At 46.4% G+C, this 71,186-nt stretch overlaps 2 protein-coding genes across 4 annotated transcripts in view; both read right to left on the bottom strand.

The window, feature by feature from the left end:
• Nucleotides 1-21,735, bottom strand: part of ITGB5 (integrin subunit beta 5) — a 114,294-nt gene extending 92,559 nt beyond the window's left edge. The window contains exons 1-2 of one of the 2 annotated variants that reach the window (XM_082699643.1): nucleotides 21,200-21,735; nucleotides 9,148-9,233 (exon numbers count right to left, since the gene is read on the bottom strand). In XM_082699643.1, coding sequence (XP_082555769.1) covers nucleotides 9,148-9,233; nucleotides 21,200-21,269 — 156 coding nt within the window. In that variant the 5' untranslated portion in view covers nucleotides 21,270-21,735. The remainder of the gene's footprint in view (nucleotides 1-9,147; nucleotides 9,234-21,199) is intronic. The other variant, XM_082699644.1, reaches the window with a different exon arrangement.
• Nucleotides 21,736-36,615: 14,880 nt separating this feature from the next.
• Nucleotides 36,616-66,990, bottom strand: MUC13 (mucin 13, cell surface associated). Of its 2 annotated transcripts, none has more exons than XM_082700024.1 (13): nucleotides 66,827-66,990; nucleotides 60,180-60,395; nucleotides 57,235-57,786; nucleotides 53,030-53,152; nucleotides 52,070-52,176; nucleotides 48,336-48,391; nucleotides 44,892-45,052; nucleotides 44,291-44,410; nucleotides 43,845-43,977; nucleotides 43,161-43,198; nucleotides 42,051-42,135; nucleotides 39,759-39,960; nucleotides 36,616-37,864 (listed from the first exon to the last, which is right to left on the bottom strand). In XM_082700024.1, exons 2-12 carry the CDS (start codon nucleotides 60,229-60,231, stop codon nucleotides 39,759-39,761), a joined length of 1,629 nt encoding a protein of 542 aa, XP_082556150.1. In that variant the 5' UTR covers nucleotides 60,232-60,395; nucleotides 66,827-66,990; the 3' UTR covers nucleotides 36,616-37,864. The 2 variants fall into 2 exon arrangements, with proteins under 2 accessions (XP_082556150.1, XP_082556151.1); XM_082700025.1 differs by having other exon boundaries at nucleotides 36,616-37,861.
• Nucleotides 66,991-71,186: the final 4,196 nt, after the last annotated feature.

The following is a 71,186-nucleotide window of genomic DNA, read 5'->3' as shown; positions in this document are numbered from 1 at the left end:
CTCTACTATAAAATATGGTACTTTGTAAGTATTGGTTGTTTCCAGTAAGGGAATTTTTTTTCTTTTTTTTTTTAAAGATTTTATTTATTTATTTGATAGACAGAGATCACAAGTAGGCAGAGAGGCAGGCAGAGAGAAAGGAGGAAGCGGGCACCTCGCCGAGCAGAAAGCCCGATGCGGGGCTTGATCCCAGGACCCTGAGACCATGACCCGAGCCAAAAGCAGAGGCTTTAACCCACGGAGCCACCCAGGTGCCCCTCCAGTAAGGGAATTTTTAACAGCAAACCAAATCCAGGATGCTCTCTGAACACCCTCTCGCTGATAGATGTAGAAAAGCAGATCACCTCCACCAGCTGGTTGGAGGCCTGTGCTGGTGGCCCTGATCACCCTCTTCATAGCTGGAGGGGTTCTGATGCTGATCTCTTCCTCTTGCCTCTGTAACATTTTGCCAGAAAGCCTCAGCTGAGTCAAGTGTCCTCCCCACTGTGGTAGGAGACAGACTGCTGGCAGAAGCAGAGAGACGAAGGGGACTCGCCCTTCACCATGGTCGAGGCTCCAGGGCTAGCCAACACCTACTTGAGCCTTCGCAAGATTCAACACTAAGGAGTCAAGAAGAATCTGCAGTGTTTTTATATAAGTGAAACCAGATGTGTTGTTCTGGGCCTCTGTGATATTTGCTGTTGTTTATTTTATAATCGAATTTTATTTATTTATCTATTTGTTTGTTTTGATATATTGAGCCCCTGGAGATCTTGCCTGTCAACCTCAGGGACGGTGCCATAAGTCTAAGTGTCTCCAGACACTCGTGGATCAGGTGAGAAAATAATTATTCCAGCTTAAAATGATTATCCTCGAAATGATACAAGATTTCAAAGCTAGGCTTTCCAAGCTGGGTTCCAAATGGACAAGCATGACTCTGATGTAGAAATTCTAATAAAGTAGTGAGAAAGCGAAGGGATGGGGGAAGGAGTAACTTCTGATGGCCCCACAGTAGCAGTCTGCTGTCTTGAGGTCCTGCAGCAGAGCTCCACTTGGCTGTCCAGAGCTGGAAGGGGCTTGCCTGCTCATGAACTTCTTGCTGGCTTCTGGCATCCTGGCCCTTGCTGCCAGCTCCCCCAGTTCTGATGAGCTGGTTGTGCTTGGCCCAGTTCTGGTAGTCAATGTGTCTTGAGCACTCCAGTGCAAAACTCTGCCTCCAGGTTGGCCATGAAAGCATCTGTGTTGTCCCCGAAGTGATGGGAGCCCGACACCCCTCCCACTGGTCTGGAGCAGCCTGCATTCTGGAACAGACCAGGTCACAGAGCCAACCTGCTGCCCTCTACGCAGCAGGTAGTGGCATGATTCTTAATCCACAGCCTTGGCAATTCATTCATTGAGATCACACCATACCACCCAGACACCTGCACTAGCAGTGAACTTCACTCAAGCTTCCCAGTCATCCTGCTCAAAGGGGTCTTTGACAGGCACGAGCAGTCCTTGATGGAGAACTTGTATGGGGCCACCTGCTGGCTAGGGAAGCCGCACAGCTGAGATCACCAAGAGACTTAAAGCCCAGGTCACCCTTCCCAGACCTGAAGAAATCAGACAGCCACACCCAGGCCAATCACAACCGGGTCTGCAAGTCTGGCTGTCCCAGCCGTACTCTAGAGACTCTGCAGCTTCTTTAATCTCTAGGGTATTAGAAGCAAGGCTCTCCTCATTCCCCTCACTGGTACCAGTATATTTCTCATTAATAATATTCCTCAAGGTTGTGATAAACTTCCACTCCAGTGCTCATGGTTTTTCGAAGTTCATTGCACGGGCCGTCAACCTCTGTATTGTCACCTGCCAGTAGGAGAACTACCAGTGACCACATTAAAACTGTAACTCAAGGGACGCCTGGGTGGCTCAGTGGGTTAAGCCACTGCCTTAAGTCCCGCATCGGGCTCCTTGCTCAGCAGGGAGTCTGCCTCTCTCTCTGCCTCTGCCTGCCTCTCTGCCTGCTTGCGTGCTTTCTCTCTCTCTTTCTGACAAATAAATAAATAAAATCTTTAAAAAAAAAAAACAACCAGTAACTCGAGGGGCACCTGGCTGGCTGAGTCGGTAGAATAGGAGACTCTTGATCTAGGGGTGGTGAGCCCCACATTGGGCATAGAGACCACTATAAAACAAACAAACAAACAAACTGCAACTCATACAGTGACTTCAGAAGTGCCCACCAAGTCAACAATGGGACAACACAGGGAGCCCCCTTCTCAGCAGCTCCAGCTGCACACACAGCCAAGGGACACCCTATTGTGGCACCTGTGCCAAATTTAGATTTCGTCTCAGTGTCACCGATCTCTATCGCTGCTTTGTCAACCCTGTCCTAGTTCACAAAGCTCAGTGTCCTGTTACTTGGGATGGGCCCAATGGTTTCACTGATACTGTTCCACGGTCTTTGGGACATCTTTACCTATATGTTGAATCTCGTCACTGTCCCAGGGGTCTGAGGCCTCGAAGACACCCCGAGGCACCTCTGGCCTTGGCAGGCATGAATGACCTTCTGAGAGGAAGGCAGCTACCCCGGGAGAGTGGGAGATTGGTGGGAGATTCCCACAGAGCTGAAGGTCCATCTGGCACAGAGTCTGAAAAGAGCCACGACTCATCTCTTGCTGCCCAAGGAAAGGACAGAGAATACTGCAGGCCCAGCTGGCCAACCCCACATGTCCAAGGGCTTCTCCTCTCCCTCCATGCCGGAGCTCTTCCCTAGGTCATTGTTCAGATGCCAGGGACCTGACACCCGGGCCCTCGTCCAGGTGCCAGAAGACAGCAAGTTCCAAAGGGAAGGGACTCGGAGGCATCCTCGGGTGCCAGCCCCTGGTCTCTGTGGGTGAGGAATCAGAGGTCCACATGCCAAAGTTCATGCCTAAATTCATCCAAAAAACCCAAGTTCACCTGGCTTCAGCTGCCTGGACTCCAGTGCTTTTTGCATTGCCTCCCTTTCATCTCAACAAGGCCACAGCTGAATGCTGCAGCAGGAAACCAATGCTGGGTCCACAGACCCCATCCCTCTGAATTTAGAGTTTCCTTGCTGCCCCCAAGGCAGAGATCTGCCTGCCACCTCTCAAACTGAGAGGATAAATATTCTTCTTATGCAGAAAAACGGCTACGGATGGAGGTGGGGAGACTTCATCTCAACATGGAAACCAGTATCAGGAAGGGCTCCTGGTGGGGCACAGCACAACTGCGAGCAGGTGCTCCTGATCTCTGAGCTGGAAGGAGTTTCAGCTCACGGCAGAAGCATCCGCCTGTCCACAGTCTCCAGAAAGGCCTCCAGGAACCCTCGGAGGGCTCATAAAAGGAAACGGCATTACAGGCAAACTTCCAAGAGAAGCATCAAAATGGGAACAGGAACTTGAAACATCTTTTATGGCTTTTAGTCACCCTGCGGTAATATAAAAAGACAACGAAGTGTTCCAAATGTAGATCCCTTTTAATTTGCTACAACGCTGGCCTTTGCACATTGTTGGAACTTGGTCCCCTTTCCCCCTCCACCACCTATGATGCGGAGGACAGGACGAGCTCCACTGCTGGTTGTCACACTGTAACACCTAACTCCCGGGACATTTTGTTCCCCAAGATCTCTCTCCCTGCGGTGCAAGCCAGGGCTCGCACCCTGGCCAGGGCGATCGGGTTCATTCAGCACACTGCCCTCTGCCTGGGGATGGAGAAATCCCTCTGTCAGCTTTCAGGCAGCTCATTTAATTCACTGAACAAATATTTATGAAGCATCTACAACAGGCCACGATTATTCCTTTCATGACCACAAAGAGCTTTTCTCTCAAAGAATCTGTAATTTAATGTGAGTTAAAGCAAATGCTCATTTCTTTTTCATTTCCTCCCAGCTCAAATGAGAATACAGGCCATGTCCCCCCTTGATAGCCCTTCAGGCCACCATAATTTCCCCCGAAAGTCCACTCAGCCCATTACGGGATGCTACTGTGGTCTTGTCTAAGCTGTACAACAGGATGCTGGTGTGGTTTTGGCTTAGCTGCCCCGGCTTTCTTGCAACTGGACACTAAGTGTCCAATGAACCTCTAACACTGTCTTGCTTTCCTGCCTCTAAATGGTCTCCTTCCTCCTGCATCCAGCCCTACTGACCTCTTCATTTCTGCTTCTCCATGTCTGTCTCCAAGGCAAACACCCTTCACCCCAGCCCACACTTTCACAGGCTTCTTCCATTCCAACCCCATTTCTATCTACACACCACAAGCCAGTGGCCGTGCGTCCCTGGTCCTTCTCCCTCTGGCTTTTCATCAGCCTGTGCTGGCCAAGGCTACATCACCTCAAGCTGTCTCACCATCTTGCCCTATGGGCTCCCCAGTCCCCCAGCCCTGCATGCAATCTTGTAGTCTGTCTTCTTCTCCTCTTCTGCTCCCAGACTCTGCTTTCTACCCTCACGAGGAGTCTGGGTCCTTCAGCCCTGCCCACTTCTCCCAAACCACCATCCTCCTACAAGCCACAGTTGCCCCCTGCTTCCAGCATGAACCCTGTGCTCCCCATCTCCCTGGGCACACAGCTGGATCCAGTCTACTGGCTCTCCCTGCATGTAGGAAGAGCGACAGGACTAGGTGGTCAGCCAGGAAGTGTAAATGGAGAGAAGGCGGGCTGCCCTGGGCCTTGCGGGAAAAACATACACACACTCTTGCCCTACAAACTCCTCTCACAGCCAGCTGGGTTGAGAGGCTCACAGGCTGAGATCAGGGGCAGATTTCCACTTGAAGAAAAAAAAAAAGGCAGACAAAATGGCTGATACACTGATGGAATTTGTTGTGGGTTTTATCCAGTGCAGGACAACAGTACCCTAAGTGCTCACACTGGCCAAGAAGCAAGGGCCAAGGAGGTATCATGAAGGACAGGGGTGAGGGGTGCCGTGGGAACAGGTAAGGACAGGCAAGGAGAGGTGGCCTCCTGCACTCCTGGTCTCAGAGTACCAGAAAGTCTGGCAACTCTATTATCTTTTTTGGGGGCCGCCTGGGTGGCTCAGTGGGTTAAAGCCTCTGCCTTCGACTCAGGTCATGGTCCCAGGGTCCTGGAATCAAGCCCCACATTGGGCTCTCTGCTCCACGGAGAGCCTGCTTTCTCCTCTCTCTCTCTGCCTGCATCTCTGCCTACTTGTGATCTCTGTCAAATAAATAAATAAATAGAAATCTTCAAAAAAAAAAAATCTTTTAATTTTCAAATTCTTTAAAAAGATTTATTTATTTATTAGAGAGAGAGAGAGAAATGCACAGGGTGAGGGGGAGGGAGAGGGGAAAAGAAACGCAAGCAGGCTCTGTGCTGAGCATGCAGCCCAATGCAGGGCTTGATCCCCTGATGCTAAGATCATGACTGAAAATGAAATCAAGAATCAGATGCTCAGGGCACCTGGGTGAATCAGTCAGTTAAGCAGCTGCCTTCAGCTCAAGTCATGATCCCAGGGTCCTAGGGTCCAGCTCCACATCTGGCTCCCTACTTAGTGGGACATCTCCTCCTCCCTCTTCCTCTGGGGCTCCTCCTGCTTCTGCTCTCACTCATGCTCTCTTGCTCAGATTAAAAAAAAAAAAAGGAAAGAAAGAAAAGAAAAAAAAGAGAGGCTCAACAGACTGCGTCACCCAGGTACCCCAAAAATAAAATCTTAAAAAAAAAAAAAAAAGGGGTCATGCAGCAGAATGGAATAGAAAACTAGCAAGAAATGCTGAGTGGGAGCCCGACGCCAGCAGACTCCAATTCAATACCTCCAATTAAATACCACAGGAACAGCAGGGCAGACGAGGGAGAGGAGGTGGAATTAGTTTGCACTACGAGATCAAGAGCTAGGGAGTCCCGATGGAGGATGTCTCCCAATGACTCCGCACTGGTGTGCGGTCACAAGAGGTGGGTGGGGCAGAATCCACACAAACCCACCTGTCAACAAGCTGGCCCTCCCTCACCATCCCTGAGGGACCAGCCCTCGGTGCACACTCGTCATGTGCTCATGGCAGATACCTGACCTCTCTAATGCCATCCTGACATGTACGGTTAGGAAGGCACTCGATCACACTTACTCTGCCTTGCTAAAGTGCATAGGTCGACCAGAAAGCATTCCTGAACTGTCCAAACCCAGTTCCCTGAAACACACTCACATCCTGAGGGCAGTTCACCCCACAAAGAAAATGGGAAGCGGCATTGCCACGCAGGCATCACAGGGACTTCTGCAGCCAAGACCCAGGCTCCGTGTAAGCCCAGGCAACCCGCTGGGCTAGAGAGGAAACCCAGGTGTGGGCCCAGGGAAAGCAAGGCTCCTGGAGATAACGTCATTCACTGTCAATATTAGCATATCAGAGTCCTGGAAGTACTAGCCCAAGAAAGGAAGAAACCTGACGCAGACAGCTGACCCTGGCTTCCAGGTCCCACTGCTTCCATTTATGAGACGATACCGTGGATGACAGGGGCAGTGTGCTGGGTAACACTCATTCCGTTCATCAGCAGTCCTATCCGAGACTCCTCTCTGCACTCATCTCATTTTATACCCCCAAGAACGCTGGAGGGTGGCATTGTCACTGGCATCTGACACATCACACAACTGGGAGCAAAGCATGGCAAAACTGAGATTCAAACTGGTTTTCTAGAGGTGCCTGGGTGGCTCAGTCGGCTCTCAGCAGGAAGCCTGCTTCTCCCTCTTCTGCCCCTCCTCTCTACTCACGCTCTCTCTCTCTCAAATAAATAAAATCTTAAAAAAATAAAAAATAAACTTTGGTTTTCTAACTACATGTTGTTTAAGCCCATCTTTTTTTTTTTTGACAGAGATCACAAGTAGGCAGCGAGGTGGTGGGGTGGGGGGGGAGCAGGCTCCCTGCTGAGAAGAGAGCCCAGTGCAGGACTTGATCCCAGGACCCTGACATCACGACTTGAGTCTAAGGCAGAGGCTTTAACCCACTGAGCCACCCTGGCGCCCAAGCCCATCTCTTTTATCAACTATGAATTTCTGCCAGATTCTGGGCTAGATCTGAGGAGTCAAGATGAATAAGACATAGTTTAGGTTTCTAAGAAGACAACAATTTAGTTAGTCACGGGCATAAAAACAAATTAATACAATAAAAGGTTATCAGTGCTATCAAGGAAGTAGGAAATACAGGGAGATGAAGAGGGGGTCATGGCCTGCACATGCAGACACACAATAAATACCAATCCAGTGAAATCCTTCAGTCAATACTTATTGAGCAACTGCTGTGTGCCAGACAACACTCTAGGTCCTGGGGATGCAGCAAGGAAGAAAATAGATAAAAGCCATGCCCCAACATTCTGGAAGACAGAGATAGTCTCATACCAAAGGGCCTGGGCAGACTGATGGATGAAGAGGTAGATGGTTATGTCTAGGAAGCCAGGAAGGCCTTCTAGGCAAAGGAGCAACACAGGGAAAACCATGAGGGCGTCCACCGGGCGGGGCTTTCTGACGATCTTCAGGGTAGTTCCCTCTGACTAAAGTCCTGGAGGCAGGCAAGGGACAATGGGGACATACAATGCCAGTGAAAGGTTTTAAAGAAAGTTCACAACAAACACAATTAAGCACAAATACAATGAAGTTTTCATATATTGGGAAGATTTACTGGAATAAACTTATTGTGGTTGGGATCATTTATTTAGTTTAATCCTACTCTCCACTAGAAAAAATTCTATAGACATCACATGTAAGAGGCCGGGTAGCCAAAGGGTAAGAGCCTGGGCTCTAAAATCCGGCTTTGGCACAGTGTGTGGCCTTGAAAAAAAAAAATCACATCACCTCTCTGAGCCTTCAATTTTCATTAATACTATATACAAGGTGTGGGGTACTGGTGGGGCTCCACACATGACCATCTGTAGCCATCGAAGGCTGAACCCATCCCCAGACCTCTGAGGCTGCATTGAGGCAAAGATGCTCAGCCTTCCAGGCCATCTCTTGTCCTGATGGGCACCGCATACCAAACAGCAAAGACTGAGCCAATCCAAGATGGCAGGTCTTAGCTTCTTTAAAAAATAACCTTAACAGGGGCGCCTGGGTGGCTGGGTCAGTTAAGTGTCTGCCTCTTGGTTTCAGCTCAGGTCATGATCTCACGGTCATCGGATCGAGCCCCATGTAGGGCTTTGCCCTCAGCACAGAGTCTGCCTGTCCTTCTCCCTCTGCTCCCCGCCCCCCACCCCCACCTTGAGCACTCTCTCTCTAAAATAAATAAATAAAACTTTTTTTTTTTTTTTTTTTAAACCACCTTAGGGACCCCTGGGTGGCTCAGTTGGTTAAGCAGCTGCCTTCGGCTCGGGTCGTGATCCCAGGATCCTGGGATCGAGTCCCACATCGGGCTCCTTGCTCGTCAGGGAGCCTGCTTCTCCCTCTGCCTCTGCCTGCCATTCTGTCTGCCTGTGCTCTCTCTCTCTCTCTCTCTGATAAATAAATAAAATCTTAAAAAAAAAAAAAATTAAAAAAAAAATAAAAAACCACCTTAACAGTACATTCGTGCAAGGAGAGTTTGTGCCTGGTGGTTCTAACAACAATTTCAAAAAGTGAGCCGGAATTTTCCTTCAAGACAGGAGTTTTAGAAATTGGTCACTTGCTGATGAGCTCACCACGCTCCAAGGTTTGTACTACTTTACGACAGCAATATGTCTAACATCTCCCTGAACTTGTAACCCTTCTTACGGGGCCTAAAGAAACAGCAACCGTGACTTTTAATCATACCACAAAGGCCGAGTCATAATATTCCTATCCCCACGTAAGCCACATGAAGACGACTGGCCTCCATCCACACGCTACCCACCCGCCCACGTTTTCAATTATTAAACAACAAACTCCCTTCACATGCTCAGATCTTTTACCAAATCGCAGGAAACTAGACAAGAGTCATAACTGGCTCCCCCACAAAAGGGAAGGAAGGTCTTGTTTTCCTAAAATAGGATTAAAACACTCAACACCATCTGAAGACCCAACTGAATTTCTGTTATAAAAATGCAGCTTTGTCATCGCCCTGGGAAAGAGAAGAGGCAGCTTGCAGAATCTGTTCACCCCATCTCTGCACAGTCAACTGGGGTGCTGGGCGTAGCACGTCCCCTACTCCCTCCCCCCTCTCCCACCCCTTCCTCACCGCCACCTCCCCCCACCCCCCACTCCCACCCCCACCACACACCACCACGTACCTCTTTGAAGCACCAGGCACATTTTGGATGGATTAACAGACATTCTTCACATGATGTGGCACTTCCACTAGTGCATATGTTGAGACCTTTGAAGAAAGATAAAGAGGCACCAATGGGTTCCTGGCCATAAAGCTTACTGATGAGGCCTTTGAATGGGGTGGGAAGAGGAGTCACGTCTGTTCTCAGCAGGGAGTCTGGGCAAGGTTGAAGGGTACAGGCCTCTGGGCCAAGGGCAGGTTAAGGGACAGCCGCTGAGACGAAGCACAGGTGTTTTTTGAAGCATGCACACTGTATTAGCAACTCCCATTTCTTCTCCTAGACCCACTTGGATTTCCATCCCCATAATACAGTAGGTCCTCCCTCAGTGAAGGCCTCATCACACTTAGTCCACCCAAAATGACAAAAAGAAATGGTACAAAAAAAAAAAGAAGAAGAAGAAGAAAAGAAAGAAAGAAAGAAAGAGGGGCACCTGGGTGGCCTCAGTCAGTTAAGCTTCTGCCTTCGGCTCAGGTCATGATCTCTGGGATCAAGTCCCTCATGGCTCTCTCTGCTCAGCAATCAGTCTGCTTTTCCCTCTCACTGTAGCTTTCTGCCCTCTCTCTCTCAAATAAACAAATAAAATAAATTTAAAAAAAAGAGACAGGGGCGCCTGGGTGGCTCAGTGGTTTGGGCTGCTGCCTTCGGCTCGGGTCATGATCTCAGGGTCCTGGGATCGAGCCCCGCATCAGGCTCCCTGCTCCGCAGGAAGCCTGCTTCCCTCTCTCTCTCTCTCTCTCTCTCTCTCTGCCTGCCTCTCTGCCTACTTGTGATCTCTGTCTGTCAAATAAATAAATAAAATCTTAAAAAAAAAAAAAAAAAACGACAGGAAGAAAAAGGAAGAACAGATTGATCACCTTCAGGCATAAGATAAGAAAATCCTAAGTCAGATACTATCACATCAAATCCAAGTGCACCGAAAGAAGCCAGCAGAACCCTTAAAGAAGAAAGTACCCATGGAATACAATGTTGGGTTAAGATAAAGAAAATTCCTTAATTCGATACACCTACCAGTATGTCAAATGGGAAAATCCAATCATCACCTCACTGGGTAATGAAAAGGCACTTGATCAAATCTAAAACGCATCCCTGATCAAATCTAGAAACCAAGATCAGAAGGAAACTTCTCTATCATTGTAGAAGTTACTTATTTCAAACCAAGGCCTACCCCCTCTCTTCCATTAATCCGGGCACCCAGAGGCAGGCTGAATTGTGGTGGTGAAGTTCAACCCGCTGTCCCCCTCCCCCACTCCCCAACCCACAACCAGTCCCATCCTTCCTCAACCTGATGAAACATATCCTCCCTTCTCTTCCCTTCCTCAGAAAGGTCAACCACACATTTCTTTTGATCACGAGCAGAACATGTTGGTTTTTCTCTGAATGAAAATGACTCTATTCAGCCCTCTTAGCCCTATGGGACCCACTTGTTTCTCCTAGTCATGTCAGAAGGAGAGAGGCCCACTGAATCAATGGAAAAAAGAAATGGAGAGCCACCAGCCATACAAAGAAGGGCCCAATGTATAATGGGAAAGCAGAGCCAAAAAGATTAAAAGGGAGAATGGAAGAGTAAATATAGTAAACTCCACTAAGTTAATAAAACAATTATTGTACCATAGAAACAATTATTGTGCCCAAAAGACAAATAAGCCAGTCAAGAAATGGGCAGAAGACAGGAACAGGCATTTCCCCAAAGAAGATATACAAATGGTCACCAGAAATGTGAAAAAATGCTCCATATCACTTGTCATCATGGAAGTATAAATCAAAACCACAATGAGATACCACCTTATACCAGTTAGAATGGCTAAAATTAACAAGACAGGGAATAACAAATTTTGGCGAGGATGGCTAGAAGGGGGAACCCTCTGACACTGTTGGTGGGAATGCAAGCTGTTGCAGCCACTCCAGAAAAAAAATATGGAGTTTCCTCGACAAGTTAAAAATAGAGCTACCCTACAACCCAGCCACTGCACTACTGGGTGTATACCCCAAAAGCACAGATGTAGTGAAAAGAAGGGGAAAATGCACCCCAATGTTCACAGCAGCAATGGCCACAACAGCCAAACTGTGGAAGAAGCCGAGAGGTCCACTGACAGGTGAATGGATAAAGATGTGGTTCATTATACAATGGAATATTACTCAGCCCTCAGAAACGTTGGATACCCAACTTTTGCCTCAACATGGATAGAACTGGAGGGGATTATGCTAGTGAAATAAGTCAATCAGAGAAAGACAATTATATGGTTTCACTCATATGTGGAACATAAGGAATAGCGCAGAGGATCACAGCGGAAGGGAGGGAAAACTGAATGGGAAGAAATGAGGTGGAGACAAACCATGACAGACTCGAGATTCTGGGAAACAAACTGAGGGCTGTGGAAGGGGAGGGGGGTGAGGGGATGGGGTAACTGGGTGACGGGCATTAAGGAGGGCACATGATGGGAGGAGCACCAGGTGTTGCATGCAACTAATGAATCACCGGGTGTTGCATGCAACTAATGAATCACTACATCAGAAACTAATGATATTGTTGTATGTTGGCTAACTGAATTTAAATTAAAAAACAAAATTTTAAAAATATAGGGATTAAAAAATTTTTTAAAGATCTGGGGAAAAGGGGAGAACAGTTATTTCAAGACATCTTGAAGATGTAGCATTTCCCCAATTTGCTAATTTTAACTCCCTGCTTCTTCCCTGTCACTAGCAGTAAAAACAGAAATGAAGTGACAGGGAACCATACTGTGTCATCCCGAGGAACACTAGAGAGAACAAATACCATTTGGGATAAGAATGGCCACCGGGATAGAAGGGAGGAGAAACTGGCAGGACCAGAGATACTGGGAATAAAGGAGGGGTGGCTTAGGAGGCCCAGAGCAGGTAAATCAGATGCTTTCCCCTAGGCAGAGACCTCAATCCTGAACTCTGAGCCCCTGGTCCCAATCAGCCACCACACCCCCAGAGCTGGGGGACCCCAATCTCACCGCCAGGCCTAGACCTGGCCTTGGAACACATTTCTCAGGAGAAACATGCTGGGACTAACCACCATGCATAACCTCATTTCAGCAAGAAGAGCCCTTCTGGGGTCTAAACACTAACCAAGAAGGTCTCTGAATCCAACCCCCACTGGGAATTTGGGCCTGCCTGCCTCCTGCTCGCCCCAACAAATTCCTTTCTCATTTTAATGTGAATCCACTCACTTGATAGCTTTTTTTTTTTAAGAGTTTATTTATTTATTTGACAGACAAGAGATCACAAGTAGGCAGAGAGGCAGGCAGAGAGAGAGGAGGAAGCAAGCTCCCACTGAACAGGGAGCCCGATGTGGGGCTCGATCCCAGGACCCTGGGATCATGACCTAAGCTGAAGGCAGAGGCTTTAACCCACTAAACCACCCAGGCACCCCTCACTTGATGACTTTTAAATAGGCACTTAAGCTTTTAAGGAGAAAAAAAAAAAAGTGTGTGCAGAAAGAGTTTGAAAATGCCAGTTCTACTTTGGGGTCAAATCTCCTCACCTGTCAGAAACCCAAATGTAGGGCGAGGGGGGTCAAACTGCGGATGAAAGTGACTTTCCCCAGCTCTCCTTACAAGTACAAACTCGGACGCTTGTAGCAATCGTTTCCTTTGGCGCATGAAGTCATTTCCATAAAATCATGGAACTGCAGACCCTCAGAACTAGAAATGTCTTAAAATGAGGTAGTCAAGTCAGCTCATCTTAGAGATGAAAATGAGAGTAACTTGAAACAAAGAAGCTCAGTCTCAAAGAAAAGAAGTCAGAAGGGATGCTGCCTAGCAAGTGATATGGGGGAGGCCTGGCAATCCAGAAACCATCCCAGACTCAGGGACACATAACCAGTGAATTCCAGGGTTCTGGCAAGGAGCTATCACAGGCCCTCAGTCAGGGAGGAATTTGAAGTCAGGTGTCTCATTTATGTCTCTGCTTCAACCCCTAGAAATTCACAAAGACCACTTTCTAATAACCAGGGCCTCATCAGTGAGATTCAGGAATTTGGATCATGGGTCTTGAGCTCAGGACAATAAGGGCTCCTCCGTTCTGACCCAGACAGAAGGGGCTCTGGTCTTCTCTGCCAGCCTAAAAGATCTCGGACGTAATACTGATGTGGCTCAAAGGATATGACAGACATCTGCTATGAAAACATACTGAACGACTGTAAAATATTTATTGTCCTGCTTTACTAACTGCTTCTATTACCATCGCATATTCACAGGCAACAGTAAAGTCGTTTTACTGCACCCAAAATGATTCCTCTAGAATGAGGTTGCTACTGGGACACATCCAAATTCAAGAAAGCCTGCACTAAGCACGTACTAAATGCTAAGCTCTGGACTAGGAGACGCTAGCAAAATATGGAGACGGAGACGGCTGGGCCAAGCCTTGCTCCCGGGGAGCTCAGGGTGCCAGGCAGCAGGTAGCGGACAGGCACTCCCAGAACCCAGAGCCTAGGTCGGGCGCTGATGGACGCCACAGTGCCGGACTTCCTCCCCTTGGCATCACTCCTCTCTCCACCTAATAATATTGCAGAGTTTGGATTCGGCTGGATGAATCACTCGGCACAGACATCATTTTGAAAGGGCGGAAGCAATGAATAAAAAGCCAAACAGCTAGAGTTCACAAATGTCAAAGTGTCGTGTCTAGGTCATGGAAATAAGCGCTGGTGGACCAGACGGTGGCCACATCTTTTCTTGGTTTGCACTGCGACTATTTCCAGCCCCACTGCAACGGCCTGCAGCCCTTAATATCTCTGAAGCCAGGGTTTACTGCAAACCATAATCTAAAAATATGTTTTCCTTCCGAAACTCATTGACTCACTGCTCTCTGTCATCAATCATATCCAGGCAGCTAGCATGTCCGGTTGATCATTCCTTCAAGATGTATGAAATGCTTCTCCTAATCCAGCCCTTCCTGCCTGCCCCCTCCTGCCCTACAGTGCCCACGCCAGCCCTCTGCACTTGATCTAGAGTCCTGCAGGGTCCTCCTGCCAGCATCCCTCCGGGCAGCTTCTCCCCATTTCCGTCCACCCTACATGTCCAAGGTCAGACAACACTTACTAAAGCACACATCCAGCAGGTGGAACTTCCTGATCTGAGACATTCAGAGGGAGAACAGAAACTAGTACTGAGCTGGAAGGACCCGGTACTGGCAGGGGGAGAAGAGACAAGATGCTACTCAGCTGGGACAGTGGGAAAAGCATCATGAGGATATAGGGTGTATACTACTGCCACAAAACACACGAACAATAACAGATCATGATATTCAGAACAGTTTGTGTATGTGTCACCATCATGATTCAGGTGGGAAGTGGGCTTCCTGTGGTCCTAAATTACATTTTAGTCACTGTTGTCAAGACAACAGAAAATAAAAACATTTCATTATTGTTTGGTTTTGATTTTTAAAAAAGTGACAAGCCCCTGGAGTGCCTCTCCCCATACCCTGAACCACCCTCCACACACATTCGCACACGGGAGACAAAATGTTTCTGGTTCAGAACCTAGCAACTGAACAGTCATTGACCCAAACATGTTACCATAAACTATAAATATGCCCTGGGAAGCCCTGATCTCAGTTCCCATCTTAGACTGCCTTTCTGAAAGTCACACAGCTGCAGAACATCCAGCTTGATAGACAGGACTTGTATTTTTAAAACCCCAATTCATTGGTTAAGGGACTTGTCCCAGGTCTGACAGCGGAGCATTGTGAAGGGCCAGCGGCCCTCCCACATGACCTTGGACTCCAGGACTGGGGCCCGAGGCACATAATCTGCACCCTCAACTGCATGGATGTATTTGAAAGGGGGGAAAAAAGGTTTCTTCTCCCGCCCCCTTATAATGATAAAATTCCAAGTCAAAAAAAAAAAAAAAAAAAAACCAATTCATATGATTGCATATAAGATGCAGCTTTAAAAAAGAATGTGTGTGCTCCCTAGATACTGACAGGAAGCTCACCTTGACATATCACGAAGTTAAAAATAAAAGATAAGACATACAACAGTTGGACAGTGCTATCTTTCAATAAACATAAGGGGAGAGACATTTGTAACACACACAGAGAAAACACTTTGGATACATTAAGAAACCTAACAGGGACAGTCTGTGCCAGGAAGGGGTCAGGACAACATGCTAGACTGATGGGCAATAATGCTAGACTGATGGGCAATAAGAACGGAAAACAGATTTCTCACTATATAGCTGTTACACCATAAAAATATCATGTGACTATATTATCTGTTCAAAAATAATTTTTAGGGGCGCCTGGGTGGCTCAGTGGGTTAAGCCGCTGCCTTCGGCTCAGGTCATGATCTCAGGGTCCTGGGATCGAGTCCCGCATCGGGCTCTCTGCTCAGCAGGGAGCCTGCTTCCTCCTCTCTCTCTCTGCCTGCCTCTCTGCCTACTTGTGATTTCTGTCTGTCAAATAAATAAATAAAATCTTTAAAAAAATAATAATAATAATTTTTTAAAAGGCAACTGGTTACCTCTATGGCCTCCTCCAAAAACCCATTATTCCAGTCTAATTATGAGGAAAAACATCAGACAAATCCCAACAGAGGGACAATTTACAAAACGTATCCTCGAAATTGTCAAGGTCATCTAAAACGGGTACAGACGGAGAAACTGTCAAAGCCAAGAGGAGCCTAAGGAGACAAGGCAACTCAGTTTGGTGGCATCCAGAATGGACCTAGAACAGGAGAAACACCAGGTAAAAGAAAGAAATCTGCATAAAGTATGACCTCCAGGGGCGCCTGGCTGGCTCAGTCAGCAGAGTACAGGACTCTTGATCTCAGGGTCACGAGTTCAAGTTCCACGATGGGCATAGAACCTACTTCCAAAAAAATAAATAAATAAAAATAAATAAAATAAAGTATGAACTTTAGTTTATAATAATGTTATCAGTGTGATTCATTAATTGAAAAAAATGTACCATACTAAGAGAAGACGTTAATAAATAGGCTAAACTGGGTGTGGGGTATATAGGAACTCTCTGTACTACCCTCTTTATTTTTCTATAAATCTAAAACTGCTTTACATTTTTAGAAAGTTGAGGGGTTTTCTAAATATACTGAAACCATAAGGTAGGGGGATAGGGGCAGGGGGTCCATTGCAGTTGTACCAGGAACCTAAAGGTAAATGACACCTGAGCAATTTGCCACCCAGCAGGTGACGGGGACCCCCCTCCCCTCTCCGCCAGCCTTTAGTCTCACAGAATGTGCTATGGGAGCAAAGGAAGGAGAAGCCAATTCCACCTACCTAAAGGATGCTGAGAAGGCTTCACAGAGGAGGGACATTTGGGCTGCAATTAGGGGGTGAGGAGAGGCTACCCTGGGCAGGAAAGATCCAAGCACTGGTTCAGCCACTTCCTGCCTCCATGACTTCTGGCACATCACTTATCCTTTCCAGGCCTCAGACGGGGCGGTCCATGGCCTCTATCATCTCCTCCAGCTCTAGACACCTGACACATTCAAACGTGTCCTTTCCCTCCCAGAATGTCTCTGGGTCCCTGACCTCCAGACTGCTTATAGAAGGCAGCAAAGAGCAGATAACAGAACAAGCCCCACCCGCCCTCCCCAAGACTCAAGTTCATCCAAGCATTGAACCGTGTGCCTCAGGCACCATCCTAAGGAGGGAGGACACAATGATAAAGAAAGTCAACAGCTTCCGGCTCTCAAAGTGCTTAGGTTCTGGTCAGAGGAGAATCCTCCTTGTGTGCGCAGGACAGTACACAAGATCAGAGAGTACCAGAGAGGATGAGGTCTGCAGAGAAAAATCCCTAAAGAAAAGAGGCTGGAGGAATGTGGGGCAGGAGGTTGAGTTGGGAGTGGCCAGGGACACCTCAGCTGAGAGACCACCAAGAAAGGGCTGCAGGATGGAGGCAGCTGGCTCTGCAGCTACGGGGAGGAAGGGGTGTATCCCAGGCCCCAGAAGGAGCCTGCTGCTCTGCAAGGAACAGAGAGAGCTGAGGGCACCAGCAGAAATGGCCAGAAACATAAAGTCAGGGAAGTCAGAGTGCATGCAGAGGCCTGGCTGGACACTGTCAGGACTCCTGGAAGCCACTGGAGGGTTTTAAGCAGAGCAACAGGATCTGACTTGAGTTTTAACAGAATCACTCTGAGTGAGAGCTACAAACAAGAAAAGGGGACAAGTGCAGGAGCAGGCCCCATCTGGGGGGGCGGGGGGACTTGGGTGGTGGTAGGAAAGGAGGACAGGGGCGGGGGGCGGGGGCTGGAATCCAGTAAGGGCTGCGTGCCACACACACCTTCCCACCTCACCACCACATAGGGGATGCGCCAAGGCCTGCCTTGGAGCAGGCTTTTCACCAGGGGGCCCAGGAATCAAACCCTGCATTCAACAGAAGCAAAAGGCAGCCTCACAAACAGTGGGTGCCTATAAATAAAGTATTCCTTTATATCTATAAAGCCCACTAATCCCATTGCCACGGGAAAGAAAGCAAACAAACTATAGCAGTAGGCTTTCTGAAGCCTTCCCCCCTGCCCCAGGCAACAGAAAACACCTGGGAAAAGAGAAAAAAGAGACCCACCACCCTATGCACCCAGCTGCACGCTGCCGCAGGAAAGCGACGCCATTACTGAAGCAGTGCGTAACTGTGCTGGGTTACTGACATCGTTCAAACTTTTCAGAACAGTTCCAGGAGCCAGCTGAAGAAGTGAAACCAGTAACCAGGGCAGGCGGGCACAGAAAGCCTTCTGCCAACTACTTAGATATTGTAATTCTCCGTTGCCTCAGTAGCGCAATAAGCACGGAGAACAAGCAGAAGGAGAATACTAATTAGACCTAATTAGACCCTGCCCTTTTCTGCCTCAATCCCCTTTATAAACCACCCCCCTCATTCAAGGATGGTGGGGGCTAAGACGCAAATACCTGAGGTAAAGAGCAATCCCCAAACCAAAGGCCACTGTCTGGACCCTGCTGCCCTGTTATTTCTAAACCCAGGCTGGGTCACCAAAGCCAAGGCCCAATTCCAGCGGCCCCCTCACAGGCCCTGGAACCTGTGGTGCAAGGGAGAGTGCTGCCAACAGGAGCCCACAGAACAGAATAAAGGGCCCTCTCTTAAGATTCAGAGCATTCTAATTTGCAGGGCATTTCCTAAAAGAACATTTGGTTTTTTTTTTTTTTTTTCATGAACGATGACAGCAAACATGACTCCAGTTCCAGCAGCAAGATCAATGCTACCCACCCCCCCTTCCTTCTGGAAGGGCAAAGACCCAAAGAAACTCTTCCCTGGTTCTGTGGGAAGGTTTCTGTATCCAAAGGTCCTGTCTGGAGGCTCTGGGCCACGGGATGAGAAGAGCAGGAGATAACGCTGGGACAAGGGCAGAGGGTGGTTGTCAGCCTTCCAGGGACTTGTTTGAAATGAGCCTCTTAAATTAAAAGTCTGCTTTCTGCTGGATTAGGCACAGGGATGGAAGTGTGGTGAAAGCAACAGATGGACAGCAAGGCCCCTGGTCTCAGGACACCCGGCTAGGCATGGCCCTGCAAGTCTCCTCCTTCTTCTTCTTCTTTTTTTCTTTTTTAAAGATTTTATTTATTTATTTGACAGACAGAGATCACAAGTAGGCAGAGAGGCAGGCAGAAAGAGAGAGAGAGAAGGAAGCAGGCTTCCCTAGGAGCAGAGAGCCCGATGTGGGGCTCGATCCCAGGACCCTGGGATCATGACCTGAGCCAAGCCAAAGGCGGAGGCTTTAACCCACTGAGCCACCCAGGCGCCCCTAGTTCTCCTCCTCCTTTCACTGGACAATGAAGGTTTTTCTTTCCAGTCATGTTCCTAGTAGCAAGACAGAAACACGCTCTGGGGATAAAAGTACCTGAGGTGCTTCGAGAAGGAGAGAAGTGAAGGCAAGGAAGAGGAAAGGAAAACTGTGTTTGAACTCTGTTAGAAGCAACACTGGGCCACTAGGAGAAATTATCACACAGATGTGAGTCAGCCCCAATCTAACCTTGAGAAGCTCCAGGGCTAAGAGGGAAAGGGCAGGTCTGGAAGCCAGCTATGGGCTTGCTGTACCTTAGCTCTGCTGGCCCGCAGAGGGCTGGCTGAGCTCTCACAGGGCAACAGCAGAAGAAAAGCGGGCTCTGGAAGAGTTGGAGAGAAACCATGATGGCTCCACACTTTTCTCCCAGCCTAGGCTGTGTCCTGTGGGACAAAGGGGCCCAGACTGAGAAGCTTTGAGATCACGGACAAGGAGAGTGGGCAAGTCACTTCACCCTTTGGGGCCTGCAGAAAGAATGAAGATGGTCGTGAAGATGCACGTGAACTGTGAAAAACAGAAACCACAACACAAATGCAAAGCAATATGAAAAGAATTCTTCACAACTGGAAGCATTTGAGTTTTTATTAGAATCAGAGAATGTCAAGCTGTAGGGAAACTCAGAAATCCTCTCCTTTAGCAAATTCCAAACTCTGGGACTTCACGGAACATGAAAAACAGAACAGAAGAAAACAAACAGAAACAGAGGCAGGGATGGCCTCTTTATACAGGATGGCCAGATTTTTTTACTTTGCCAAAAAGAAAAAATACCTCTAACATCACTATACATCATTAAAAGAAGTTTTCCCACCAAAAATAAAAAAGACATAATTTCAAATTGAAGGACAGTCCTTGCGAGGCAGGGAACCACTGCCAAAGATAAACTCCTGGGTTTGACACCAGCTTCATCTTTCTCTTCCCATTTCCCTGAGGACGCAGGAAAACATCAATGCGCTCTGGCTGCCAGATGGGTTTTTGGAAACCACTGATCTGCTCCAAGCTCCAGAGTGATTATTTTCCCATTAAAGAAATCTTGCTAGAGTATTAAGTCTGAATTCGAGCGTAAAGGAAGTTTTTGTGTGCCCAGAACCGTCCTTCTCTCAGGGGTAAACCAACTGCCTTCCTAAATGAGGGGCCAAGGGGGAGCAGTCCCCTCTGGCTTGGCAGCCAGGCACAAGAGCAATCAAGTATCTTCGGTGTGCAAGGCCACGGAGCAACGAAGCACCCCAGCACACAATTATTTCCTCCGGGAAAGGGGAAAGATCGGAACTTCCTGCTTTTTTTGGAGGGCTTAGGGGTAGCTTATCTGCCTGGCAGCCAGGCGCAAAGCAGAGCATCCTCCCTCTGGGGCCTCCCAACTCGGAAAACTTAACAGCAGGTAACTGGGGGCTCCTCACGCAGCTGCCAACCCTTGGCAGAGTCGCACCAAAGCAATCGCACACCTCCTAACCCTCCCGCCCAGAACGCCCCAGAGTTAGGGGAATGTTGGGGGGGGGGGGGCGGGGGACGAGTGCGTGTAAATCCCCGGATAAAGCCAGACAGAAGCAATCAGATCGGGAAGTCCAGGTGGAGCTGTGACTTGGGACGCCGGTCTCCCCCGGGATTTGCGGTGGCTTGGGGGAGGAAACGAGGGGATTACAACTTTAAAGGCAGGCGGTCGGCCTGGGTGCAGTGAAACCCCAGGGCATGCTAAGGCACCCTGAGCACCCGCAGTTCCAAGAGACGACCCTGTCCCGAGTAGACGCGGCTCGAGCCAGGACTCCAGGTCTCTCGCCCCGCCCTGCTGCCCTTCGCCTCTCTGAGCACCGGGGCACCCGCGGCATCTGTCGGCGCCTCCCCGCAGCCCGCCCGCCCCCGGCCGGCCACAAGGGCCGCTTTGTGCCTGGGACTGCGGCGCTCCGGCCCCCGCGCAGGGTTGGCGGCCGCCCTCCCCGGACACTGGGCGCGGGCGCACGCGGGCCGGTCAGCAGCCGGGCAAGGCTGTTTACACAGGAAGGGAAGGCTCCTCCTCGGCCCGGGACTGACCCGAGGCGGACGACGGCGCGCCGGGGCTGCTGCAGGCTGCGCGCGGGGTGGCGCACGCACTTCGCAAGCCCCCCGCCGGGTCGCACCCCGCAACTCGCTCACATGGGGGGCCCAGAAGACGCTCTCCCCTTCCGACAGCGCACCCCGCCCGGCCTTCCACGCTGCCTGCGGGCGGCTGCTCGCCGGACAGTTTCTCTGCGCCGCGGGGGCCCGGCTTACCTGGGAGGCTGGGCACGAGCGCGCAGAGCCCGAGCAGGCAGGCGTACAGGGGCGCGGGGGCCCGCGGCATTGTGGGGGCGCCCGGCCTCAGCGGCGGCGCGGGCGGCGGGCTCCGCGGGGGCCCAGGGCCGGGGCTGGAGGGCTGGGGCCGAGGGTCGGGGGCCGCAGCCGCATGCCCGGCTCACAGCGCCCGCGGCCGGGCGGGAGAAGCTGGCGGCTGCGCTGAACCGCGCGCTGCCGCCACCATCCCTCCCGCAGCGCTCGCAGCCGAGTCCCGGGGCTGTCCGGGATCGGGGTGGGGGGCGGGGAGGTCGCGGCTCGGGACGGCCCGGCGGGCGGCTCTAGGCCCGGGAGGGGCGGGCTCCGCGAAGGGACCGCGACTTGGGCTCCGGGACGCTCAGCCACACTCTGCCCTCCGCCTCCGCCCCTTCCCTTCCTCCCTCCCGCCCGCCAGCCAGGATCCACTTTCCACCCTCTTCTCTCCTCCCCTTCTCCCTCCTTCCAAGCCCCCGCCTGGCTGCCACACGGTCAGTTTACAGCCGGGCGGGGCGGGGCGGGGCGGGGCGAGCTCCGGGCTGGGCCAGCTCCGCCCCTCGCTGGGACCCGCCCGGGACCGGGAGCCCGGGGCACCCAGGTGGAAGTCCCTCCCCGAGCGCAGGCCGGGGGGCGAAGGCGCTAGGGAGGGTTTCGCTGTGCTTTCTTAGCAGCCGGGCGCCACGGGGAGGGAGCGGAGGACGGCCCCCATTACTCTGGGTTGCTAAACTTCGGGAGGGAGAGCAGGACGGCGAGACCCCGCCGTGGCCGTCTGGTTTCTACCTAAGTCGCATTGCCGGCCGCGCGCTCGCGGGAGGAGCGACCGAGGCGCCCGCGGGTGTAATACGAGGAGATGCGCTTGATCGGGAGAGGAGGACACGTGGGGCGTGGAGGCCCTGGCAATGTCCGCTTTTCCCTGAACAGCGCTTTGCCCTTTCCGAGGATTCGAGACTGGGCGACGTGCCGCTCTCCTTCCCTTTCCTTATCACGATACGCTGGCGGTTTTCGTGGAGCTAAACTGATAAACAGACGCTCGGGCTAGCTTATCCCTTACATCTAAGCAAGTTCTGAAATGGCCTCCGGGAGCTGAGAGTGAGGAGCTTCCCCTGACAGCGCGCGCGAAGGGACAGGTGGGCTTGGGCTGGACCCCTATGAACGAACGAACACGAGTGGTTCAAAGGCAGGAAGGGAAGAGGTGGCCTTCGTCTGGAAAGCAATAGTAACAGGTTGCCTGGCACGGACCGAGAACGCTCTGCTAGCCAGGCACTGTTCTAAATTATCACCTTAACTCACATAATCCTCCCCACAACCCTACTGTTACCCAGATGAGAAAAGTGAGGTACAGAGGTGTTAATTTGCGGGAGGAAATGACTGAGCTGGAATACCTGCGGAAAGGTTCAGAATGCCTTTACTAAAAACAGAAGCTGTTAAGGAGTAAAGAGCAAAGTGATAGCTCCCAGGGGCGGGAGATAGTTCTAATAGCCCAGATGAAGGAGTTTAGAATTTAATCTTCATTTGTGCCCCCTTCGGCTCCCAGGCTCTGCTAAGGTGGGGCCCTGATGCCCCCAGGAAGTAAACTTATTCCTGTAATATGCTGTGCCTAGAGGGGCAGAGCTCCAAATCTGAGAGCCAGCATTTCATCCTTAAACTGCATGCCAGCATTGCACTCCATAACATCCCCATGTTTGCTCTGATGTAACAGTCACACTCATTCCCAAATACTTTTCAGTAGAAGTGGTGCTGCAGAGGCTTCCCTGGGTGTATCTGAGGCCTTGGAAGCAACTCTTATTCAGCCTTGGGAGGCACAGATCCTAAGTAATGGGAAGCTGGAGAGAGAGTTTGAATGGGGAGCTGTCATGTACCAAGTGGTGATTGTAGAAGATCTGTCTGGCAGAGATGGAAGGAAAGTCTCAAAACCAAGCAAATATTGCATCGATAAGCATACTAATTTGCATTTATCTAGCAGCCTTTAAGCCTTTTGATGTCGGATCTGTGCATCACCTTCCCCACCCCTAACAGGGTGTTTCACAGCACAGATTCTTATTTAAGTGCAATAAATGAGACACAAAAGGACAAATCTTGTATGATTTTACTCATATGGCATACCTAAAATAGGCAAATTCATGGAGTCAGAAAGTATAATAGAGGGGCGCCTGGGTGGCTCAGTGGGTTAAGCCACTGCCTTCAGCTCAGGTCTTGATCCCAGTGTCCTGGGATGGAGCCCCACATCGGGCTCTCTGCTCAGCAGGGAGCCTGCTTCCTCCTCTCTCTGCCTGCCTCTCTGCCTGCTTGTCATCTCTCTCTGTCAAATAAATAAATAAATAATCTTAAAAAAAATAAAATATTTTTTTTAAAAAAAGAAAGTATAGTAGAAATTATAATAGAAAGTATAATAACAGGGGGATGGGGAGTTACAGACCCCTGTTTACCTAGACTGCAGTCTCAAATCTGCAGAGTGCTGGAAAGTGCTGCAGTCAAATATGCACCCGTCCTGTCCCACCTGGTGTTTCCCAGCCTGCCCAGACCTGCCCTAAGCATTCTCCCATCCTCCATTATCTTAGAACTACTTTGAAAATGCCTCTTCTAATCCCTCTGAAGCTTTTGGTTTCTGGCTGGTGGCTTTTATCCTGTTCTAGAACTCTTCATTCTTTTTATTAAGCTGAAGGGTAGACATGCCCTTCAAATGCTTTGACTTCCTCTAATAGACAAAGTCAGGGTACACTGATGCACCCCCCCAGGAAGGGGAGACAGACAGCATTTTTCACAATTCCTGGAACAGCTTCCCTTGTAGCTGCCCTGGGCACAACCCACTGTTGATAGTCGCTGAGCTTCTGCGTTAGGAGACTTCTGGTTGGACTGGGTTTGACTCTCAAAGTTTGAGCAAGGATAACCCAGAGAAATTTTACGTTTTTTATTAGCTTTATTTATTACATTAAAGATTTATTTGTTTAGCTGGGAGAGAGTGTGTGTGCACATGCACAAGCTTGAGGGAGTGTGGGGAGCGAGGGGCAGAGGGAGAGAAGAGAGAAAATGCTCAGGCAGACTCCCCACTAAGTCAGGAGCCAGGAGCCCAGAGCCCAGAGCCCGAGGAGGGGTGTGATCCCAGAATCCTGAGATCATGACCTGAGCCAAAATCAAGAAAGAGTCAGCTGCTGAACAGTCTGAGCCACCCAGGCACCCCGATTCCTATTAGTTTTAAAATGGGGTGTCTGGGTGGCTTGGTAGGTAAAGCCTCCCCGACTAGTCCAATCCAGTCATGATATCATGGCTTGGGGGATGGGCACCACATTGGGGGGCAGGGAGTCAGCTTGAGAATTCTCTCTCTCTCCCTCTGCCCCTCCCCCATTCACGCTTGCATGAGCACACTCTCCCTCTCTCAAATAAATAACAATCTTTAAAAAGAAAAAATTAAAACGAAACACGGTTTGGTCCTCAGAAAGTTAAACATAGAATTACCACATGATCCAGCAACTTCTGTTCTGGGGATATACCCAAAATAATTTTAAAAAGAAAAAAAAAAGAGAACTCAAAGGGCTAACTGTGCACCCTTGTTCAAAGCAGCATTATTTACAATAGCCAAAAGGTGGAAACAACTCAAATGACCATCAACCAATGAATGGATAAACAAAATGTAGAATCTACGTACAATGGACCATTATTTATCCTTGAAAGGAATGAAATTCTGACATATGGTACAACGCAAATGAACCCTGAAAAAGTGCTGAGTGAAATAAACAAGACACAAAACAAATGAACCTTGAAAACCTGCTGAGTGAAATAAACAAGACACAAAGGACAAATATTGTATGATTCTAGTTATTTAAGGTCTCTAGAATAGACCGTTTCATAGAGTCAAAAAGTGTAATAGAGGTTACCAGGGCCCTGAAGAGAGGGGCAAATACAGAGTCATTAATTAATGGGTACAGTATTTCCAGTTTGGGTAATGGAAAAGTTCTGGAAATGAATGGATTGTGGCCAACATTGTGAGTTCACTTAACGCCACTGAACTGTACACTTTAAAATGGCTAAGATGGTAAATTTTATATACTGTTCATTTTGCTGTAATTAAAAAAAAATACTTAAAAATTGATTAGTTAAAACTTCCTCTGTTTCACAATTCAGGTTTACACACTAACTCACTTCCAGAGTAAGCTGTCATATTCTGAAATTCAATTTATAATCCAGATCAAAAATCTTCTACCAATACGTAGTCATAATCTAATATGCAGGGGGAAAAGTTCAAGGTAGGAGTGGAAGACAACCCTACCGTATTCAACTTAGTTTAGGTAATATGCTTAATTCACTCTTCTTTTAACAGTCATACCTAGGTTTTGTAACAGTGCAAGAAATGAAGGACCCTGGTGGCAGGATACTACAAAATTCTTTTGCAGCATTTAGTAGGGCTATGAAACATATATAAAATTTTCTTTAATGTTAATATTAACTTTTTACTTTAAAAATACCAAATTCTTTCTTTTTGTAGGAAAATGTTCCTTTTTTAAAAAAGATTTTATTTATTTAATTTATTTATTTGACACAGAGAGCACAAGTAGGGGAAGCAGCAGGCAGAGGGGAGAAGCAGGATCCCTGCTGAGCAAGGAGCCTGATTCGGGACTCCATCCCAGGACCCTGGGATCACGACCTGTTCCTAATAAGTTTTTTTCCTCTTGTACACAACAGTCCTGGTTAGGACAAAATAATCCCTATGCTGACTCTCAGAGCTCACAGCCCCTAAAGGACCACCAAAACAGACCTAAAGGCAACCTCTAGGTAATGGATAAACACAGGAGATGCCCACGAATGGTGAGTCATGGTGAGGATACCAGGTCCCATTTGAATGAAAATAGCCTACAATGTTAACTGGCCTTTAGCAGGTCCCTTAGTGATTTTTTGTTTTGGAGTTCAGGATGCACACTGGGGTTATGCCAAGCCTGAGGTGGGTAGAATTGCATACTGAGAAATGGAATACAAAACAGGTCTTGACAGAGATTTTCAACAATAAGGAAAGGGGTTTCTGCTTGTGGTTGTTGCTTTTAATGTACAATGTGTTTCTCTGAAGCTAAGTAACACATGTGATCATGAAACTTATTTTATGAAGTAGCCAGCATACCCTAAGTTGTGTATTTCCATGCTCTCTGTTTATATAATTATCAATTCTGAAAACATTCATTATTATATCTTTCTGAGAGCAATTTTTCAAAAGCTAGTTTTGAGATAGTTTTAAGATAGTATTTTCCAGAAGGAATATATGTTTTCTGGTTTTCATGAACTAAAACATTTAAAAATAATATCCATAAATAAAATTACAGTAAAAGTTGTTACGTTTTTCAACTACTTTTGGCATGAGTGTTTTCTTTTTAGAAAACTTTTCTTTAAAATTGCCCATAGGGCAATTTTACCCAGAGGAGATCATTGGCATTGGCAATGCCCCTTTTCCACTCTAGCAAAGCCATCACTGTTTGTTTCTGTCTTTCTAGAAGCTACCTCATACCACCTAAAGGCATAGATTCCTTTCCAGTTCTTTCTTTTTTTTTTTTTTTAAGATTTTATTTATTTATTTGACAGACAGAGATCACAAGTAGGCAGAGAGAGAAGGAGAAACAGGCTCCCCACTGAGCAGAAAGCCTGATGCGGTACTTAATCCCAGGACCCTAGGATCATGACCTGAGCCCAAGGCAGAGACTTTAACCCACTGAGCCGCCCAGGCACCCCTCTTTTCCAATTATTTCAATAAAATGTATAATGAATGAATACAAGCATACATACACCCACATACCCCTTTTAAATTAATTATGTCTAGAGACTTTGAGAGTTAAATGGCAGGGAAAAAGGAGTGAGTAGGGGATGAGGAAAGGACACAGGTGTCCCACACAAGGAGCTGGTACGGTCCATAGAGATGTGGCGTGGGTAAAAACCACAGAGTAGGAGGATGGGACAGAAAGCAGTGAATACCAGAGACATAGGCAGGAATGGGGACATCTACAGATTGGAAGGAGGAAGCCAGTAACTTGGGCATGCTGCTGGAAGCTGAGCCAGCATTCTGCCCTGGCCACTTGAGTACCATTTTCTTTTTGTTTTCCTTTTCGCCTACACTCCATTCCCTTACCTACTACCTCCCACTTCCTTCCTGCCTCTCTCTTCTGCCTTGTCTTAGCTCCATCAGTGTTCCTTAAGAGAATGCTTAGCTAGGAGTTCTACAGCTCTTCCAAAGGTAAGACAAGCTCCTGACCCCCTACCTCTTTCTGGGGGGCCAGATTTGGGGGTGGAGATGAAGTAACTGCTGGGTCTGCAAGAAGCTATGGGCCAAACCCTGCAGGAGGCATCAAGCACCAGCCTGGGACCCAACTTTAGCCTCTGTGCAGGGGCTGCTGTCCTTTTATAGAATATAGTCTTCAAGTCTCTTCAATAAATGGTGCTGGGAAAATTGACAGCTATATGTAGAAGAATGAAACTCGACCATTCTCTTACACCGTACACAAAGATAAACTGGAAATGGATAAAAGACCTCAGCGTGAGCCAGGAATCCATCAGAATCCTAGAGGAGAACATAGGTAGTAACATCTTCAATATCAACCACAGCAACTTCTTTCAAGATATATCTTCAAAGGCAAAGGAAACAAAAGCGAAAATGAACTTTTGGGACTTCATCAAGGTCAAAAGCTTCTGCACAGCAAAGGAAACAGTCAACAAAACAAAGAGGCAACCCACAGAATGGGAGAAGATATTCACAAATGACAGTACAGACAAAAGGTTAATATCCAGGATCTACAAAGAACTTCTTAAACTCAACACACACAAAACAGATAATCATGTCAAAAAATGGGCAGAAGACATGAATAGACACTTCTCCAATGAAGACATACGAATGGCTATCAGACACATGAAAATATGTTCATCACCACTAGCCATCAGAGAAATTCAAATTAAAACCACATTGAGATACCACCTTACCCCCACGCCTGGAGAGGATGTGGAGAAAGGGGAACCCTCTTACACTGTTGGTGGGAATGCAAGTTGGTGCAGCCACTTTGGAAAACAGTGTGGAGATTCCTTAAGAAATTAAAAATAGAGCTTCCCTATGACCCTGTAATTGCACTCCTGGGTATTTACCCCAAAGATACAGATGTAGTGAAAAGAAGGGCCATCTGTATCCCAATGTTTACAGCAGCAATGGCCACAGTCGCCAAACTGTGGAAAGAACCAAGATGCCCTTCAACGGACAAATGGATAAGGAAGATGTGGTCCATATACACTATGGAGTATTTTGCCTCCATTAGTTGGATACCCAACTTTTGTAGCAACAGGGACGGGACTGGAAGAGATTATGCTGAGTGAAATAAGTCAAGCAGAGAGAGTCAAGTATCATATGCTTTCACTTATTTGTGGAGCATAACAAATAGCATGGAGGGCATGGGGAGATGGAGAGGAGAAGGGAGTTGAGGGAAATTGGAAGGGGAGGTGAACCAGAGAGCCTATGGACTCTGAAAAACAATCTGAGGGTTTTGAAGGGGTGGGGGATGGGAGGCCGGGGGAGCCAGGTGGTGGGTATTATGGAGGGCGTGTATTGCATGGAGCAATGGGTGTGGTGCATAAACAATGAATTCTGTTACACTGAAAAGAAATTTAAAAAATAAAAAGAATATAGTCTTCAGGGGTGCCTGAGTGGCTCAGTGGGTTAAACCTCTGCCTTTGGCTCAGGTCATGGTCCCAGGGTCCTGGGATTGAGCCCCGCATCGGGCTCTCTGCTCAGCAGGGAGCCTGCTTCCCCCTCTCTCTCTGCCTGCCTCTCTGCCTACTTGTGATCTCTCTCTGTCAAATGAATAAATAAAATCTTAAAAAATATATATAGTCTTCATATTTCATGGCTAGTAGAGAAAAACTAGAGATCTGGGCTCCGAATCGGAAAGAGTCATCTCCAGTCTCAATGCCATAACCTAGTTGAACAACCATGTAACTTCATATAACTTCCTGCCCCTCCTTGGACCTCAGTTTGCTTGTGTGGAAAGAGAAGACTCTAGCCCATGCCAGACTTGGCTTTGTAATTACTACTTGTGAAGTCAGATGTGTTTGGCACCCGGCAGCAGGCTCTGGTTTACATAACCTGTTGTACCAACAGTGTCCTTCAAAAAGCCATTGCCCTTTAACAGTGGAAAAGTGGGAAGACTGTGAGGACTTGTTTTGAGAGGAGCCTCTGCAAATAGTTGCCCTGGCTCTTTAAATAATGTCCCAGGAGCCTCCATCAGCTCCCTAGCTAAGTTACTCTGATTATAATCTCTTTCTTCGATAATTTCCTCTTTCCTAGCTTCGGTAGAGGTAGGTCACCACCCACTCTACCATTTCAGAGATCATAACACATGATGTCTGCAGTGCCCTCCAGAGGTTCCTCCTAGGTTCAAATAAACATTCCAGCCACAAGGCTTCCAGAAGGCGTGCTTCACTTGACTCAAAAAATGTGGCTGGTGTGGTGTGTGCCTTGGTGGCTCAGTTGGTTAGGCATCCAACTCTTGGTTTCAGCTCAGGTCATGATACCAGGGTCATGAGATCAAGCTCCAAGCAGGCTCTGAGCTCAGTAGGGAGTCTGCCCAAGACGCGGCTGGGTGGCTCAGTCCGTTCCACATCTGACTTTTTTTTATTTTAAAGACTCTACTTATTGATTTGACAGACAGAGATCATAAGTAGGCAGAGAGGCAGGCAGAGAGAGAGGAAGAGAAGCAGTCTCCCCACTGAGCAGAGAGCCCGATGCGGGACTCTATTCCAGGACCCTGGGATCATGACCTGAGCTGAAGGCAGAGGCTTTAACCCACTGAGCCATCCAGGTGCCCCACGCGTCTGACTCTTGATTTCAGCTTGGCTCATGATCTCAGGGTCATGGGATTGAGCCCCACTTTGGGCTCTACTGTCCCTCTCCATCTCCTTCTGCCCCTCCTGCCACACATGTGAGCATTCATGTGCTCTCTCTCTCACTCTCTCTCTCTCTCGCTCTCTCTCTCCATATATATATGTGGTGTGTGTGTGTGTGTGTATAATAAATCTTTTTTTAAAATGTGGCTAAGAATCACAGCAGACCAGCATGGCAGCCTCCAAGACACAGAGCTGGGTCAGCCCAGCATAGCAGTCAGCTCGGGTACAAGGAGGTAGGAAGCTGGTTGCACAGGTGTAGGAGACTCCCTGGCTTACAAGCCATTCTATTTCCAAATAGTTCCATGGGTTTCCAGCTTCCTCACGAAGACAAATGCAGTTCTAAGTGTCTGCACATTCAGAAACGCCCAGAGGATGGTGCGCAGCCGAGTACGTATCGTTCATACAAATAACCGCCATAAGACACGCCTCATTCTCCCCCATTCGGACACTGGGGCTTGGAGAAGTGTTAATAAGTGACAGAGCTGAGATCTCTGACTCCAGGGACCCCTCTCCTTTCTATGATATGACACCTGCCTCATTTGGAATTTCTGATCGTCAGTGTGACTACGACATGGTCTTAATATAATTTGAGTGCATTTTAAAGAAATTTATAGTATTCTAATATTTATAGTATTCTAATATTTTCTAAAGTGCAATGTCATCTAATAGGTGTCTTGTGATTACTTTAGAAAATATCTGTGTGCAGGTTAAATTAGTAAACGCATCTAAAAATTCCTGGTACATAGTAGGCATTCAATAATTATTGATTGAATCTGCCTGTTACTTCCTAAGTTTGGGAAGCGGACCTAAATGACTTTTAAGGGCAATAGCTCTGACCTACTAGTCATCTAAGTCGTGTCTAAAAGGTGGCCCTCCAGGGTTACAGCGGGCCTTCTGTTACAGTGAGTGCCATGCATGCCCTTCCAGCATCCGTCCCCAGTCACAATTAAATCTTCACTGACAGCAAACACAGGGCCTTTTACCCTCAGATCAATAGGCCAAATTGTAATTAGCTGTGGGGGTTTGTGGCTCTTAGTCGAAGTCACCCAAGTCACTGCTTTCCAAGTGGTGTGCAGGACAGAGCCAAGCTAGACGCGAGGCGGAGCCATAACTTGAGGAAGCTGGGCTCCCTCCTTCCAGAGAGACCACTGAGGTCTTGCAAGTTACTCTACCTCAGAAGACAGGATTTGAGGGATGCCTGGGTGGCTCAGTCAGTTAAGCATCTGCTTTTAGCTCAGGGCATGATCCTGGGGTCCTGGGATCAAGCCCTGCCTTGGGTTCCCTGTTCAGCAGGGAACCTGCTTCTCCCTCTACTCTTCCCTGCTGCTTGCGATCTTTCTCTCTTTCTAATATATTAAAATCTTTAAAAAATATTAAAAATAACTATTACAGAAGACAGGACTTGAGTAAATACCTTACCAATTGTAGCTGTTTAGCCTGCTTTTTAGAAAAATAAGGCAGTGTGCATACTTGGTGAAACCAAAAGTCTAGGAATCCAATGGGGATATAACACACAAGGCCCTTTGCTCCAGACCCGGCATTTCAGCCTCAAAAACACTCTCACCTTTGCACGTTGGTGTTTCCTCTTCACAGAAGTCTTTATCCCTGATCTTTTCCAACGTGTAAACTCTGATTCATCCTTCAATACCTAATGCAAACCTTCCAGAATAGACTTTTGCAGAATGTTTTCCTTGTCTCACCTGGAGGCGGAAGAAAATTCTTCCAGTGGGGACGCCTGGGTGGCTCAGTTGGTTAAGCAGCTGCCTTCGGCTCGGGTCATGATCCCAGCGTCCTGGGATCGAGTCCCACATCGGGCTCCTTGCTCAGCAGGGAGCCTGCTTCTCCCTCTGCCTCTGCCTGCCATTCTGTCTGCCTGTGCTCGCTCTCTCCCCCTCTCTCTCTGATAAATAAAAAAAAAAAAAAAAAAAAAGAAAAAGAAAATTCTTCCAGTGGACCATATGTCATACTGTGGGCTCAGAAAATCAGGCTTGCAGGAATTTCTGAGTCCTTGATGATTTTGTCCCAAGTTTCTTTGAATAGAAGAAGCCATATTTCCTAGCATGGAGGTTGAGGGGAAGACCCCCATACTGTACCCCAGGCCTCTCCCCAACCTCATTCTCTAAAAAACCCAGCCAGAAAATTAGTTAAGTCAGGAAACAACCGATGCTGGTGAGGATGCAGAGAAAGGGAAACCCTTGTGCACTGTTGGTGGGAATGCAAGGTGGTGCACCCACTCTGGAAAACAGTATGGAGTTTCCTTGACAAGTTAAAAATAGAACTACCTACGGCCCAGTAATGGGTATTTCCCCAAAGATACAAATGTAGTGATCTGAAGGGGCACGTGCACCCCAATGTTTATAGCAGCAATGTCCACAATAGCCAAACTATGGAAAAAGCTCAGATGTCCACTGACAGACAAATAGGTTAATAAGATGTATACACACACACACACACACACACACACACACACAGGAATATTACTCAGCCATCAAAAAAACGAAATCTTGCCATTTGCAACAATGTGAATGGAACTAGAGGGTATTATGCTAAGCAAAATAAGTTAATCAGATGATCTCATTGATACATGGAATTTAAGAAACAAATCAGAAGATCATAGGGGAAGAGATGAAAACAAGACAAAACCAGAGACAGAGACGAACCATAAGAGACTCTTAATCATAGGAAACAAACTGAGGTTTGCTGGAAGGGAGGTAGGTGGGGGGATGGGGGTCCATTTAATGATGGACATTAAATTAAGGAGGGCATGTGATGTTATGAGCACTAGGTGTTATATAAGACGGATGAATCACTGACCTCTATCTCTGAAACTAATAACACATTATATGTTAATTAATTGAATTTAAATTTTGAAAATGTAAAAAATAAAAAATGAAAATAAAAAATAAAAAACCCATCCAGACCTGCTCACCTCATGAGAGTGGATGAAAGAGACCTTCCACTGGTGACATTTTGTTTTCTTAACTGAATAATTTTTCTGTGAAAATGGATTCCTTTTTTTACTTTGGAAAATCACCATGAAATAAAACACTGATGGGGTACCTGGGTGGCTCAGTTAGGTGTTCAACTCTTTGATTTCGGCTCAGGTCATGATCTCAGGGTTGAGATATTACCCAGATCAGGTTCAGAGAAGGGCATGGGGCCTGCTTAAGATTCAACCTCTCCCTCTTCCTCTGCCCCTCCCCACTCAAAAAAAAAAAAAAAAAAAAAAAAAAAAAGAAAGAAAGAAAACCTTGATTATCTGAATGTTGTAACAAATTTTATGTACCATAATATGATATTAACACTACTTCAATACTCACTACTTCAATACTCAGGTATTTTAGAGCCAATAAAGGGAACCATGTCTGATCTCTAAGGACCCAGTAAAAATGGCACAAATATCATGAGTGTGAAAACATTCATGTTTCTCTGGCACAAGAGCGAGCATTTGAAGAGACCAGGGAAAAGTCGAGGGGAAATGATTAGTGCAATCAAAATTTAGGACGTCAAAAGAGCCTTTGGAAGAGTCCCTGGTCCGAAATTGGGTTTTCTGGAAGTCAAAGGATATAGCGCCACCTACTGGCCATGAAATTTGCCCAGTATACGCCGGCTTTACATTGCTGTTTCACAATTACTTAATATTCCATGCCAGGTATTGTCCTGGGGAGAAGGAAACCCAGACTCACCGTGTGCCACCTCCTTCCTAGGGGAAGTAAATTCAGGGTGCTGCTGGGATGGGAAGGAAGCATACCTCTCCTGGAGAGGGCTGTGGGAGAAGATTGGGAAAAGCTGGTCACAGGAGATGGTTTCGCTGATCAAGACAGCTGGAGGTGATTATGAGATAGTTGAAGGAAAGGGCTTTTTTTTTTTTTTTTTTAAGTTTTTATTTATTTATTTGAGAGAGAGTGAGCACAAGCTGGGGGAGTGGCAGGCAGAGGGAGAAGCAGACTCCCTGCTGAGACGCATAACTGACTGAGCCACCCAGGTGCACTCCCCCCACCGCCACCGAGTTTTTTAAAATAAGATTTTAGGGACACCTGGGTGGCTCAGTTGGTTAAGCCACTGCCTTTGGCTCAGGTCATGATCCCAGGGTCCTGGGATAGAGTCCCACATCAGGCTCCTTGCTCGGCAGGGAGTCGGCTTCTCTCTCTGCCTCTGCCTGCTTGTGTGCGCGCTCTCTCTCTCTCTCTGACAAATAAATAAAATCTTAAAAAAAAAAAAAAAAAGATTTTAAGGAAAGGGCTTTCCCAGTGCAGGGAACAGCATGAGTGGAGAAATGGAGTTATGAAGAGGAGGTGTGTTTGCAGGACAGCAGGTTCTGGTGGGGTGGGGAGATTCAGCAAAGTTGGAGCAGTTGGTGGTGGCAGCCCGGTCACCAGGAGACATGAGCCAGGAGAGTCTGCCTTAGTTCTGTGAGGTTTGTTCTCTCAGTGGAGAAGCCCTGAAAGCCTCAAGCAAGGGAGCATGATGACCAGATTTGCATCTTAGAAAGTCTGTTCTGACAGCCCTCCAAGGCTGGCGGACAGTAAGTGTGGAAAACTTCACGAAGTTCCCAGTGAGCAGAAACAAATGAATTGTAGGTCATATTATGTAAGACTCAAACAGCTTTGAATGTGAATGTCATTTCATGAACATTACACATGTATTTGGAGAATTCCTTCTATTTAAACAATAGCAACGAGAGTCTGTGAGAAATGGGTGATACTCTGGTCATGAAGCCAGAATTCGTATGGCCCAGGACATTTGCAAAGTGATGGAAACTGGCACGCTGAGGTCCAGTATGCCACAAGGAAGGGGGGACTCTTTAGAAGAGAGGTTCAAACAGCCTACTTCTAACAATGAATCCAGAATGATCTTCAAATGTAGGGGCACCTGGGTGGTTCAGCCGGTTAAGTGTCCGCCTTTGGCTCAGGTCATGATCCCCAAGTCTGCTTTTTCCATTCCCTTCCCCCCATGTTCACACACTCTCTCTCAAGGCTTGGTGGGTTAAAGCCTCTGCCTTCAGCTTGGGTCATGATCTCAGGGTCCTGGGATGGGGCCCCACGTCAGGCTCTCCGCTTGGTAGGGAGCCTGCTTCTCTTCCTCTCTCTCTCTGCCTGCCTCTCTGCCTGCTTGTGATCTCTTTCTGTCAAATAAATAAAATCTTGGGGGAAAAAAATCATCCTAAAATGTAGAGGTAACATGCAGGTCAGGAATAAAGTCTGTGATGGCATGTTATAAGGTCAGCCAATCTGGGACTCCTGGGTGGCTCAGTCAGTTAAGTCTGCCTTTGGCTCAGGTCCTGTCCTGGGATCTAGCCCTGTCAGGCTCCCCGCTTAGCGGGGAGCCTATTTCTCCCTCTCCTCCTAGTTCATGCTTTCTCTCGCTGTCTTTCTCAAATAAATAAATAAAATATATTTTTTTAAAAAGGTCAACCATTTTAAGTTACATCTACATTACTTCTGTTGCTATGACCTGATGAATATCTAATGTCTTTATAGGTATTAAGAGCTCCTAAGGGTGTTTCTTTAATCCCATTTACCCCCTAGCCTTGTGAACACAAGAGTAAAGCCAAGTGGTGTCAGTGAGGATGCGTTCAGCTCCACACAGTGGACCAAGAGTAAACTCCAGATGCTTCAGGCATGGTCTGATCAGGACTCCTGCCCCATTTTTCCATGGTTCTCTTAGCTCTGCTAGGAGAATGTCTGCTCAGCGAAACTGAAGCAGTCCAAGGCCTCATATCCTCAAGCCCACCTTGTCAAGAGAACAAAGAGTTTCTCTTTCTCCAAGCCTCCTAGTAAAATTTAAGCCTTATTCTTTTAAGATTTTCTTTATTTGACAGAAAGAGAGAGAGATCACAAGTAGGCAGAGCAGCAGGTAGAGGGAGATGGAGAAGCAGGCTCCCCACCAAGCAGGAAGCCTGATGCAGGACTCAATTCCAGGAATCTGGAACCGTAACCAGAGCTGAAAGCAGAACGCCCAACCGACCAAGTCACCCAGGTGTCCTAGGCTTTATTCTAACTGCATCCACTTATAACATGTGATCACTAAACCCATCAACAACAGGGAGAATGGGGTTCCACTGATTGGCTTGGGCCCTTGGAACTGGGGGTCAGAATGGTCCCCACCCAAAATGCTTGGCAGCTTCATAATGGGAGAGAAGTAGGATGTTCAAGGGACAGCAGCCAGAAACATCTACTACACGATTAAAGAATTACCCTGGGTGGTCTAACAGCCCCTAACAAGGGCTACAGATATCAGTCAGTCTGGTTTGCCATGTGTCATGTCTGTTATTGGAAGTGAGCCTAGAGGCACCCGGGTGGCTTATTCGGTTGAGTGTCAGGCTCTTGATTTCAGCTCAGGTTATGACCTCAGGGTAGTGCGATCAAGCCCCATGTCGGCTCTGTGCCGAGCGGGGAGGATGACTAAGATTCTCTCTCCCTCTCCCTCGGCATCTCCTAACCGCTCTAAAGGTAAGGAAGGACACAAGGAAGGACACCATCTACCAAAGACACTTTATTCATTACCTCTTACAGTTAATAGTAAGAACAAATAATAATAACAAATAAAAATAATTTGTAAGGGGACCAGACATTAGATACAAACAAGGACACTATTAACATTAAAGAAAGTGCGTGCTGGCTGTAGCTGTGTGCACGCTGGTGGCCGGCCACAGAGGAGGCCGAGGCCTCCGTGAAGGAGCTTTGGAGTCTGCGTCCCAAGGCCGGACATCCAGATCCTGAGCAGCTTGGCAGGATCTTTCCTCTTTCCCCATCAGCCAAATAGAATCTGCAGTTTCAAAGTGTCTTCCAGCTCTCGCTCCTGGCGTGTTCTTTTCACACTTCCTTAGGCTCCAAGTTGTGGGCAGGACATGAATCGGAGGAAATGTCCGTTCGCTCATCGAGGAGGGGGATCTGAGGACCAAGGTGGACCCCACGTGCACCGTCCTGTACTCATCCTGCCAGCCCAGCTTCCTTCTGCCTCTGTTCCTCCTACTCCTGGCTATGGTTTTTATTTTTGTTTTTTCCTCCTCTGCCTCTACCAGTTCCTGGCATTTCAGAAACTCTAGAATGTACTCCATGGTGGGCAGTTCTAGTCCTGGCCTTCTAATTAACATCAAAATGATCCTGCCCTCCTGGGCAGGCTGAGAGACGTGTCTTTTCTTCTGTGTCCTTGGTGTGAGGCCAGGTCATAGGTTCCCGGCAGGGCAAGGGTCATGAAATGCCTACACTGGAGGGACAGAAGTAGCATCCTATTTAACTTAGTAGAGAATGAGCCCGAGAACCTTAAAAGATGGTATTTCTTCCCACACCCGGGGACCTCCATAGCTGACGCCTCAGAGTCGCTCAGAATCAGGTCACAGATCTGCAGGTGATCAACTCAGAGCCACATTCTCCCGGGAGTCCACAATCCTGGGGGTTTTCCTCTAGATTGGAAATGGTTATTGTTGCCCCACCAGGAAAAAAAAAAAAAAAAAAAAACCTAACCATTGTACTGATTGGACAAAATCATCTGTCTTACAAGTGCTAACAGCATCTATGTGCATTCAATTTGATAGGTACATAGCGAACAAGCTGCATCTGTTGCAAACAGTCACAACTTCCATCCAGAGAGGCTGGGTGCTGGGTGGCAGAGGAATTCCGAAGGCCAGATCTTCATGGCTGCTTGCTTCTCCGTTAGTCTTTTAAACACTCAAAACAAAAGCTCAGATACTGGGTCGAGGGCCCCGGAGGGTGCCCAGTTGTTACCCTTCTAGACAAAAAGAGAGAAAGAGAAAGATGGGGAAATAAACAAAACAAACTCTTAGAAAAGAAGTACTACAACAGATCTATCTGAGAAAGAGCAGATTAACACACTTGTACCATTACTTCAAGTAACACTGTTTGAATACTATTTTTTAAATTAGAACAGTCACTGTTCTAGGTTCTCTGTCCATAGTAGCTTATCTGATTTTTCTCCTATGAGATAAAAATCCTTATGTCCATGTCACAGATGAGAAAACAAACTCAGAGAAGTAAGTAACTTATCCAAAATCACATAGCTGATGCAAGTTAACAGAAGAGGCAAGGCGCCAAACCCATGCTCTAAATCCCATGCTTATTTTTGCCTCTAAGGCGTTCTCTTTAGAGAGGATGCTTGATGTGAAGGCTCCTCCATAAGGAGGAAGGGAGGTTTGTAAGGAGTCTGCCAGTTAAGGTTCCCCTTGGGTGGAGCCAGCAGGCTTTCCCACAGAACTCGGGCTCTTGGCTGTTGAGGACTAGACCACGTGTCTGGCCCAACATGGCACGCCTCGTGTGAGTCAACCCTTTGTACCCACATGAAACTAATGACTTCTACGACTAAAGAGAACTTCATGTGCAAAATAAATCATGGGGGGTGCGCCTGGGTGGCTCAGTGGGTTAAAGCCTCTGCCTTCAGCTCAGGTCATGATCTCAGGGTCCTGGGATGGAGTCCCACATCGGGCTCTCTGCTCAACAGGGAGCCTGCTTCCCTTCCTCTCTCTCTCTCTGCCTGCCTCTCTGCCTGCTTGTGATCTCTGTCTGTCAAATAAATAAATAAAAATCTTTAAAAAATAAATCATGGAATTTCAAAACAGAAACAAGGCAGGTTTTCCCAGAACGGTCATAGTGACTTGAGAGCCTCAGCGGGCAGTGTGCTCGCCCAGGGAAGTCTGCAGAAGAGAAATGTGCACAGAGAATGCGGAGCCCCTGCCCCCTTCCTCAGCTGCCTCTGCCGCACCCCAGCTGCCTTTACCTCCTCCACCCTCTTTATTTTTCAACTCTTCTGGAAGTTAGGCGTTCCTCCCCCCCTCCCTCTCTCCCTCCCTCCCCTGTTCTTACTTCTTTAGGAAGTAATTTCTCCCCTTGCTGCTCTTCTTTTAACCTCTCTCTTCTCTTTTTCTCTCCCCCCACCAACTTCCCTCCTTCTAGCTCAGTTCCCTTGGCTCCCTTCCCCATCAAAGTTGCTTCTTAAAGATTCACTCAGACCACAGTAAGCAAGGCCAGGACAATTATCCAATACAAATCTAATGAACACAAGCTATGCTCCTTGAAAGTCCTCTCAAGGGAAATAAAACAGCACCAGCCCCACTTGCCTTATCTCTGTAGAAACTGACTGGGTTATGCCTTGAGGTCTGGGTGGGGAGGAAAGGAGAGATCTGCCTTGACAAGGGCAGGCTAGAAGGATGGGACAGAACCCTGTTTACATCCAACAGTTCTTCCCTGACCTGGGTCCTAGATCCTCAAACAGCTTGGAAACTGTCATCACAATGACTGGAGTCCTATCTGGAAAAGTTTATAAAGTAAAGGGACCTTAAGGGCATCTAAATTGTTTTTCTTTTTTTATAGCTGAGGACACAGAAGGTCAGAGAAATTAAGTGATGCGTCTACAAGTCACGTAGATGGTCAGTGTTAGGGACCAAGTGGTGGCCACTTAACAATAAGAGGGAGTTAAAAACAAAACAAAACAAAACACGAAAACAAAAACAAGAGGAGGGGGCATTCTCCGATCTTTCCCTTTTGATCAGAAAGCAAAAACAAACAAACAAACAAAACAACCTGCAGCCAGGACATGAAGATACAATGGTCTGGTCCCTGTCCCTGCTCTGCCCTGGGCATCCCACTCCCTCTCCAGCCCACTGACTCACCTAGTAGTCAGGGCGAGGCAAGCTTCTCTGGTGCACATAGGGATTCTGTGGCTGACCAGGGACATTTGCTTTGACTTTAGGGAAGATGCTCCCATTTGCTCCGGGATTGCTGAAGCCTGTCGTCGTCTGCTGCAGTCTCAGATTTTGAAAGTCGTTCTCAATCAAATTCTCTTCTTCAATATTCTTGTTTTTGTTCTTTGAGCTATAAGGGTGATAAGAATTAGGATTTGACAATGGCAGAAAGTTCCTTGAAGCAAATGTTAGTATTCTTTTTAAAAAAATTTTTTTCAAATTTTGAAATAATCTCAAATTTACATATAAGGTACACACCAAAAATTATACAGAGCTTCGATGGGCCCCCACCCAGATTCCCCAACTGTTACCATTTCTGCAACATTAAGAATAAGCGTTTATACCTGACACCCCACTACCCATAATGCTTCACTACTTTGTTCACTGTACATTCCCTAAGTTTTAGGACAGTCTCCTCAAAAGCTCTCTGTAAACATTAACACCAGAATGTTAACACTGATCCAACACTGCCATCCAGTTCAGTTGGTCTCATGCAAATTTTGCTAATAATATTAATGCCCACAGGGCACTCCCAGAATGACTGTCTCCTACCGGAAATGTTAAAGGGAGGACCCACTCACCCTGTGAACCCAGGAGCCAGCCCAGCTTATGGAAGAATTCCCGCCCTTTAGGAGCACTCCTGTCTAACTAAGGAAAGGAGAGGAGGAGAGAAGCTTCATTCTCTCTGGAATGGGCAAACAATTAATAATTCTTGATGTGCTCCCAGGAACGATGAACCTGAGGCTGAACTAGGAGCCAGCCTCGCTCTGCAGCAGGAAGCAGGAGCTGAGAAACATAGCCGTCGTGGGGTCACAAAGTTCCACACACAGCCCCTGAGGATGCTGGAAACCCAAGACAGATAGGCAATCCTCCTACGAAAGGAGGAGACAGCCTTGCTCCAGAACAGAATGTTCTGGCCATCTTCCTAGAAAAGGGAAGGTCACACTTCCGGTTCACAGCTTTGCGTCCTTGTAATAAAGGCTGTCGGGAAGAGTTAATATCAAACTCGACTAATAAAAAAGAAACAATATCTATTTATCCTCTCACATTATCATACAAAAATACCTCTTTTGCCAAAATATAAGATATGAGCGAAGTGTCACCCACAAGCAGCTTGTTTTTACCAAAGTGCATCCCGACTTGGCACATTTCGAATGGAATAGAGATAACAGTGTTCTTTCTCCCAGTTAATGCAGGGAAATTTATCTAAATATTTGTTGAATAAATGAAAGGACTCTACGCAAGTTCTTCGGAAGAGCGCTTAAGGCACCTGCAAAATGGCTTTGCAGAGAGAACAAGGCATAGGGCTCAGCTGAAGCCCAGGTCGGGCCCCTGCCACAGGGTACTGGGCCCAGGGCCTTGACGAATGATCCTTGACAACAAGAGTGGGGCTGAAAACTACTAATGGAGAGTTTCAGGGCCATCAGATAATGGTTGTTAGGTCACATTATACAATTAAGTAAAAACAGACCTTGTTAAGCTGTTCAACGATGTATTCTTTTTAACACAAAGGATGGAGCACCTGAGTGGCTTAGTTGGTTAAATGTCTGACTCTTTGGTTTCAGCTCAGGTAATGATCTCAGGGTTGTGAGACTGAGCCCTGAGTCAAGCTCCACGCTCTTGGTATTCCTCCTTCTGCCTTCCCTCCCACCCCTGGCACATGCTTGTCTCTCTCTAAAAACAAACAAACAAAACCCACACAAAGGACACAAAATTATATCTGTAATACCATTTGAGGGGAGCCTGGGTGGCTTGGTCATTAAAGTATCTGCCTTCAGCTCAGGTCATGATTCCAGGGTCCTGGGATCGAGCCCCACATTGGGCTCCCTGCTCAGCGGGAAGCCTGCTTCTCCCTCTCACACTCCCCCTGCTTGTGTCCCTTCTCTCACTGTGTCTCCCTCTGTCAAATAAATAAAATCTTAAAAAAAATAAAAGGAAAAAAATCATTTGAAAAGAAAAAATCTGGAAAGAATATGCCAAAATATTAGTTGTCTCAGGGTAGATAAGTTCTGAGTGATTTTTAAATTGTGCTCCTTTACACATTTTTCTGTTCTCTTCAGTAATCATGTATGGCTTCCATAAGCCAAAGCAAATGAAGGCAAGAGAAAGAGCCAACAGTACTAGAGAGGTTTTGCCTTATCTCCCTTCTTTTGCCCCAGCAAGACTGAGCATGATGCTGGTGGTGATGTGCCCTAGGGAAAGGGATGCGCCCCTCCGTACCTTGATAAGACAATCAGTGCGATCATCAGGCAGAGAATGAGGGCACCACCAATGCTGCCCACGACAGTGAGGATCAGCTGAAATTCTGAAAAGGAAAAGCAAAGAGTAGGCACAGCCTCCCAAAAGCAACCCCCATTGGGTACTGCACAGATCCCAGTGCTCCCAGCAGTTCCCACCCCCACCAGGGCCAGCTTGGGGGGCAGGCTGGGGGAGGGGTGGCTCATCTCCTTTAGCGCCACCCCCACTACTATGTCCTTAGAACCCAATCAAAGAGGCTGCCTTGTCACATAAAAGAAGACGGTAGACACAGAGGCAGCAGCGGTCTGGGGGCAGGGCCTTCCTGGGCTCTGTGGAGATGAGATCTCAACAGAGGGATGCATCTCTTCCTAAGCTCTGCTGCCTCTGGCTACCCACGAGTCTCATCTTGCTGATAAGCAGGACGAATGAGGCTAGAGTTACATTTTGTCACTAACAGAGGCTTGCAAGAATTAGTGGGGGGAGGGCTCATGGCTACCTGTATTCTCTCACACTATAGAGCATGGCAAATGTGGCTATGAGGTTGCCTAAGCACATGGCAGATTTCAAACACAAGGTATAAGAGGAAAAAAAAAATTGTCATGTAACTCTTACAATGATGACATATTGAAAAATATTTTTGATACATGAAGTGAAATGTTATTAAAATCAACTTAAAAGCAACTGAACTGGCAACAACATATCACAAGCTAGTAAACAGCTTGGGGACAAAAAGACTTGAGTATTTAAAGGGTTTTTAGTCCTGCTCTCCTACAACCACAAACAGTTTTGGAATATACTTGTCTTTTATCCTTGCTAGTAAGAGAAAATGAATAGAATGACAGGACGCCCTTCTCTGGTCTGGCCAAGTCGAGAACCCACCTCTTGGGCCGGGTTCTGCCATCTGCTTTAACGGAGGGGCTGCTGCCTATGACTGCAAGGCAGGCATGGGCTGGCATGATGCAGAACAGAGAATGTAGGCAGATTTTTTAGCTCTTTTTGAAGGGAACCAGAGACTTTGAATCCTGGGCAGAATTCTGAATGTGTTCCCTATTTCTCAGAAGCTTAATAACAAAGCAAAACTTTTATACTCACGGTCTTCACAGTGAACTCCACTGTAACCAAACGCACACCTAAGATACAAGAATGGAAACCACGGTGTAGAGTCTCTGTGAGGAACACATCAGAGTTCCCACCCAACTGCCATGTCTTCCTTTCCATCTGCCTTTCATTCTACCTGCTCCCCCTTCTCCTTCTCCTCTTCCGCTGCCTTTCCTTGTCCTCCCACTCCTCCAGGTGAGCACCTTCCATGGAGCTCTGGAAGGCAGAAAAGGGGACACAGTTCCAAGTGGTCCCATTTCCTACTGACAGAACCCTCCATCCTCTGAGCTTCAGGGAGATCCAGCAATTCAAACTAAGCTGAAGCCCAGAGGCACAGAGCATTGTGAGTCCCCTCGGGGGCAAGGCCACATGGCTCTGCCACTCAACTGCTGCCTGGAAGCTGGGGCTTATTACTGACATTCTCTGAGCTTCACTTTGCTCTCTGGCAAATGGGAAACGAATTTGTTCCTGACAGTGTTGCTGTGTGATGCGTATTACCTAGCACGGTTCCGGCACACAGAGAATGTTCTAGAACTGTCAATGCCGATAACGATTACAGGATGGTGCTCTTACACCTACCAACGTATGGCAGCACTCCAACCCATGCATATGCTATACATCCATCCCTTGTGGCTAGCTCTTGTTGTGGGAAGATGAGAAAGGAGTGACTTCTCTTACTCTTGACAGATCCCGCCATCACTTTCTTTGTAGCCTGGCAGGCACACGCATTCAGGCTTCCCAGTGTTCTTGTTCACTAAGCATTGCTTATTGTGGTCTGCACTGCAAGTGTCGGGACACCTGACAGCAGAAGCTTCAAAAGAAAATTTCTGAGTTATTTTCAGAAACAACCCCTTTGACCCCCAAAGTGCTATGCCACAGAACATGATTTTTTAATACTGTTTTTCCTGGGTAAAGCGAGGTGTTCCCTAGCTGCGTACCCAAACAGTCCTTGTAAGAGGCATATGAGCTGCCTCACCAGGTCCATGTGTCTAAAGCCCATCTCCACACCCCTCAGACTCTGGAATGCACATGGAAACATGAGCAGTAAAGCTCATATTTTGCAAATGCAAAAGAAGAGAACACATGGGTTGCAAAGAACACTTACAAGCAAGTGGAACACTCACCCACACACACAGGGACCTGGGCATTAGGTCTTTCCATCCCCTGCTTGCATTTACACAGCAAATTATTGCTACAGTGGTCTTCCTCTGGTTCACAACCATAGTAATCACACAGACTTCGAGCTGAGAGGCAGAGACAATTCGAAAATATGGTCAGCAAGACAAAAGGAAGGGGAATTACGGCAAGGCAATAAATAAATGGTGGTTTTTTTCAGGCCACTAAGCTTAGGGGTGCTTTGTAACCTAGCAAAAGTGAATTGTTCCAGCTGTGCTGGGGGCTGACGAGTCAGCCTGAAGGAAACACCGGGCAAGGAAGGCTTTCTGGGATCATCTGGAAGCTACACCTTGGTATAAAGCCTTGTTTCTCCTTTCTTCCTACCTTCCAAAGAGAGAAGCAAACTAACCGGTCAGTGTGATGACTTGGCTTGGGAGGCGGCTGGAAAGGATAGAACCAAGCAAAGGAAGAGAGGGAGGAGGAATGACTAGTTAACTGGAACAGGGCCCATCTGTGGATTCAAGACTCCTGCTTTTCTTCCCCCCTGCTTCTCATAGAGAATAGAAATGTTCACCAAAAGGACTTCGAAGAAAAGTACTGAATGCTTACCATCGTATTTTATACCACTCGTGCCGTTATGAGTTGCATTTGTAATGGATTCAGACACAGTCGTCTCATTTTCTTTTGTAGTTTCTGCGAAGATGTTTAAGACCTCAACCACAACAGCACTGTCGCCAGCACGCATCTCTGATCTTGCTGAAGGCGAGATGCTGAAAATGAAAGGAATCCATCACTTGATGAACTGAACTAAAAGGTCCACAGACCGGTCTTCAAAACCTCTCAGACTCCCCAGTCTCCCAGCTCTAGTCCTTTTTTTTTTTTTTTTAAGATTTTATTTATTCATTTGAGAGAGAGAGAGAGAGAGCACAAGCAGGGGGAGAGGAATAGGGAGAGGGAGTAGACTCCCCACTGAGCTGGAAGCCTGATATGGGGCTTGATCCCAGAACTGGAGATCATGACCTGAGCAGAAGGCAGACACTTAACCATCTGAGACTCCCAGCCGCACTACCACTCCCCTTTTAAAAAAGATTTTTATTTATTTATTTGAGAGAGAGTGAGATCAAGAGAGATCACAGAGGCAGAGGGAGAACCAGACTCCCTGCTGAGCAGAGAGCCCAATGTGGCGGTTGATCCCAGGACTCCAGGATCACGACCTGGGCTAAAGGCAGATGCTCAACCAACTGACCCACCCAGCCACCCCTCCCAGCTCTAGTCCCGATCCACTCTCCTATATCCATAACTGGGGCCCGAATACGGTGGGCCTGAGGGTGCAGGAAGATGGCGATTTATAGGCCCAGAGATCTGGCTTTCTTCCAATGTGTGCTCAGCAGTAATCTCCAGCCAAACGATGTCCTGCTGAAGGATACTGAGAAACCTTGTGGACAATCCTTTTTAGGAGCTAGAAGTCTGCAGCTAACCAAAAGTAGAACACAGAACATCTGAAACTTGCCCCTTTCTGTAGAAAATGGAGAGTAGGTCTCCTGCTGAGCTGGTACTCGTGATAGACTGAAACAGGGAGGGTGGGGCGTAGGGAGCAGGGGTACAGAACACCATCAGAGTCCCAGATACCAAGTGCCTGCGATGAGCAAGACATGAACACTACAGTTTGGGGCCCTAAGAACTGCCGTGCCAAGTTCTAATTCTTCCACCATCTAAGAGGAATCAAGTGATACAACCACTAAAAGAGATGGTGGGGGGCACCTGGGTGGCTCAGTGGGTTAAGCCTCTGCCTTCGGCTCAGGTCATGATCTCAGGGTCCTGGGATAGAGCCCCGCATTGGGCTCTCTGATCCACAGGAAGCCTGCTTCTCCGTCTCTCTCTGCCTGCCTCTCTGCCTACTTGTGATCTCTGTCTATCAAATAAATAAATAAAATCTTAAAAAAAAAAGAGAGAGAGAGAGGGAGGGGAAAAAAGGACTTTCAAAAACTCCTTCCCTCTTCAACCTGTGGTATGCATTTTTAAGACTCATGATATATTTTTCCTGTTTTCTTTTTTTTCCATTCTGACTTTTGAATAAACATCAGAAGCTTGGAAACATAGCCAACCTACTTAGAAAATGTTTACAGGGTCACATGGGTGGCTCAGTGGGTTAAGCCTCTGCCTTCAGCTCAGATCATGATCTCAGGGTCCTGGGATCGAGTCCCGCATCAGGCTCTCTGCTCAGCAGGGAGCCTGCTTCCCTCTCTTTCTCTGTCTGCCTGCTTCTCTGCCTACTTGTGACCTCTCTGTCAAATAAATAAATAAAATCTTTAAAAAAAGAAAATGTTTACAGCTATGTTAGTTCTTCAGGACAATCAAGAAAATCCAAAATCGGAACCAAATTCTGTGTTTAGGAACAGTCATCACCAAAGGAAGTCTCCCGAAACAAAATGGGCTTCAGATTCTAAAGTAAAACAATTCATTCATGATAGGATTTAGGGGTGGCTAGGGAATATACAGGGCAGTGAGAAAAGGGTATTTGATACAAGTCATTCTTTATCAGTTGAAAATGACCAGAAATCTCTGGTATCTTTTTGCAGTGAGGATAGGAAAGAAATGCCATGCACAGTTCATTCAAAGAAGCTACTAGAGCATGCTCCAATTTAGAGGGCAAGATATTACAATGAAAGGAACAATGGAACCACCACATATTTAATGACAAATGACATAGCATAAATGATCAGGGCAGTAGGCTTGTAATGAAACTAGTCACAGCTTCCCCAAGCCTGCCTCCTCTTTCTGAAGAGAGATTTGAGAGAGAAATTCTGAGGATCCTTCCGATTCCAACATTGGTGTCATAGATAAAGAGCTCAGGGAGCAGAGGGCACTGGACCAGAGCTGAAGAAATGCCTTTCTAGGTGAGAGAAGGCCCTGCACATCCCCTGGGGTACCCGAGCTGATGCATCTCTGAAACCCTCTCTTATGTAGAAGGTTGCCTCTGAACGCTCCTGGCTCCCTTTCAGTAAGTCCTTTAAAAAGGAAATGTATGCAACAGTATCAGGGAACCTCCCCACCATGATCTAATGGGACCAGCTTTCTATCACACTTGTAGGGTTCCCTCTTCTAGAAGTGACACAGATAGAAACAATGCACGGCACTCCAGCAGGTGTCTGTCGCGTACCCACATCCAGCTTCAGGGCCTCCACTGGTGTCTTCCTCTCGCCATGTGAGCCCCATGCCTCCCCCATCAGGCTGCTCACTGGCCTCTTGGCTACCAACTGCATTGGCCCCTTGTTCACTGCCAAGTTCCAACCTCACCACCTTTATAGGAGGTCTCCTCTGAACGTGTGTGTATCGAACAGGTATGCCGTGTCTTACTCCACAAAGGATCTGACAAAGCTCATCAAGACAGATTAGGAGAACCCTAAAATGTAATTAGGGCTGCCTTTTCTGTACAACTCCATTCACCTTAGAACCTTCTTTCCCCAGCCTGTAGTGCACGTGTATTGATATGCTTCAGAGAAGGCCATGATGGAATCACTAACTTTGTGAGACTCCTCTGACTCTCTAGGTCCCCAGGTGGCATCCAGCACTGGTCACTGCATATGGATATGCTCAGTAATTGCTTGTTATTCCTGCAGAAAGAGCTCACTGCTGGCCCCTCAGTAGCTAGGTTGTGACTGGGATATTCTTGTCTCTCTTACTTCCCATCCCATGAGAAAAGAGACGACTGTGAGCCATTCCTTCTCTGGAATGCACATTCTAGGGGTTGACCAGGTGTGGTTTTAGCCAAGGAATGAAACCAAACCAACTGGTTCGAGGGAGACCCTGGGCCATGTGTCCAAGTTGCTAAGGAGACAATCACAGGCAGCATCTTGCTGCCCCAAGCTACCACCAGCCCATCCAGGCCAGGGTCAGTGTGACACTGGAAGCACAGCCCCCTCCAGTGCTCAGACTGACCACCTCTTCTTATGATTTGCCACTGAAGGGCTTCAGAGAACTCGAGAGAAGACCCAAAGTTAGGCAAACATACACCGGCCTCCCAATTATCCCATCAGTCCATAGCAAACTTACCTTACTTTATCAATCACAGTCTGTCCGTAATCAGAATTGGCAAATATGCTTTTAAACTGTGGAGGAAGGCAAAGAGATGTATTAATAACCACAAAGGGGGGGAAACGTGATCCTAGATCTGAGTTTTCACACAAATACATTTCTAACCTCATTTGTGTAAATACACGTGGCTCATCACAGCAATCTGTCCCTTATATGGGCTCTAACACCTTTTGATTAATTTTTGTTTTACACTAATACAGTTCTGAAATGTCAGAGTTATGTAGGAAAAAGACCCAAGGCACCCAGCCCAATCAGTGATCATACTTTTAAAAATAAGGTGCCCAGCTTACTCAGTCTGTGTTTTCAAAGTCCCCGTGGAGTTTTGTATATGTGGTTTGCATGTCTGTTAAAGACTTCTCTACAAGCAGGCTTCGTGCACTCCTCCATTCCCCCAGGGAACACTTCTTTAATCACCCACCTTGACAAGGCATCATGCCACAGACAGATGGTGGAGACAGGTGGGTCCTGCCCCGTGAAGAGTCAGGGGTCTACACCCTGAAGTGGGGAGAGGTAAACGCCACAGGGCAACACAATCTACCGCATAAATTCAAAGACACTTCTGGTTGCCAAGAATGAGGCGGAGCTTCAGAAAGGAGACCAGCCTCCGAGCATTTTAGGTGGTGCCAGGATGGGGAGAGGAAAGGAGTCTACAGGGATGTTCAGAAGCAGCGTGGCTCAGAAGGGAGCAAGCTGAACGGGGAAGGATATCTGAAGCCAAATTTCTCCGTGTCAGCTTTTGCATGGTGGCTTAACTTCACCTTTCTCTTCAGAAACCTGGAGGGGAGAGTAATTCCTACCACAGGGGGCTACAGTGTGCATCCAGTGAGATGGAATATGTGACCCATGGCTTTGGGTGCTGGGCGGGGCTCCAGTACGGTACCTCTTATTAGGAAGACAACTCCAGATACTTGCAAGGGGCCAGAGATAAAGTTGCAACCTCTAGCAGGGGTAAGGTGGAGTTGGGGTGAGGGTCCCCATGAGCACGTTAAGTTTATTAATGCCAAGAATAGGGTGTTTTTTCTCTTTCTGATGACATAACCTCCCCTAGTCCACGGCACTCAGCACAGGGCAACCCCCAGGAACTGTTCCACAAACACTGGCAGACAGATGACGGAATGGATTAAATGTGGAAGATATGACTTGGACGAGTCTTCCCCTCTACAGGCCCAGCTTCCCTATTTTATCATATGAGTTCACATATCACTGAACTGGGTTGGTGCAAACTTTTATACTTCATGACTTTTTATTATTTTTCTCTTCATGGCAACCAATATCATTTTAGAAAGATGCTACTTCTCTTTTCTTCTAGTCAAATTCAAATAAATTTGACACTCTAATTCTTCTGGGTAGCCTTTTGTCCAGAACACATCTATATGCCTTTTTCAATTCTTTTAAATGCGAGGAGCAGCTGGTATTTCTGTAAACCATCAGAGGCCTGGAAGTTCAATGGATGACCTCCGAAGTCCCTCTCATTGGCCTACTGACCAGAGCCCATCTAATTTTCTTACTCCCAAAGAAGAGAGATTACAAAATTAGCATTTGGCATAGGAGAATGTATCTCCCTCCCCTTTTCTTTTCTTTTTTTATTCTTCCAGGTCACCCTTTGAGGATGTTGGGATATACACGTCTCAAACTGAAGTCTGGACAAGAAGGCAGGAGTTACCCAAACAGGCCTGCCAGGCTTCTACTGTACAACACAGCCAGCAGGTGAAGAGGAGTTCGAGAAGCAGCTTGGAGGTTTGGGATGAAGTCCATACCTCTTCCCTCATCAGCTGGGTGACCTACAGTCACTTAACCTTCCTGATCCTTGGTGGTCTCATCAGCAAAATAGCACCGTAGTACCATCCTTTCTGTTGGGCTGTTTTTAATTTGAAATATTACACATAAAATGCCAGGCACATACATATCAGGGGAACTCCAAATCCCTCTGTAGACTGTTTGGATCCAGCTGGTAGATAATGGACGCTGTGAGACACACAGGGCCTGAGCTGGGACGCCCCAGGGCTACAAAGCGTCTGCTAAGAGGACCTTGAAGAAAGTCTATTGCTTCTCTCTTCCTGTCTCCAGGAAGCTGCAAAAGAGTTCCCACTATCCCCTTCAGGAGAAGCGCTTCCTGGAAATTAGAAGAATGCTCTATCCCCCCCTGGTCTCTCTGAAATTAAGACCTGACTGAGATCAAGTCTTAAAATTGGTATCTGAAGGCAGAAGGGGTCTTTTGGACACCCATATCCAAAGCAAGCTTGGGCGACATAGTGGCCACAGCTCAGTGAAGCCACGGGACAACACAGGGGTTCCCTGGAATTAGGAACACACTGATGTTGCGACTCAATACACCGAGTACCATCCAAGTGGGAGAGCTGGAATGTAGGTCCGGGATGAGAGGGTAAGTCATGGTCAGCTCAGGTGGTATGACAAGGGGCTAAGGCCAAGGCTGGGCTACTAAAGCCATGGTTTTTATCCTAGCCTCGCCAGCAGGGGCTGTTTGGGCATGAGCACAAGCTCTCTCATGTTATCTAGAAATCATCTGGACAATGATATTTTATGTTCTACCAATTCTGCTTATAAAACTCTTTTGTAGTGAAATAATTCTGAATTGAAAGATATGGTCTTCAATGTCTTCTTTAGTTTTTATAAGAGTTTCTCCACTTAGGGTTCTAAGACATATTTACAGGCTACTGTTTTTTCCCTTTAAAGCTGAACTTTCGGAAACATTGGCTGAAGGTCCTGTAAAAGCTCCTTCAGATCTAACATCTGTGGCTCCAGAATGGAAATCTCCATTCCTTTTCATGCAGACACATTCACTCACAGTAATCAAAATGAAATGACGCTATTGTTCATTTTGAGATTCTTAACAGTGGAGAAAAGTGACATATTAATTCAAACAGAGTTCCCTTAACAAACATTAAAAAAAAAAAAAAAGCCAGATTGGTATAGAAATGTATGTAAATTTGATTGTAGAAAGGAAAAAAGACCTTCAGTTTTTTTCCTCTCTCCAATTCTATAAAAATAGTTTTATTTTATTTATTTATTTTTAAAGATTTTATTTATTTATTTGACAGAGAGAGATCAAAGTAGGCAGAGGCAGGCAGAGAGAGAGAGAGAGGGAAGCAGGCTCCCTGCTGAGCAGAAAGCCCGATGTGGGGCTCGATCCCAGGACCCCGAGATCATGACCTGAGCCGTAGGCAGTGGCCTAACCCACTGAGCCACCCAGGTGCCCCAAAATAGCTTTATTTTAAAACATAATTATTTTGATGTGTCTGTTTAAAAATATTCTAGGGACACCTGGGTGGTTAAGTTGATTTCAGCTCAGGTCTTCATCTCAGGGTCATGAGTTCAAGCCCTATGAAGTGCTCCATGCTGGGTATAGCTACTCAAAAAAAATTCTAATAGCTTCTCTATCAATGGGCATGGCATGGCTGGAGAAATCTTCTAAAGGCCCTCTGCCATGCCGGGTATTACCCACATAGGTGCAGATCATGGGGAGGGCCAAGGGTCCAAGGAGGACCTGGGCAACCAGGCACCAGGGGGCTCAGGACAGCGGCAATTAACCAACCAGTAAGTGTGCCTTTCACTATTTCAGCAACTGGGACAGCTATACCAGTGTGTCCTACCTGAACACCAGTCCTATGTGCTGCAAGAAAGTGTTAAAATGAAGAACACTTATACAGAGAAAAGGGTTGGAAAATACTTACAAAATCAGTAATTTGAACATGTAAGTTTTGATAGGCCACAGAATTTCCATCTTCCAAACCAGATGTTTCTGATACTCTCACTGTAATAGTTCCAGGGAATAACTTTCCTGAAATTTAAGCAGAATCTTTTTATAATATTTAATGTAAAGAGGGTCCATTTACATTTTGTTTAAAACACAGATTATTCTTAAAAATTCTAAACATTGATGATATTATGGGAAGTCTAAAAAGATGAAAAATGTGACCCAAAATCTCACCCAACCCAACACAACCATTTTTATTTTGGTATTATTCTCGCAGCTTTTTTTCCATGCGTTAGTTTACATTGTCATCATTCCATGAGTCTTCTTTAACTATTGTTACATAAAAAGCATTTTTCCAAACATTACCTAGTCTTCATAACTGCCTGTCTATTCGTTCATTCGTTCATTCATTCATTCGAGTAGGCTCCACATGGGCCCAATGTGGGGCTTGAACACATGATCCTGAGATCAAGAACCACATGCTCTACCAACTGAGCCAGCTGGGTGCCTTTCCCATCACTATTTTTTTTTTTTTTCGTAACTATTGCTTTCAGAGACTGTATAATACTCTATGAAAAAAGTGTTATCTTCATTGATAGTCATTTTTCGGTTTTCATGCTACTGATTATTTAAAAGGAAAAAAAAATGTTTGCAGCCAACATCTATGCACAAACCTATCTTTGGGGTCATTTACTTAGAGTGGATCCCAGAAATTAGATTATTAGTGCTGAAACAGGAACACCTGTTTGGCTTTTGGACTATCTCTAATCCTTGTGGTCCCTCTAGTTTCCACCGAGGTAAAAGCAGGAGCCTCTGTTGCCCATAAATTAGCCTCTACTACTACTTTGGAGGCTCTTTTTTTTTACATTATTTTGCATTTTCTACTCCACTTTAGGTCTGAAATGCAGCTCTGCAGGGTTCATCCCTTATAACTCACCTTTTCTGCAGGTAAAAGATGTATAGTAATATCCCAATGAGCACAGGCAAAAATGGGTATCGTTGAGGCTAACACATGAAGAACCATCTTGACAGGGAGCTCCTTGGCAGGGATTGATGGGAACTGAGAGAGAGGAAAAAGAGGTTACAAATCCAAAGAATGACAACAGATTACACCCAGAAACAGACCTAAAAATCTTCATGCCTGCCTCCTAGGCATGTTCAGTTCTTTGGTTGTGTTAATCCATGGTACACCTTTAGAAGAGCGGATGCCTCTAGGTAGTTGTTTTGTGGAAATTCTGGAGCCAGGTGCTTGTCAAACAATAAAGACAGAGGTTGGTGGGCAAGAGTCTGCTCAGAGAGACAGCAGTCTCCTGATTCCATCTTTAGCATCTCTGGTCTCTAACATTAGACAGAGCTTCCTCGTACCATCTGAAAGAAAGCATCCTATTTTCTAGGGAAATATGCATAACCGTCTTACAGGGAAGGACAGGCAGGAAGCCCCCCAAAAGAAATGGGGTACTCTCTTTGGGTTAGCATACAAGGCATACAGACATACGAAGAGAGGAAAGGGATGGTAAGGGGACTTTGCAAATTAAGTCAGTGAAAATTCTCAGAAGAAGTGATGAGGGCACATCCCACCCCCAGCTTTCTGAATGGATGACTTGAATGGATGCTGGGAATTAGTGCAATGGTTTCTACACCACTGGCTGGTGCTCTCAGACCAGGTAGGGCACAACATCTTTCCTCTCTCTGGAGAAGTGGTAGGAATGGGGAGTAGAGTTAAGTCGGAGGAAGATGGTTGACTTGGCTGGCCATTTTCTCCATCTCTGTCAAATGAAATGATTCTGAGCTTTGATTTGAGAAAAGTTTGAGTGACTGATAAGAAGTGTTAATGTTCTTACGAACCTACAATAAAAATCGTTGATTAAAAAAAAAAAACTATATATAAGGTACAACGTGTAGAGCATCTTCTCTTTTGTGATAAAAAAGGATATGCACAAACATATTAAGTATGTATGCTTATATTTGCACACATTCCTCTGGAGAAAGATAAGAGAAACCGGCCACAAAAGTTGCCTCTGGGGAAGGGAGAAAGGGTCTGTGTGCTAGGGGTTTAGGAAAGGAGGGAGATCTGGAGCTTACTGCATATACTTCTGCACTGTTTAAGCTTCTTTCCTTCCCTAACTGTGGGTCTAATGCACTTTTTTTTTAAGAAATCAAAACCAAAATAGTGCTGGGGCGCCTGGGTGGCTCAGTGGGTTAAAGCCTCTGCTTTCGGCTCGGGTCATGGTCCCAGGGTCCTGGGATCGAGCCCTGCATTGGGCTCTCTGCTCAGCGGGGACCCTGCTTCCTCCTCTCTCTCTGCCTGCCTCTCTGCCTGCTTGTGATCTCTGTCTGTCAAATAAATAAATAAAATCTTTAAAAAAAATAGTGCTGATGAAGATACAGAGTAACAGGAACTCTCATACTGGTGGGAAAGCAAAATGGTACAACCACCTTGGAAAACAGTCTGACAGTTTCTTACAAAGCTACACATACTCATAGCATAGGATCCAGCAAGTGTACTCCTTGGTATTTACCCAAAGGAGTTGAAAACATGTCCACTCAAAAACCTGCATAGGAGTATTTATGACCGCTTTATTCGTAATCGCCCAAACTTGAAAGCAACCGAGATGTTATGCCGTAGGTGATATGGGTAAAACTGTGGTACATTCAGACAGTGGGATATTATTCAGAGTTAAAAAGAAATGAGCCTTCGAGCATGAAAAGGTATGGAAGGATCTTAAGTGCATAGTACTGAGTGAAATGAACCAACCTGGAAAGACTAAAACATGAGTCCAACTACATGACTTTCCGAAAGAGGCAAAACCATGGACACCTATACCCAAAGTGGCAATAGTGGAAAGATCACTGGTTGCCAGGGGCTGGTTTGGGGATGAGTAAGCAGAGCACAGTCAATTGGTAGGGTGGTGAAAATGTTCTACGATACCGCATGCTGGATACAGGTCATTATACATTATACATTCGTCCAAACCCACAGAATGTGCAGCAGCAACAGGGGAGCCCTAGCATAGCCTGCAGACCTTGGATGACGCTGCTGTGTCAGTGAATGTTCACCTGTTGTCACAAACGTACCCTCTGGGGAGGGATGCTGATAATGAGGAAGGCTATGCATGTGTGGAAGCAGGAAATATATGGGAGAGCTCTGTACCTTCCTCTCCATTTTGTTGTGAATCTACAACTGCTCTAAAAAATAAAGTCTATTAAAATAATTCTTTTAAAAGAGTTAAAAGAAAAAAAAAAGCCTTCCTGGGACAAAGCAAGTGTTGAGCACTTAGTATCTCATAAAAAACAGTAGGGCCACCACCCCTCTAACAAGGCACGAGTTAACATTTTAAGTAAAATAAAAGGTTTTTTTAAAAAAGGCTCAGCCTTAAGTAAGCAAGGATGCTTTGGACAATCCCAGGGAAGAAATGGAGTCAACTCCGCTCAGGATTCACCAGACAAATAACTCCTGGTATGGCTTCTTTCCAGCAGTAAAGGACAGACCTGTCCGCTGGTCTTCCATGCCAGGAATAAGGGCACAGGATGGTACAGCTGGAAGGGATTTCGGTGGCTTTTTAGTTCAGTCACACCTTATTATGGCTTGGGAAGCTGAAGCCAAGAGAGAGAGGAATTTGCTGCCCTCCCCACAGTGAGCTAGTGGTTGGGCCAGGACATAAGGCGGCTGCCCTACTCCAGGAGAATGTCTGGGTAAGCAGGCATGGCTTCGAAGAGCTCCCTTTCCTGACTCCAGTGGAGCTGGTCTTGCAGCTGTGCCCCAGGTGGCCTAGCCTTCAGAGTGGGCCCTGCAAACATGAAAGCAGGCTAGGAACCAGGTGCCCTGGACAGGCTCTAGCTCCACTTGCTTCATCATCCATCTCTCAGATCTGTCAAAGAACACTGGGGAAAGCAAAAGTAGTCATTGTAGGGAGATATTGGCTCGCTCTTTGACCTTGGGCAAGTTGCTGCCCTCGCTGGGCCTCAGTTTCCCTGAGAATGACAGGTTTCATGTAGACCCTTCCAGCCTAGATCTGAGGATTATTTTATTTATTTTTTTTAAAAGATCTTATTTATTTATTTGACAGACAGATCACAAGTAGGCAGAGAGGCAGGCAGAGAGAGAGAGAGGGAGGAAGCAGGCTCCCCGCTGAGCAGAGAGCCCGATACGGGGCTCAATCTGAGGATCCTGACATCATGACCTGAGCCAAAGGCAGAGGCTTTAACCCACTGAGCCACCCAGGCGCCCCTGAGAATTATTTTAGACCAGGGGTTGGCAAACTATGACTCATGGGCCAAATCTGCCTAGTCTTCAGTTTTTGTAAATAGCGTTTTACTGGTATACCGCCAGGCTCATTCTTCTGTATGTTGACCGTGACCACTTTTGTGTTACAATGGCAGAGGGGAGTAGTCCCAAAAGAAAATCCTATTGTGGCCCGCAAAACCTAAAATATTTACTAGTTTGCCTTTACTGATAAAGTTGGCTGACCCCTATTCTAGACCAAACTTTGGTAAACAAGGCAAGTAGTTTCAATAATTCTGGCTTGAGGTCAGACTGCCATCTCTTAGTAAGTCCCAAAACATCTGTCCTTTGGACAATGGCCCCGATTCATGTCTAGAGTTGTCTGAGCACTGCTGTTGTTTGGCATTTTATTCCTCAGGCTCCCATTCCATGAATTAACTCAAATTCCAGATTGTGATCGTCCACCATCGTAATGTCCCACTTTTCACTAATACTATTGAGGAGTCAGGGAAGAACAGACTCCTTCCTTGGGTAGATCAGGTAGCTAGACAAGTGTGGCTGGCAAGGCAGTGCTTGTTGGGATCTGGCCTTCTCAGAGAAGCTGAAACTATTTCTAAAAAATTTCCTGGAGAAGTAGCTTGCATAATGTCCACATTCATAAAAACATTCCACATCTAGCTTCAAGCAGCAAGTGGGAAGGAAAGGAGAGCAGAATGAATCTGTGGCTTAGCTTTTAGGGTCTCTGTCATCACTACTAGCCTTTGTGACTCCAGTTTTTAATTCCAGGGGTTCATGGTCAGGGAAACCTTGGGTGTTTTTATACCCACTTCTCTCTGCCTGCAGAACACACTTACCTACTGTCCTCCACAATGTCCTGCCTCCACAAGTAAGCAGTCTCTGAGAGAAGGAATCGCTCTTACCTGTGGGACCGGAGTTTGAGGTGCTGATTGTGGACAAAGTGATGTTGCCAGAAGTCACTGGAGTAACAGTCTCTGAAGAATTATTCTGTGTGCCTGGGGTGATGGTTGATCCATTACTTGTTGGAGAAGGAGCAGTTGAGCCCAAATTGCCACTTCCAGGGGGGCTGGTGTTAGTGGCAGCTATAGGTGTTGTTGCAGCAGTTGTGTTTGTTTTATTTTCTGTAGATGTGACTGTGGAGTCTGGAACTGGACTTGATACAGGAACCGCGGGAGTGGATAGAGCTGGTGGGATGGGAGCGGTAGTAGGTGATGGAGATTTTGTGGGAGCAGTAGATGACAATTCTGTAGGAGTGGTAGTAGATGACGGAGACTTTGTGGGAGCAGTAGATGACGCTTCTGTAGGAGTGGTAGTAGATGACAGAGATTTTGTGGTAGTAGTAGGTGGCGTTTCTGTGGGACTAGTAGGTGGAATTATTGAAGAAGCAGATGGAGTTGGTGTGGTGCTGGGTGTACTCACGCCTGAAGTGGGTTGAAGTGTATTTGACTGGACAGCTGGGGGAATAGAGATACCAAGTTTCAGAAGGCAGAACACTCAATATATACTGGCAGTTGCTACTATTTCATATTATGAGTACCCAATGATGCTCTTCTGATAAACAAATATAGGTGACTACATTAAAAATGAAAATACATCGGACACCAGGGTGGCTAAGTCATTAAGCGTCTGCCTTTGGCTCAGGTCATGATCCCAGCGTCCTGGAATTGAGTCCTGCATCGGCTCTTTTGCTCAGCGGGGAGCCTGCTTCTCCCTCTGCCTGCCACCCCCCTCTTTGTGCTCTCTCTCTTTCTGACAAATAAATAAAATCTTAGAAAAAAAAAAAAACAAACAAACAGGAAAATACAGGACTGCTTCGAACACACACACAGATCCCCATAATAAATAAAATAAAAAATTAAACAGACAAAACTGGAAAAAATGTTATTGAAATCTGTTACAAAAAATATGTATGAAGATGAATACCAAGAAGTTACATCTTTTCTTCCTGCAGTTGCTGAACTATGAATCTGGCTTTTTAACACTCCTGAGTAGTCCTCTGTGAGGACAACTGAAAGCGCCAGCAGGGGGTGCTGTTACTACTCAAAAGTGGCCTCCCTTTGAGGTAATTGTCCTCATTTCCCATTTATAAAGCATTTTAGGGAGGGTTAGAAAGGAAGCGTGTTTAAAAGAATGATGAGGGGAGCCTGGGTGGCTCAGTGAGTTTAAGCCTCTGCCTTTGGCTCAGGTCATGATCTCAGGGTCCTGGGATCAAGCCCCGCGTCGGGCTCTCTGCTCAACAGGGATCCTGCTTCCTTCCCCCACCCCCACCTCTCTGCAGACTTGTGATCTCTGTCTGTCAAACAAAAAAATAAAATCTTTAAAAAAATGATGAAATAAAAATACTTCATTAAGTGTGTATTAAACTTTCTTCCCAAATTTTCTTTCTAGTGATGTTTACCCATTAATAATTTTAGACACATTGATTTTTTTAAAGAGTAGGATGAGTAGAGATGATCTTTGCCCTAAAGGCTACAGTGATCATCAGAATTGCCTTTTTTCAACTCTTAGGAATCCCTGAACTCATGGAAAAGTAAACTCTTAGTGGTCCAGTGATTAGTTTTCTGGAACCCTTCATTGTCTCAAAGAACTCTGACATTGATAACCAGTTTAAAAAAATTATTAAATGCTTTAGTGAGAAAACAAAAAAAGTATTTTAGTGAGGAAGCAATTCCTAAACTGTCATATTTAAAAACAAAAACCGGGGCGCCTGGGTGGCTCAGTGGGTTAAGCTGCTGCCTTCGGCTCAGGTCATGATCTCGGGATCCTGGGATCGAGTCCCGCATCGGGCTCTCTGCTCAGCGGAGAGCCTGCTTCCTCCTCTCTCTCTCTCTGCCTGCCTCTCTGCCTACTTGTGATTTCTCTCTGTCAAATAAATAAATAAAAATCTTTAAAAAAAAAAAAAAAAAAACCAAAAAAACAAAAAACCTGCTGATGGCCCCTGGGTCTGTGAGCAACCCCCCCACCCCACCCACCCCGATAGAATCTGGGTCTTCACCTTCAACGGGGTCTGGCTCAAATAATCATTGAAGGTTAAAGAGATAAACAATGGGTCTTCTAGCAGCAAGGAAATGACTCATCTTGACCGATTTCTGCTTCTTTTTTCATCTAACAAGGGCGTACCCTATGCCAGATAGTAACTGTGAAATCGATACAAGTATCCCCATTTGACAGAAGAGCCCCCCACTATCCAGAGGGGTTTAGGGATTTGCCCAGAGGTAAGCCTTAATTCCCATGGAGAAGCGATCAGAGGACTGTTGATGCTAGCTAGAACCAGAAATTAAACCAGATCCTATAGGGGCCAAAGGAAAGGCTACCAGGCACCAGACCTTTTGAATCTACTGATTTGTGCTTGTCTGACCTGAGGAACTCTGGAGGACAAATCTCCTACTTGCTGAACCCCACACCCCATAGTCCAGAGGCCCCTTGACTTCTGCTCTGTCTTCCTTCACCTCAGACTTAAATACCCTATGTCTTTGAGCAGAGTCAGAAAATAGCCTGCTGGGCCACAGAACTGGTACAGTAAGCCTGTTAGTTCTAGCTCCAAGACAGCAAATGCAATTAAAAGAATTAAAAATAGTAAATATGTTGGGCACCTGGGTGGGTCTGTAGGTTAAGCATCTGTTTGGCTCAAGTCATGATTCCAGGGTCTTGATCCCAGGGTCCTGCCTGGGGGTGGGGGGGAGGGCGGGGATGGTCCCTGCTTGGGAGTCTGCTTCTCCCTCTCCCTCTGCCCCTCCCCGCTTCCTGTGCTTGTGCCATTCTCTCTCAAATAAATCAATAAAATCATTAAAAAAAAATAAAATGTAAAAACAGCAATCATTTTAAAAAACTGTAAAATGTTTCTTACCTGAGGTTGCAAAAAGGAGGCTGAGAAGAGTGAGGTGAGCAAGGGCTCTCATTTTAGACGTTCTTGCTGGGCTGTCCAAGGAGGAAATGACTTCCCCTCAACTGTCTTTAGTTTTTAACCCGCTTTTGGGTGCAAAGTCCAGTCATTAACTGACGTCAGTGAGCCAGAGGCAATTACTTGTCGGGGTTTGGTCCCATACCATAAGTCTCTTCTGAGCTTTTGAGATAAAAGAAGTGGGCCTGGCCTTAGAGAACAATTTTCTGTTCAGAATATTCTTCCAAATTATTATAGTCCAAAATAGTTCAAAATAGCCTAAATATCCTTGGGAGGTGGTGTGGGGTGGGGGAGCAGTTAATCTCTATACCCCAACTATCCCCGGGCGACCACCTGTTAGGAGGCCACCATTCGTTTGAACACCCGATGGGAGCATCTGTGGGCCACTCCCTGCCATTTGAACGTGGAGATGCAGTTTCCTCCCACTGTAACTTCAAGAATCCCTGGGGGGCTCTACCACGGTTTCCCCACACTGTGGCCTAGCTTTTGGTCGGCCTCCCTGAAGGCCACTTTGAGCAACTTTGTAATCCTGTCTCCAGGTTTCCATGGCTCTCCACATAGCACTTTACCTAGACAAGGCCCCCTATTCATGCCCTCAAACACACTCGATCTCCAACTGTAGCATTTAGCCTAACTTTACTTAAGGCTTGGGGGTGACCACTCCAGGAGGGGGAAATTCGGTACAAAAAATGTAAAAACTTAAAACAGATAACTACGTGTTTTCACTCCTTGGTTGTTCTCTGGCTGGCCGTCTGCTCCCAGCTCCTCGACTCACCTCTTGTCCCTGAACCCCTGACTTCTTGCCACCTTCTGGGAACCAGGCCTGTCACTCAGAGAGGAGCCTTCTGAACCCAGGCCTCCCTCCCTACAGCTCAGAACCACAGCTCTCCCAGGGCCCAGGCCTGCCAGAGGGTGAATCCAATCACCCCTTGGAAATATTAGCCAGAGTTTTACCTCTCACCTTAGTGAAGACCAATTTTTTTTTGTTATATTATTACAGAGAAGATTGCTTCCTTGTGGTCCCAAAAGTCTCCGTTCAGGAGTAGGATTTTGGGTTTACTCTTATAGAGCCAAGAGGCTCATTTAAATATTTTTCCCCAACAAGGAAAACTGTGCTATTACTCTCAGCTTGAAGGATCCTGGCCCCAGAAGTTAAATCAAAGCCTCTTTTTCACCTTTTCTCTTTTTAAATTTGCTTTACTGAGTTAGGCCTAACTTACATCAATAAACGGATCCCTTTAACATGTAAAATTCAGTGAGTTTTGATAGATGTGTATATATGTGAAACTACCACTATAATCATGACACAGAACATTTCTCTCACACCCAAAAGTTTCCTCTTGTCCCTGTGCAGCCCATTCCTCCCTCCACCCCCAACCCCAGGCAATGACTAACCTGCTTTTTGTCACTAGCGATTTAGTTTGCTTTTTCTAAAAATGTGTATAAATGGAGTAATAAGGTATGTACTAGCCTATGTTTGAAGCTCCTCCTTGGTACAATGATTTCAAAATTCATCCATATTACTGTGTATATCAGTCCTTTCTTTTACAATGTATGTATAATTTATCTATCATGTACATATGTACAATTTATATATAATAATTTATGTAATTATTTTAAAGTTGTGATATGGGCATATACCTACGAAATGATGATCATAATCAACATATCAAATGTTCTCATAATCCCCAAAAGCTTTGTGCCTGTCCTTCCATACAACCCCAGTTTGAGGTAACCACTAATCTGCTTCCTGTCACTATAGATTAGTTTGCATTTTCTAGAATTTTATAGAAATGGAATCATACAGATGTACTGGGTTTGGGGATTTTTATTTTTTGGTCTGGCTTCTTTTATTCAGCATAATTATTCTGAGATTCATCCCTGTTGTTTTGTGTATTAATAGTATGTACATATAATTCTGCATTCATCTGAAAGTGTTTCCTTAGGATAAATTCCCAGAAGTAAATCTCTCAGTTATTTCTCAGTCAAAAAAACACATTTTAGGAAAGATATTATTGGGGCGCCTGGGTGGCTCAGTGGGCTAAAGCCTTTCCCTTCGGCTCGGGTCATGATCCCAGGGTCCTGGGATCGAGCCCTGCATTGGGATCTCTGCTCGACAGGGAGCCTGCTTTCTCCTCTCTCTCTCTGCCTGCCTCTCTGCCTACTTGTGATCTCTGTCAAATAAATAAATAAAATCTTTAAAAAAAAGATTTTATTTATTTATTGGAGAGAGAGTGAGAGAAAGAGCATGAGAAGCCAGAGGGGGAAGCAGACTCCCTGCTGAATGGGGAGCCCGCTGAGGGACTCTATCCCGGGACTCCGGGATCATGACCTGAGCGGAAGGCAGATGCTTAACCGGCTGAGCCACCCAGGTGCCCCCCGCAAAACCATTTTTTATAGCTCTTACTATCTGTTGCTGAATGTCCTTTTGAAGGGAATATAGCCTTTGTAAGCTTATGAAATTTTTTGTACCCTCACCAGAACTGGATATTCTCCATGCAGGCATTTTTAAAGATGTGAAATTTTATTGTATTTTATTTTGCTAGTAGCATGTCCTTGAAATGAGTGAAGAATATTTTCCTCACATTGCTTTATGAATTTTATTTTCTCTTCTACAAATCATTCAATTGTGACAGCCAACTTTTGGGAGATAAGTTATCCAAAAACACTGCGAATCTGAAGAGCCAGGACCATATCTCATTTACTTCGCATTCCCTGGACGCTGTACCTCGAGCAAACTGAATGGCATTTGCCCATTCTTTCCTTTGTTCCATAAATGTTTACCCAGCACTTGCTATATGTCATCTGCTCTGCAGGGCACAAAGGAGTGAACAAAGCAAGGAAGTTCTCAAGGAAGGTGGACAACAGACAACCAAACTGACAAAGAGGCCAAGTAAGCTCCTGTTGTGGCGAAGGGCATGGAGGAGACGAACTGGGGGGCCTGTGGTCAGGTGGGGAGAGCAGCTCCTTTAGCTGAGACCACCAAGAACCTTCCTTGCCTTCTCCTGCTTCAATGCTCCCATGACTTCCTGTTGTCGGAATAAAATTCACATTCCCTGTGGCTCAGGCCCCCTCTGCCTCTCTGACATCACCACACCCTTATCTCCTGGAATTAAGCTCTTGGAGAAGTTGTATGGAGGGGTTTTCCCCAGGAAGTAACTTGACCTCTCACCTACTCACTGACCAGTACAGGGGTGGTGTAGGGGAGTTGTTACACACCGGTGCGGATACTCCCTTTCTGCCCAAACTGTAATTCAGGTTTCCTCAGAGAGATCTGAGAAGTTCTAGAGATTATAACACTGCTTGTAGGGGGGCTAGTACCGGGCCCCTGGGCTTGTTGCTCTTCGGGGGAAAAACTACCGTCAACCGTAGGAAGTATGTGAGCACCTGTCTGGGGGTTGTAGTAGTTTTTGGTTTGTACCTGTCAGCTTCCCCAGTCCACTGTCTCCTAAAATGAGAGATGGCGGGATGAGAGCAGTGGCCCCTGAAGTGCTTCCCCAGACCAGTAGCAGCTCCATGACTTGGGAACTTTTAGAAATGTACCTTTATGGGGTGCCTGGGTGGCTCAGCGGGTTAAAGCCTCTCCCTCGGCTCAGGTCATGATCCCAGGGTCCTGGGATCAAGCCCTGCAACAGGCTAGAGAGCCTGCTCAGCAGGGAGCCTGCTTCCTCCTCTCTCTCTCTCTGCCTGCCTCTCCACCTACTTGTGATCTCTCTCTCTGTCAAATAAATAAATAAAATCTTAAAAAAAAAGAAGAAGAAAGAAGTGTACCTTTCTGGCCGAAGCCCAGACTTAGTGCATCAGCTGTCTGGGTTTTAACAAGACCCCAGGTAACTAGCGTGTGTGCTCAGGTGTGACAGTCAGGCCGCCTGTGGTCTGTGGTCACCGTTAGAAAACACAGATTCACTTGGAGGGGGAAAGTAATTGCCTTTTCGAATGTGTTTCAGTCATTCTGATTACACCAGGAGAAATTCACGTTTACTGCCAGTGTATCTAAAACCTGCTCTGATACTTGCATATTTCCCTTTGCAAGGAAGATAGAGCAGCCCCAGGCACAGAGCCTTTGGCAGAGATCTCCCTCTAGACAACCCACTAACACTTTATTTTTATTGTATTTATTTTATGGTGACTTTATATTTATGGTAAAAGAAACTAGTTTTTAATTTAGGTGATGATGTAAAGTTTAATTTAAAAGTAAATTTATTTTGGCAGTGGGTGGCTCAGTTGGTTAAGCATCTGCCTTCGGCTCAGGTCATGATCCCAGGGTCCTCGGATGAAGCCTCACATTGGGGGCCCAGCTCAGCAGGGAGTCAGCTTCTCCCTCTCCCTCTGCCCCTCCCCCCGCTCATGCACACATGCACTCTCTCTTTCTCAAATAAATAAACTCTTATTCTTTTAATTTTTAAGAAAATTTTCAAAGATTTTATTTCTTTATTTGACACAGAGAGAGACAGCATTTCTCTCCCACAACAGGGGGAGTGGGAGAGGGAGAGGCAGGCTTCCCACTGAGCAGGGACCCTAGCGCAGGGCTGGATCCCAGAACCCGGATCATGACCCAAACAGAAGACAGATGCTTAACTGACTGAGCTACCCAGGGGCCCCCATAAATAAACTCTTAAAAATATATAAAAAAAAATAAAAGTAAATTCATTTAGGTCATACGGTGCCTGGGTGGCTCAGTCAGTTGAGTGTCTGAGTTCAGGTCAGGTCATGATCCTGGGGTCCTGGGACTGAGCCCCATGATCAAACCCTGTGTCAGGCCTCTGCTCAGCAGGGAATATGCTTGTCCCTCTCCCTCTGCATATCAACCCCCCCCAAATGAATAAAATCTTAAAAATAAAAAAATGTAAATTAATTTAGGTCTTAAATAAGCCAATTTCAAGAACAATATTCTAGGAGAAAGAGTAAAGATAATATGTAGTTTGACAAGAATCTTGAAGGTGGTACAAAATTGTCTAACAGTCAGAAGTCACCATGCTAGGGTACATCCTTGGGTGACTTGAAGAAAAGTTCTTTCAGACTTACTGGCGGTGTGGAAGCAAACAAGTAAGTTACCTAAAAAAGAAATACAAACTACCAGCACCATGAAAAATGAAACATTACACTAGAAAAAAAAGAAAGCTAACCCAAACCTCAGTGGAGCTGAGCTGTTGTTTTCTAATAGAATTTAATCAGGTAAGTGCTTATTCTTGGGCATTTGACTCCTATACCCAGTTGACTGTCAGTCATGGGGGAGGTCAATGACATTTAAACTTGACATTCAAGGCTTGAACTCAACTGGCAACTATCCTAATAATCTTTAACCAGACATTCTTTTTGATTATTGGTCGTTACCTATGAAATGTCTCTTCTGGGGCACCTGGGTGGCCCAGTCAGTTAAGTGTCTGCCTTCGGCTCAGGTCATAATCCCGGGTTTCTGGGATTGAACCTCATGTTGGGCTCAGCACTTGATGGGAAGTCTGTTTCTCCATCTGCCCCTTCCCCCCGACTTGTGTGCGCTTGCTCTCTCTCTCTCTAATAAATAAATAAAATCTTTAAAAAAAATGTCTTTTCTAAGAAGGAATTTTTGATTTGGCTTTCTAAGGAATGGTTTTCTCTATGACAAATTTGAAATAAAACCTCACCATGTACTCACAAGCAATAACCTGAGAGGTTGCTCTGCGCTAGGAACCGATTAAATACTATGACTGCAGGCCTGTTTTAGGGCAAAGATTTAAAGAATGATAAAAATTGCTGTTGGCAATGGTGCGTGACAAACAGACCTTATGCACAGCTTTTGGGGGAAGGGAAAGTTGGCAATACATATTACAGACCTTTAAAAATGGGCATACGCCAACTTCTGGAAAGATAGCAGAGTAGGAGGATCCTGAGCTCATCTCATCCCAGAGACATGCTGAGGTCACAACCAGATCGGTGCAACTAACTCTGAAACCAACCCAAAGACTGGCAGAACAGACTTTCCACAGGGAACTGTAGAGAGGCCCCAACAAGTAGGGTAGGAGGGACAGAGACAGGTTGGGAACCAAACCCCCAGCAGGACTAACCCCAAGCAGGAGGGCTGCCATTTGCACAGAGAAAGAAGCAAGAGGATCAGATGCCATCCCAGGCCAGGGAGACCTGCCCTGGGAAGACCACTACCCATAACATTTGACTTTAAAACCAGGGTGGGGGGTAACTCTCCAAGTTTTATAATAATCAGGGCTTAACTCTGGGTCCTTTAAAAATCAGTGGGCATGGGACACCTGGGTGGCTCAGCCGGTTGAGAGTCTGCCTTTGGCTCAGGTCATAATCCCCGGGTCCTCAGACTGAGTCCTACAGCAGGCTCCCTGTTCAGCGGGGAGTCAGTTTGCTTCTACCTCTCCCTCTGCCTGCTGCTCCCCCTGCTTGTGCTCTCTTATATTCTCGCTCTCTCTCTGGAAAATAAATAAATAAAATCTTAAAAAAAAATCAGCAGCCTTAGTTCTGGGAGAGCTGAAAGAGAGAGGAAGCAGAGTCCCTGCCCTTTAAGAAGCACCAGAAAACCCCATTCAGATACAGCAAAGAAGTAGCAGTTTGAACAGAGCCCTAGGTATATGTGAAGGAGATTTACTTACTAATCTCAGAATGGCTGCTGGAGGGGCAGGCTTCTTTAGGAGACTTCTCCAAGACCTAAAGGGTTGAACGCACCTTTCTCCTCTCCACCCCCAGCGTGGACAGCAGGACACTCACAGAACCAGCAGGAACACGCCGGACCTAGCTGGCTAGCCCGGGTGCCCCACCCCCAGGTCTCCGGTAGAGCTACCCCACCCAACTTGCACGACTCAGCTGGAGTCCCTCCAAAGCGGCTCATGCCCTGGAGCGTAGAAGGTGACCACACACACACCAGTATGCCTGCAGTCCCAGCAGCCAAACTCACATTAGACCACCAAACGAGTCTCAATAAATTCAAAAAGACTGAGAGATCACATTATATATCATTCTGGACCACAGCAATAGGAAACTAGAAATCAATCACAAGTAAAAATGTGGAAAGAAAGACCACAAATACAGGGAGGGTAAATAACATGCTACTAAACACTGAATGGGTCAACCAAGGAATCAAAGAGGAAATAAAAAATTAAAAACAGAATTACCAGGGGTGCCTGGGTGGCTCAGTAGGTTAAGCCTCTGCCTTCAGCTCAGGTCGTGGTCTCGGGGTCCTAGGATGGAGCCTCAAGTCGGTCTCTCTGCTCAGCGGGGAGCCTGCTTCCCCTTCTCTCTCTGCCTGCCTCTTTGCCTACTTGTGATCTCTCTCTCCGTCAAATAAATAAATAAAATCTTTAAAAACAAATAGAATTACCATATGATTCAGTACGAAAAATGAAAACAGTAATTTGGAAAGATACATGCTTCCTATGCTCATTGCAGCATTATTTACAATAGCCAAGATAGGGAATCAATGCCAGTGTCCATCCACAGATGAATGGATAAAGAAGACACGCTACATATATGATCTACATGCAATGGAATATTATTTGGCCATAAAAAGGATGAGATCTTGCCATTTTCAATAACATGGATGGACCTAGAGGGTATTGTGCTAATAAGTCATTCAGAGATAAATACCATATGATTTCACTCATATGTGGAATTGAAGAAACAAATGAACAAGCAAAGAAAAAAGAAAAAGAGAAACCAGGAAACAGACTCTTATCTATAGCAAAAAACTGATGGTTACCAGGGGGGAGTTGGGTGGGGGAAGGGATGAAAGGGGTGGTGGGGATTAAAGAGGACATTTACCTTGATGAGCACTGATGTAAAGGATTGTTGAATCTATATTGTACACCTGAAACTAATAAAACACTGTACAGTTACACTTCAATAAAAAAAAAAGAAAGAAAAGAATATGGAAATATCCCTTGATCAGCAATTCCATTCTAGGAATTTGTCCTAAGGAAATAGCTAGACATGTGCTCAAAGACATTGGTACATTGATGTAGCTTGGTCAAAACAAGTTTGGTGAATTCTTGAGAAAAATACTATGTAGTCATCATCCCAAAAGAAAATTTCAACAATACTGTATTTTTATTAAGTGTGAATAAACTACAACATAGTATATACCAGGAGGTATGGGGGGTGGGTTCCACCTGCTAGTGCTGAGTTTACATTATTTGCTTCATTCACCAAATACTTTAGAGTATCTATACGTGCCAGAAACGGTCCCACGCTCTGAGGTTATAGTGACGAACTGAAATGAGCATTTCTGAGGCAACTCTTGCAAAGCGCTTAAGGACACATTCCCGATGTGGTGGGAACATGTATAATGGGAAAAGCTCTCCTCGAAACACTGCGAAGGGCAGGGTAAGGGTGACACTCGGCAGAGGTCAGCACACACTGGGCACGCGATAGCCCTCCCCTGGCTGACTTTCTTCAGCGGTGTGAAAATAAAAGAGAACTCATTTAAAACCGAGCTGGGAAGCCCTGACCGGGCTCTGTCACTCTTGTACCACTCCTGGCAGCCCGTATAACCAGCAGGAAGAAGGAAGATCATTCTTGACAAGGGAGGGGCAGTTTTCACAGAGCAATTTCACTGCCTGCTTGCAAGAAAAAGAAGGAAGATCCCTGCGCCAGCTACAGCACATGACCTGAATCCAATGAGAAACCTCCCCAACCTCCAACTCTTGTTCTTCTCCAGTGAACTTGTGTTCAAAACAATCGTCCCCGATGTCTTCCTACAAGCTAACAGAAGTTGACCTTCCCTTTTCTTTGTCTCTGGACTTGCTTGTGGTCTGCCATACTTTCCAATTCTTCTGTTATTCCTACATAGGCTTATTTTGCTGGTTAAATAACCGGCTATTTTATTTGTAAGTTTGATAAGGACAGAAATCCCCATTTCTGCTCCACTGAGGGAAGCAGCTGACTCCCAGGGCAGAACCAGAAACGACTCTCCCTTCTGACCTCTTGCCCGAGTGTGGGGCCTGCCTCTCTAGGGACCCTCGTCCTTCCTGTTTGGAGACTTCTCTCCCAGTGGACCTGGTTCCTCTTCCCAGAAGGCCGCTAGTGTCTTCGTAAATCATAGGGATAGAGGGCAGGAGGTGGGCAGCGGTCTCTGCAGAAGTTCTCTCCAGAAGTGATCTCGTCCTGCTGAGGCAAGCTCCCTAGTAACCATCTGCCTGCATTTGTAGTTCTTCAAAGGATACTTCCACATTTCCCAATAATGCCTTCTTGGAGGGTCAAGTAAATGTGTGGGTTAGTGAACTGAAAAACTACCAGTAGGGCACAATGTCTGGGAACCTTTCGGGCTCTGAGGAAAACTTCAAGTTTGAGTGGCAACACCCTGGTAGCCTCTGAGAGCTGGGCCCCCAGGGTGGTGACTCCATGAGGACCCAGCGTGGAGTGGGGAGGAAGGTGGTTTTCCCCAGCTCCTCAGTTCATAGCCATCATACAGACTATAAAGTGATATCCAGGTAATTTTTAATTCTCTCATAGTAATAAAAAACAAACAATTGCAAGTATTGGTGAAGATGTGCAGCCAGAACGCTCACATACTGCTGGTAGGAAAGCAGAACTGGGGCAGCCACTTTGGGAAACATTCGGATGGTTCCTCAGAGTTAGACACCCTGTGACCCAGCCAATCTTCTTCTTGGTCTATTCCTAAGAGAAATGACAATATGTCATCACAAAAACTTACACATGAACGTTCATTATTCATAACAGCCAGAAGATAGGAAGAGCCCAGTGTCCATCAGCTGATGAATAAATAAAATAGGTACATCCAAACAATGGAATATTGTTCTGTCATAAAAAAGAGGTTCTGATGCATGCTACCATGTGGGTGAAGCTTGAAAGTATTGTGCTGAGTAAAACAAGCCATCCCCCAAAGATCACGTATCAGATGGTTCCATTTATATTTAATGTCCAGAATGGGCAAAGCTATGGAGACAGAAAGTGGGTTAGTTATGGCCTAGGGATATGGGGGAGGAGGGAGGATTGGGGGATGATGGTGGAGAAAGTACAAGATTCTTTGTGGGATGAAGTAAAAGTTCTAAAATTGGTTGTGGTGATGCACTGAATTAAATGAGTAAATTGTTTGGTATATAAATTATATCTCAAGCTGCTACAAAAAAGAAGGAAAAAAAGCAAAGAAGAAGAAGGAGGAGGAAGATGAAGAGGAGGAGGAGGAGAAGATTTTATTTATTTATTTTTTAAGATTTTATTATTTATTTGTGTGTGTGAGAGAGAGAGCGAGCGTGTGCACAAGCAGGCAGAGTGGCAGGCAGAGAGAGAAGCAGGCTCCCCACTGAGCAAGGAGCCCAATGTGGGACTTGATCCCAGGACCCTGGGATCATGACCTGAGCCGAAGGCAGCAGCTTAAACAACTGAGCCACCCAGGTGTCCCAAGAAAAAGATTTTAGAAAGGGAGCCTGGGGCACCTGGGTGGCTCAGTCGGATAAGTGCCTGCCTTCTGCTTAGGTCATAATCTCAGGGTCCTGGGATCAAGCCCCACATCGGGATCTACACTCAGTGGGGAGTCTGTTTCTCTGTCTCTCTCTACCCCTGCTCACTCTCTTTCTCTCTCAAATAAATAAATAAGGTTAAAAAATTTTTTTTTAATTTAAGATACACACAAACAAACAAATAAATTGAGCAGGGGTGGATTAGGTAGAAACCACACCAGTGCACTTTTAGAGAGGGCTGTCCGAAAGGACATTTTTATTTGCCTACAGACAACCTTTGGTAAGGACCACAATTCTGTATAGTTCAGAAAAGCTATAGAAATACAGTTATTAATATTAATAGCTTACTTTGAAAAAGCACTTACTACATGCCTCCATATACACTTTAAACTTATTAACTCAAAACCATAAAGTATATTTACATCCATAATAGCACAGGTAGGACTGTTACTTAGATCAGGCTTAGCAAACACTTCCTGTGAAGAGCTAGATACTAAGTATTTTAGGCTTTGTGGGCCATGAGGCAAAATTGAGGATA

The sequence above is a fragment of the Mustela nivalis genome (assembly GCF_964662115.1).
Source record: "Mustela nivalis genome assembly, chromosome: 1".
In the NCBI taxonomy this organism is placed as follows: domain Eukaryota; kingdom Metazoa; phylum Chordata; class Mammalia; order Carnivora; family Mustelidae; genus Mustela; species Mustela nivalis.
This window is presented reverse-complemented; position numbering and strand designations above follow the sequence as displayed.

Bases quoted from the DNA above. Each gene is read 5' to 3' on its own strand.
- MUC13 (XM_082700024.1), bottom strand. From the start codon at position 60,231: ATGAGAGCCCTTGCTCACCTCACTCTTCTCAGCCTCCTTTTTGCAACC. The intron at 48,392-52,069 runs GTAAGTATTTTC...CTTCCTCCACAG, and splicing joins ATGTTCAAATTACTGATTTT to TTTAAAAGCATATTTGCCAA. The intron at 43,199-43,844 runs GTAAGAGAAGTC...CTTGTATCTTAG, and splicing joins GATGGCGGGATCTGTCAAGA to GTGTGCGTTTGGTTACAGTG.